We start from the raw sequence: 72089 nt of genomic DNA, 5'->3' as shown, positions 1-72089 counted from the left end.
CAATTTAAAAAGTAAACCATTATAGGTTAAAGTACTGCCATCAACACAGCGCATTGGCTCACATAGAACAACAAGCTATAAAGGGCCCCAAAATTACTAGTGTAAAACCATACTTTGTTTGAACTTTGGTGGATGGTTGTTTCATTCGCAGTCATTCCAAATCTCCTTATTTTTATATGAAATATGAATTTTATGGGCAACCCGTGATTTTTTAATTCGTTTAACTGCATACACTTTATAAAATTATTTACATTCTTTTAATTTCTCTGATATCAGGCGTAATACGCAATACAATTTAATTGAATATAATCAATCCTGGTTTTGATAGACTTTATTTATGAATACTCATAATTTACTTTTAGGAAACGAAATGAAATTCTTGGTTTTAGCAGTTGTATCAGCATTATGCTTAGCAGGTAATATACATTTGGTTGAAACGACTTGACCAAAATAAATTAAATTTGACCACCATCAACATTAGAGTAATATTAATTTTCAAATTGTATCCGTTGAAACCGCCTTTCAACCAGGATGGCTGATACATGTATGACTAAAAATAGAACATAGGGGTAAAATGTAAATTTTGTTTATTATTTTGAAAACCGTACGTTACAAAAAGAAGAAATCTGACTGTGGCATAAATGTTTCAAATGATTAGCTCTGTCACTTGATTATTTTCGTCAAACTGTCAGGCGACTTCTTAAAGGAGTAATTGCCCTTGAATCACAAGATTTACCATTATGTTTTTTTTATTTTTGCCAATTATCTGTAAAACTATGATAGATAGAAAGAAACTTTAAGTTGCACAAATGATCAGCAAGATTTACAATTATTATTATGATCGAAATCGTCAATCGACTCCTTCTTAGATTTATTACTCTTTGGTGACGGTGTTTACGATTTTTTTGTTTACATTTTTGCCTTAGAGCTTTAAATTTCGTATAGATAGATAAAACCTTAAAAAAGTATAAAAGAAAGAAAAATGATTAAGACAAGATCTACAATTACTCTTCACCACAAAATGAAAATGCCGAGGTAAAAATTAAACTGTACATCCTTGTATGATAAGAAATCTGCCTAAAATTTAAAAACTTGAAGTTGTAAGCCATGACGGGTCAAATCTTGTAACAATAATGTTTTTGAATATATCTGGTTTTATCAACTCCTTCATCAGTCATTTATGTAACGTGTTTTTCAAAGAGCAAATCATTGTTGTTGTAATAATCATGATAATAGAAACATTTATATGCGACATTTAACAAAATGAAAGTAACTGTCTGTTTTACAGGTGGGTCAATTAATCTTAAAATTAAATATTTGTAGCATATGCAGAAGATAAAACACACTCATGTTTTCCTCAATTTGAAGTTGACTTCAACTTAGATGGTTGTTACTCTGTCTGTAAATCAAAAGGTTGTATTGCTGGGAATTCCGGATGTGTCAACAACGGCCGATGTTCCTGTGATTGTCCTGAAATCGGAGGATATGGAAAGTAGCTATACAGAGCTGCAGCAGTGACGTCAATTATTAAAGATCTAATAAAACCTTAAAGATTATAATATGTGCTTTGTATTTTGTTATTTCTTATTGCACTATCATCAAGTTTAACTTTATCAGGAAATTTCGGTTTCACGTGTATGTTAAAGATTCCCATTTAACAAAATACAAAAGACATGTGCACACCTACACAGCTACTTTTTCATAGGTACTATTTCTGTACTGAAATAATGTAGTACTGGAAAATTACGTTTTATATTTAGTACTATTTCTTTACAATTATTGTAATATTTAAGTACTTGTATTTTACAGTACTTGATTAGTACTAAATATTTTGGTACAGAGATAACACCAACAGTGATAGGAATATTCCATGAAGATCATACCTTTTAAGATATTTGAATAAGAAAAACCTTCAAAATGCTGTAAATGTAACAGAAGTACCCAAAAATCTGTAGTGCCGAAATTGCAAGTACAAATAAAGTACTGTAACATACTGGTACCTACATATTACAATAATTTTAAAGTAACAAAATAGTACTGTATATTAAATGTAGATTTCCAGTACTACAGATTTTTAGTACAGAAATAGTACCTATTGAAAAGTAACTGTGTAGCTAGAAACAAGAGAAAGCTTTTAGTCGAGAAATAATAATTCACAAACCCAAAGCTTAATTGTTTTCCCCAAGATGCAAATCAAAATTTATAGAACACATTATATAATAAAAAATCAAAGCAAAATATTGAACTTAATATATTCAATTTTTAATATACATCTTCCCCTTAGTATCCCCAAGTCATTTACCAAACAGTACGAAAACTTCATGTTAAAAACTAAAAATTCTCTTCAATCACATATTTATCAATAATTTGAAGAAAAAAAATCATTTTGTGCATACTGATGTAAATATAATGTTACAATTATAATTACACTTATCGAATTTCGTATGTATTTTTCGAATAAAACCAGAATGTATTTGTGGTGTACACTTTGACAGGTACATTAGTATGACAAAGCATAACGTATACACAGAATAAAGTATCACACATATTATATTGTGAAATAAATAAGCTTTAGAAATCTCAATCATAAGGTATAAGTGGGTACATAAAAATGTATTAATGATTTTCATGAAAATTCGTCAAGTTGATCAAACATACAAGATAATTCCGATTCGTTTTTGTAAAAGATCAAATATAACAAACAAGCAAAAAACACGAACAAGATCGCTTGGTCAGTGCGGTTTTTCGATATTAATTATACTGCGTCATCTTTTAATTCCATTCGATAACTATTAAGATGTCTTTTTTTAGGAACATCTTTCATATAAGTATCAATAGTTCATAGCAAATACATTGTTTTCCTTACAGATAAAACAATGTTAATCGCTTGCAATCTTTTTGGAATATTTCAATTATTTCCTTTGATTGGCATCTAAAACTCAGACACAATCATCGTGACATTTTGGAATTTTAATTGATGTACATGTTTGTACATTTTGTTTATACGACCAGGTTCTATGCACAAAGATGGCATGAAATAGTTACAATTACAAGTTATAAACAATGATTAAATACTTCAATGAAATTGAAATGTAAAAACAAACCAATTATGAAATAGTTTTTTTGTATTAAAAAAAATATGCCATTACGGACTCCCTGCAATATAACATATATCAAACATATAAATTCGTTTGTTTCACATTGTTGACAACTTGTGAAAAAGACACATTTGGCAAAACCAAAAAAAAAACAGAAATGTTTATCAGTAATGCGCATATACGAAAGACAGAAATTGTGAAAATTAATTTTTAACATTATTAATTCAGTTGTATATTGATATTCTATTTTTTCTACCGTATTTGAGACAACATATACAATATAGTGATTTAGACATATAAACCACATGTACAATGGTTTTGTTTTGGAAATTTGTTACACTTTATATTTTACTTAATCCATTAAGTGGTTAACTTAACAAAGAGAAATAAAAGGTTTTGAATTATTAACCCAACATTTTATAAAATGGATACTAGTCAGAATTCGTAAATATCATTCGTTAACAAACATGAAAATTGAAACAAAATATGTTGACTTGAAAAAATGGAATTTTAAGAATTGTTTTCCTGCTAATATTTATAAGTAAAGCGGACAAAAGAGTTAATTGATTACATCTACGATCCATAACGACTTATATGGTTTTCTAATTGCATAAGGAAACACTATATACTAGTTAGATAATAAAATCGAGGGTATAATAGCACCAGGGATGGGGCTACCCAATGGCATTGGTACTAAATACAAAAAATGTCTTACAAGCCGTTATTTATATCGAAGGAGTGTACATGCATTACTTCTTTCAGGAGGTTTCGATGATCAGCCTTAGTTTTTCTTTACTTGATAATTATCATTAATAAAATCAACAGTAGTATACCGTTGTTCATATGCAAGGTTTTTTTTTTAAATTATGAACCAAATATGGTCTATAACTACAACGAATGAAGTAAACTTGCTTGTCTGCCTCATATTTCTTTGGTAAATTTATATAGCAGTCAAAACGTTTACTTTCAGTTAAATTTTGTACAGAAAAATAGTAAAAAAACAGAGAGACACTATATTATACCTTCTGCAAAAATTAAATTATTTGTTGAAGCTGAAGACCAGACCTATGTATGCAATTTGAAGACTGCTGCAGACCTAGTAGTGCCTATTGAAAAGTCTTCTCCAGACCAGACCTTTGATACAACCTAACTGTGTTTGAAAAAAGAGATTATTTGGGATATGAACACACATTTTGCCTAGCGACATCCATGGACGGACTGTGCAGAGAGTCGTTTCAAGGATTATCACATCATGCATCGTATGAAACGTCATCATTACCTCGTGAACCAGATACGAATGCGTATTTAAGCATCCCACAATGCCAAACAAAACTCTCTCTTAATAATTTTTTCTACCGGACTACACATGACCAAGTGACCATATTTCTATTCCCCTTAGTAGCGGAACTGTATCTCATATTGTTCTTGTGGTATCTAATTACCAAGTGAGATATAGATTCTATTAGATGACAGTCCACGATTGTAACAGGATGCTATTAAGAAGTCTCTCAAAAGAAGCTTACATATCTCGTCATTCCCAGGGTCACCTGGATTGGTTTAGCAAAGTGATTTGTATTAATGACGAATTGGGACTGAACCTGTATATAATTCATATCTTCGTGAAATGACGAACAGGTATATATATGGTTTAGGGATGGAGATCTTGACCATTTACAAGATATTTGAACAAATTCAAATGACATGGGGTGGGGATGACCCCGCTGTATATTATTTTAAATCATCTTGGTATGACAAGCCAGAATATATATGATTTAGGGGTGGAGAACTCGACCATTTGCAGGACATTAAAAAGGTGGGTGTATCGGAACCTCTTGGGACTGACCCTATATAGTATTCAAATCTTTTGAGATATGACAAACAGAAATATATATGGTTTAGGGGTGGGGATCTCGACCATTAACAAGATATTTGAACATATTCAAATGACAGGGGTTACCATGTATATCATTTAAATTACCTTGGCATGACAAACCAGCATATATATGGTTTAGGGGTTTGGATCTTGACCACTTACAAGTCAATTAATGAAATTGATATGATTGAATTTGTCGGATAAGTAAAATATTGTCTATTAAAACTTCCAAATCCTTTCGCAGCAGGTACTAAAATCTAATTGTAATATTGTATCCATCTGTCATTAGTTGAATAAATTGTATGTTCTATTCGATACAGTAATCCAACTTACTATTTTCTAAATGTGATATACCTATTAGACTTAAACAAGTTTGTACTAGCATGAGCAACACGACGGTGAAATATATGGAGCAGAAGTTGCTTACCCTTCTGGAGCACCTAAAATCATCCCCAGTTTAAAATCTAAAATCGGCGAAGATCAATTTTATAACTGGTGTTCATTTTTATTGATTAATAAATATAATTAATCTTAATTTATTGTCGGTATAATTTTTTTTGGCATTGCCCAAGTCATGTCTTCATTGACTGTCCATGACGTTAAAATATTTAATTTCTGTGATGTGTTAAGTTGATTTTAGTCTTCTATGCATGATTTATTATTATTAATTGTGTTTGACTTTTAACTAGCTGTCAGTAACTGCGAGTACTCTCAAACGTACTTTCATGTTAATTTGACCTGTTGATACTATTTGTAATGCTATTTTGTTATTTAATGTTTACTTATTAAGGGTTTTATTTCGTCTATATACCAGCTTTGATAAGTGATTGGTATTACTATAAATTGTCACGTCTTCGTGCTATGAACATCAAAATTATTTATTTTGTTAAAATATTTCTTTTCTCCATTTAAAATGTATGATATTACTGTAAATTGCGGATTTTTGTTCAATGTTGTTGTTGTTTTTCTGAATTTGTTTAACATTTCACAGCGGTATAATACTGTTACTTTAATTATTCATCTTTTTTTTTATTGATTTTGTATTGACATTGTATCATAGATCAAACTTATTCGTTCAGTGAATGTTCACTTGTGTTAATATGTCTTTTAATTGAATTAAGCCATTTCAATATAAATGCTAATATTAACTAAAAAAGGAGAAAACTGGGAATTAATAATTTTATTTCTTGAACTTCCTGACTTATGTGGCGTAGTTTAAGTCTTTTTGCATACTGAAATTAATCTCATTTTTGTCTTGTTCGTTAACCATCAATTAACGCGATTTAAAGCACATCGACGACTTTCGGTGTAGCTATTAACCAATGAAAAATGAGTGATAGCCATGCAACTTTAAAATTAGATCTTGTGAATTTTTTTAACCGTATTTTAAATAATAAAAGTAAATCAAACAATTATAGAACATTTTTATGATTTTGTTTCTAAAAATACTTTCAACAAACATATGAAACTGACATGCTCGATATTGTATTGTTTTGTAACACTTAGTGATTGTTAAATACGTAGTTAAACTCCAGGTAATTAAAAATTAGCATTATGTAATTCTAATCTTTTGATGTTCATTTGAAGTGAAATCTAGGCGTCACGATTCACTGGCATTTCAGGTGTGAACAACATTTCGTATGAATGGTAAACGGGAGTCAGTCATAGTTTTAGACACAGAAATGTAGAAAAAAGATTCAAAACTAATTAACGGGAATTATAAGGTCGCAAAATAACTGGATAGCTGTTGTATATTTTTATATTTTGCATAAGATCACTTTTAAACATGTTAAATGAATTATGACTTCTGATTACTTTTGTAACGATAAAATACTGAATTATTTTAAATTGATTTAATTTATAAATAAAAATAGCCTTCTAAAGTGTATGAATTACAAATTGTACTATTTTAAATTAGAATCGGCAATCTTAAATATATCAAACAGATCATTAACACTTGCAATTATATAATTCAGTCCATCCAAAGCGATCCTTATTTACCTATTTTAGGAATTAATGTTAACATCAAAATATTTTAAATCTCACAACGCATGTTTTAAAAAATTGACAGGAAATTAAAATGAATTAAAGGATCTTCTTGGAATGGAATCAAAAAATTACGAATAGATATTCTTTTCAAATGTGAAAAACATCAACAAAATGTATACATAATCGGCAATGTCCTTATTAAAAAAGTCTTCATCTTACAACGTATACGTTTTCTTTTGACCGACGATGTTTAAAAAAAAATAGAACGAATTTAATGTCATTTTTCCCTATTTTTGAAAGTAATTATAAGTCTGTTTTAACTGGCAAGAATATCCCTAAAGTGGGCAAGCAGTTTATTCTTTAAATTGCTGTCATTGAATATCAAGAACGAAAATAAAACCTAAATTGATTTGCAACTTTCATACTCTATAGTGTTCCTGGAAAATATTCACATCCCTAGGGGATTATAAGTGTACGTCCAGTTACGTATAACTTACATTCATGTCGGAACAATTGTGATGATAACGAATTTCTTCCCTTATGTATCCCTAATTGATATAAAATCTGTGATTTTACTATGTCCATATCTTCGATGAGACAAAGCAAGTTATATATCCACCTGTATTGAAATCAAATTGACTCTCTTCTTCTTCTTTTTTTGGTATATAATAGTCTATCGACATTCGATGATAACATACTGATGGCATACGTGAACTCTTTTTCTTATGTTCAATGTATACATGTATATATTTTAATTTGCTCTATAGTTTCGTAATTTATTATCCAGCCGTATAAACGAATGGTCGACAAGTGCGTACATTTTTAGAGTCAATATTTCTGGAATATTCAAATCTGTCCTTCGCTATTGACATGATTGACAACCAGTATATATAACATTTTACCAAATTACCCTTGGAAAAATATGTATATATTTTTATATCATCAAATCAGTTTTTTGTTTTTGGTATTATTTACATTTTTATAAATATTATTCTTAACATCAGAAATGTTATTTATAAACAAGCGTATGAGTTTAGTAATGACTAGTCTTATACTTTATTATATCACTTTCTGACACGCCAGACAGAGATGTATATTATACACCTAATAGTTCAAAATGGAAAGTAATAAGTTATCGGCCGTGTACACTGATCAATACCCTCAGAAGTGAATCGATGCATGAACTTGCAAACCCGACAGGAAATCGCTTGAATACCTAAATGTTTCACCTCAAACCCCTCACAATACCTTTGGAAGTAATACATTTAGCCATGCGGGTGATCAGTCGAGAGAACATCCGAATTTATTTGAATAAAATTTATTACATAAAAGAATTGTCAACAAATTAGATTTTCGAAAAAAATTCAAGTTTCACGGAACACTTATTTATGATTTGAACTTTGACTTTTTAACTAATTCCAATTTTAACAGTTTGAAAATAACAGACCATGGTTATTTTAAAAAAAATAAGAAAATTGTCCGTATCAAGTTAGTTAACTAGTCGTATAAAACAACCGTCAGATTGACAAGATATCGACACACAATTACGACTACATCAGGTTACTGTAGTGTTGGTCCTTAGATATATTGTGGTTTCAAATTGGAAAAGATGACAAAATGGCCGAACGCAGAGAATTGATAATCTGAATTTAAAATCGATGGTGATCTCTTTTCTAGCAGAATAAAACTTTAATATCTGTGAATTTGAGCATTTTTATACAGAATGGACATAATTTCATTTTTTTTTATTTTTTGCGAAGTTTCCCTTTAAAACGTTTAAACCCGCTGCAATTGTTTGCATCTGTCCTAAGTAAGGAAGCTGAGGTTCAGTAGTTGTCGTTTGTTGATGTGGTTCATACGTGTTTCTCGTTCTCTTTTCTATATAGATTATACCGTTGGTTTTCCTGTTTGAATGGTTTTACACTGTCTAGTTATATTTCGGGCCCTTTATAACTTCCTGTTCGGTGTGAGCAAAGGTCTGTGTGTAAGACCGTACTATAATGGTTTACTTTTATAAATTGCGACTTGGATGGAGAGTTGTCTCATTGGCACTCATACCACATCTTCTAATAGATATAGGAAAATGTGGTGTAAGTGCCAATGAGACAACTCTCCATCTAGATAACAATTCAAAAAGTAAACCATTAAAGGTCAATGCACGGCCTTCAACACGGAGCCTTTGTTCACAACGAATAGAAAGCTATAAAGGGCCCCAAAAATAACTTCTTATGTCTATTTTCATAATAAGTTCCGTATCACCGATTATACGTAAGTGATTGAAGACCAACTGAAAAACATCCATGTATTAACAGAAGAACTATTATTAAAAGTTAGTTAAGCCACAGGTGATAGTACGTAACACATTGTAAAAGATGGCATGCACAATATATACACGTCGTCAAAAAGACATGAAAGAGTAAACTGTACAATTAACAAAAAGAATGTGTTATGAACAGACTTACTACAAGAAACAGATGTCAACTAGATGTTAATGAAAATAACACTTTATAAATTTCGTGCTTTCGAAGCACTTTTCCTGATTAACCATCATACAGAACAAGCACACCTTAACGTTCCACTTCAAGACAGTAAGTAGTTCACTGACGTGCGCATCTAATAAATCGATTCAGAAGGCAAATAAAGGTAACAAACACAAACTAAGGGAATTACATGAACTTCACAACGAAAAAGGGGTGGGTATACAGGTTTTTTTTAACTAAGAATGCATTTTCCGCCTTGACAGCCCACGCAGAGTAAAATGTCATGAACGGTCAATTACATACGATACGTGAATTCTCGAATGTAAGAATCAAAAACTGCGAAATCATGTGTGTTGAGACACAGACATATGGTATCGGTCAACTTATTCGTGGTTGTATTCTAAAAATCATTTATTGTTGATTAAATTATTAATTCTTCATATCTTTGTCGGAGCTGTGTTTGTGTAAAAGAAAGGCGGGTATTATCAAGGTGACATTAAAAACCAATATGTCAAAGAAAAACTGACAACGCCATAGCCATAAACGAAATACAAAAGAAAAGACAAAAGACGTACAAAATACCAGGTAGAAAACTATAAAAGTATAACAAAAGAACAGAACTCCAAGACAAATGGAAAATAGGGAAAGACCAGAGATAAAATTAAACACTATCAATCAACTTTCGTATTCCTCGATACAGGTATTTTCTGAAGAATATGTTAAACTTGGTATTATTGCTAGCTAAATCTCCTACTAAAGACTGAGAAGCACAAACCCCAAGAACAACATTTGGTTTATTTCAAATGTGCTCCTGAAGGATAAAAAACCTTACTGTTCCACATATAAGGTGCACATCCTGTAAATGAAGTCAATTTGGTTCGAGCACATGCACTACCGGAAACATGTCAAGTGAAAAGCAACGCCATACGAAAGCCAAGGTTGCTAAACTTTTAAGAAAAGTCAAGAGCTATATGACCGAAAGGGAAGCGACAAATTTCCTAAACATCTAACAGTCTAAAATTCTTAGTAATATTGACCAAAATACAAATAGCATTGAATATCCAAATGAAGAATCTACAATACAAAAATAGTAATATAGGAAACAATTTGAAAAGAATGGAGAGATAAAAATATATATAAACGTAACCGACGGTATAAAAATGAATTATATATTCATTCAAAGGGTAAGCGAGTTGATAGTAATAAAATAAAAAAAAACTTAAAAACTCAGTTTGCAAAGACCACTGTGAGTACAAGTGTAGTGAGAGAGAAAAAAAATCTTCAAATTATTATTACAAAAGTGTTTTCTGAATTTTGAATTTCAAAAAATTCAAATGCAAGTTTTCCTATTTTATTTAATGGTCGTTTGATAAATCGGATCATTGAAAATTTATTTGCTGCAACTCATAGAAAGCCCCTTTTCCCTTATGAGAACTGCTAATATGGTAAATATACTTATTGGAGGTGTGATTGTAAATGTGCTCCTCGACAACATGTATGTACGTTTCGGCAATAAAGTTTATCGGTGTAAGGTATTCTTATGCGCATCAATTTTGCCCCTTTAATATCAGACTTGTTTCTGTACTGTAATGAATCACAATGTATGGCCAAACTCAGTAAAATGCCGTCTAGATTCGATTTAATTTATGAATTCATCAACACTTACCGATATCTATATGATATGTTTTCGTACAAAAATCAAGAATTCTCTAAATATATTACCGAAATTTACCTAAAGGAACTTACTTTAAATAGATAAAATATTAACAGCAATAACTGTCCTTTTCCAGATTAAGATATTTTAATTTTACACGAGAAACTTTACACAAAAAATTACGACAATACGGACGAGTTTTCTTTTATTATTGTTAATTTTCCTTTTTTGAACTGTGACATTACTTTGGCACCGTCTTACGTTTTTTTTATATATCACAACTCGTTCGCTATGCACGTGTCTGTAGTGACGTTTTTGATTTCAATGAACGTAATTTATGTATTACTGGTAGATTATTAAGTCAGAATTTCGTTATCACATATTACTAAATTCTTCACAGATACAAACATTTGGTTTGAAATTTTGGCTGTACTGATGGAAAACATGTATACAACGGAAAAGCACATCCAAATTGTTACGGGAATGTTGTAAACGGTTTAAGCGAGAACGAAAATTTAGATACGATCCGGGTAAACTTATCAATCCATTAAATAATCTTATTCGAAAAGGTTACCAATTCAGTACTAATTAGATCTTTGGATATTGTGTTTAAATGTATAAATATTGGTTTTGATATCATTAAATTAAAATTATACTAAATATTATTGTTATACACATATGCACACTCACGGTACTACAATCTGTCGATACCTATATTTTGGCATTTCACAAGGTTATGTTTTTCTCTTAATGTTAATAACGTATTTGCACTAAATTCATTAGGTGTTGGAAATGTACTGATTGATATGTTAGTCTTAGATACATGATTTTTATATTAGTTGTTATTGGCTTTGAACAAGCTTCCAGTAACTGCGAGATCTTTACTTTGTGTCCTTTTTGGATAGATATAGATATGCATCCACGTCCGGTCAGCGTTTTCGTTAGATGTTTTTTGCTTTGTATCTATCGGGTTAACCCCTTTTCAATTTTTTTTTATAGTTTGTAAGTGAGTGATTTGGCACCAGCAATCAAAGTTAAACCCCGCCACATTCCGTAAGTGCCTGTCCCAAGTCAGAAGCATAAAGTTCAATTGTTATCGTTGGTTAAAGTCTGTTATATTTGTTTTTCGAAAATTTGTATGTTATAAATTTTTGAAATCAGACCGTTCGTTTTCTCAATTGAATTGTTTTAATTTTTTCATGTTGGGCCTTTTATAACCGACTATACCATATGGTGTTTTTTTTTCATTGTTAAAGGTCGTACGATTGCTTATAATTGCTTACATCCACTTCCTATGAACTGATCATGAGATGAAAATGAACCATTCGTTGATTATAAACTTTGGTGGATAGTTCTCTTAATGTCTTACCTTCAGGCAGCATAGAATTAAATATTGTTTCCCTCATTAAAGTGGATACATGCTATTTGTTTTGATAAAATTTTGAAGTTACATATAACAAAATGGCGACCAAATAATTTTTAAACGTAGACAATGTTCGACACTTATTTTGCACATGCAGATAATTCAATAAGATTTAACTGTTTGTATTGCAATGACACGTTATTGTAACTCGTATGATAATCAAGGATAAAGCTAGATTGTGGAGATATTAATCAAGTCATCAACGTGATCAAAGAAAATAAACTTGGCAACGTGGCCTAATCACGATGCAGTTTTGACTTAGGGCTTTACGATTGTTTATGAAATTATTTTATTATATTTTGAAATCATTACACGGGTAACCAGTACATTTTACATATTAATCATAATTAACCAGTCACATACAGAGTTATCGAACCTTATTATGACTGGAATAGTTGCAAATGGAAACAGTTCCACAGTGTACGAAAAAATAATAGAAAGTAACTCAGATTGTATATACTTCCTAGCTTGGAGACTAGCAACATGTCATACGTGAGCAAAGTTTATAAAGAAAGAAATTCACAAATATACGGAAGCGTATTAGGGACATAGAAAAAATAAAATTGGTAGTGAACTTTTTTTTCAAAGTCGAAATTTTGACATTTCAAATCTCAAAATTTCGACTTTAACTCGAAATTTTAACTTTTCTTATCTTAAAATTCTAACTTTCTAAAATCTTGAAATTTCAACCCTTTTTAAACTCAAAATTTCAACCCTTTTTAAACTCAAAATTTCAATTTTTTATAAACTCGAAATTTCTACTTCTTCTAAACTCGAAATTTCGACTTTTTCTAAACTCGAAATTTCGACTTTTTCTAAACTCGAAATTTCGACTTCTAATAAACTCAAAATTTCGACTTTTTTAAAACTCGAAATTTCGACTTCTTCTAAACTCGAAATTTCGACTTCTTTTTAACTCAAAATTTCGACTTCTTTTGAACTCAAAATTTCGACTTTTTTAAAACTTAAAATTTCGACTTTTCCTCAGTATTTATACGTTTGCGATTACCACATTCACAGTCATTTATATCAACGAGGCGGAGAGTCATTTACATCATAAACTTCATAATATAAAAAAGAAGATGTGGTATGATTGCCAATAAGACAACTATCCACAAAAGATTAATAAGCATATGTTAATAAACTAAACCATTTAAAGAGGTTATTTTATAGAGAAAATCTTGTTCTTGCCAAAGAATAAATAAAATATGTTTTACGTTCAAATACATATTTCAAGTCTGGACTTCATATATGTGTATCATGTAACCCCGCTATTCCGACACACCTATATTACGACATACTTTTATTCAACAGTCTTATATATAAAGACAAGGGGGAAGGGGGGTGGAGTCTGTCAACATGCAAGTTCTTTAAGAATGGTTTCTTTAATATTTAAAAATGCTAATCCATATCTTAATCTAAGAACAAAACCAGTTTCTGAATATAAATTGCCAAAATAAGTAAATGACGCTTTAATAATTTGCGTCCAATGCATGTCTACTCCTTCTGAAATTGTAATACCTGTTTGAATACTAACATCAAAGTTTTAAAAGTACTTAGAATAAGTAAAAATTTCGAGATCTCAGCAGTCGAAATTTTAAGATCAAAGTCGCTATTTTGAATTAAAAAAAAAGTCGAAATTTTGAGTTAAAAATATGTCGAAATTTCGAGTTTTCAAAAAGTCCAAATTTTGAGTTTAAAATAAGTTGAAATTTCGAGTTTAAAATAAGTCGAAATTTCGAGTTTAAAATAAGTCGAAATTTCGAGTTTTAAATAAGTCGAAATTTCAAGTTTAAAAAATGTCGAAATTTTGAGTTTAAAATAAGTTGAAATTTCGAGTTTTATATAAGTCGAAATTTCGAGTTTCAAAAAAGTCAAAATTTCGACTGTTTGAAAAGTCGAAATTTCAAGATTTTAGAAAGTCAAAATTTCAAATTTTAGTCAAAGTTTCGGGATTTTAAAAGTCAAAATTTCAAGTTAATGTCAAAATTTCGATGTTTGAAAAGTCAAAATTTCGACTTTGAAAAAAAAATGTTCACTGCCAATTTTATTTTTTCCATGTCCCTAATACGCTTCCGTACAAATACAATTGTTTAAACCATATTTTTTTCTCAATGTATTTATGTTTGCTTGGTTTTTTTAAGTTCGTATTTAGTTTGGTATTGGGTGTTGAAATATCTTGGCTTCAAGCATCACTAAAAAAACATTTATTCTTGAAATGCGCAACTGGTGCAGTAAAACAGGTACCGTTTATATCATTAGAACAACACAATGTTGCGTGTATTAAGAGTTCTAGTGTATTATTTTTGTCTATTTTTTTCAAATTTCATGGTTTCTACGTATACAACATAATTTTGTTGTTTTAATTTTTACGAGTAATATTCAATTGTTAAATATACTGACTGTAGTTGATAACTGATTGTTATAATAACACCCATTGTATTTTGTTTGTTGTCAGACAAGGTTGAATGTATATTTTCAAAATGTTCGCATAGGTTGAAGACACCGTTTTAATTTATTGACGCAATCATAACTGACTGCGCATTTGAAATGATTTGTTTCACAGTTTATCCAAAAACATCTGCCTTAACCGTATGTTTTTCGTCAAAATATCCGCACCTTATAATTAAAACAAAGGCCTAAAGGTTAAATCTGACGACTATTGGTTGCGTATTTTTCGGTATAAAAATTATGAAGACATTTTAATCAACCTTATATTACTAGTATTTTGAACTGAGAAGACAAAATAAAAGGAAACTTGAGGTAAGATAACACATTATATATTTTATAATATGCATGTCATGCTACATAGCTTACATGTTATTATGACTTATTTATGTTCAAATGAGAATACCTCGAATTTTTAATAAAATTTTACTTTCAAAATCTCTAGTTGAAGGTTCTCGTATTGACAGTCATACCCTATATTATTATATTTTATATAATTGTGATTATAACTAGAATAAACATATAAATGGTATATTTAACCAAACGCCCTGTCTGTAAGAGTGTTAGTCTTTATTCGAATATCATATCACACAGTTAAGACATATTCATACAATACAGTAATTTACAAATTGTCTGATAAATAAGTCAACAAAGAGCCATTTCCTTGTATGTGTTTTACTCACATTGGTCATGATTCATTGTGATATTGGTCAGTATAATTTAATTTGAAACTGTAGCTAGACAAAGGGACCATTTTAGGACATTATTGAACCTATTCCTTTCCTAGGTTATTTTCAAAAGAGAATAACCGAATTTTTAATCAAATTGTATGTTCAAAATCTCTGGTTGAATTGTCCCTAAGAGACAATCATACCTCATATTTTTCTATTTTCTAAATAAGTATAAATATCACTAGAATAAACTACAAGTACAAGTTATATTGAACCAAACGCACTGTCAATAAGCGAGTAAGTCTCTAATAGAATACCATATCAAGCAATCAAAACCTAAAATTCATATAATACATTATAATTACATGATTTTGCCATGTGATTATGGACTTTCCAAATTGATTTTCCTCTGAGTTCAGTATTTCTGTGATTTTACTTTTTAATTTGCAAATTATCTGAGAAATAAGTCAACAAAGAGGAGAACACTTTTCCTGTATGCGTTTTACTCACATGATCAATATCTAAAAGATGTAAAGTCGTACTGGAAATTGAATATTTCATCAAGGAATTATATTATTAAAGAGTCTATTTCATATTCATAAGAATTATATTTGCCTGAATGTGAATATACGATACAACGTTTGGAAAATAGTTGAAAATGGTGATTTAAACATAAAAAAAATGGATTCTTTTATTTTCACTGCTTGAATGTTTGTAGTCCTTCAAATTTTACTTCGATTTTCCCATATTTTCATTTAATTATTGATTAACCGAAAGGAACACATAATATGCAAAATTAAGAGAACGGTACTCAAAATGATGACGTCTTTATCAGAATGTCACGCGTTTGTTTTACGACATCGAAGGTGCTAATAAAAACTTTGAAATAGTGAAAAAGTGATAATTGGATAAGGCGTTTAAATTTCTAGCTTGCGATTTTTAACTGCCTCGAAAACAGCTTTGTAGCTTTTTGATATATATGTAATGATTTTTTTTTCAGATTAAGATGAAAACAGATTATATTATATTTATAGTAGCAACTTCATGGTGAGTGTTCTTGGTTTTTTTTCTGTCTATTTTTCAGTTTTTAGTTTGCATGTCAGGAAATAGGCCTTTTACCTATAGATGTGTAACATGTACACTGGGTAAGCGTGTCTATTTCTATTTTAGAACGGGTTCGTTACCAGTTTGATACTGGATCCAAAATGTTCAATTTACAAAGTATATATATAACAAATAGTCTGTATCCATAAATTAACGTCAATGAACCAAAATATGAACAACTACTCTTTGCGTTCTCTAATAAACTATCTAAATCTACTTCAAATATATACAACTGGTACAAAGTTGTTGTATTACAAATTTGTTCTGGATCAGGAACAAACATGTCCTTCTGGCACAATCATGTACCCTACACGTTGCTCACACAGACCACCACTTGTCCAATGCGTCACTCGTTCTCTTGGTACAAGTATGCACCTTACAAGTTGGTCACACAGACTCACACTTGTCCTATACATGTTGGTACCATTCAAGCTGCGACTTGTCTTGTACGGTAAACTTCATACTTGACAAACTACAAGTTGTACAAGTCTAAAGAACTTGATTCAACCTTGTCCTTTGTTGCATTACATCATGAGTGCTATTTGATATTAGAGAATACTAACAGGCACAAACCTGTTCTTTATTACTCTTGGTAATACAAACTATATACATGTAAGAGACAACGATCGCAAATATTCTTTCTCTAACTACTAGTATAACATACCGTACGTAGCATGGCCATCATCTTCGTAGCATCAGACGAATGACAAAGAGCTAGAAATAGCTCCTGTTTATTTACCCCAATGGTAGCCGTACCATTCTTGAATGAGGGGTGTTCTACAAAAGTTCCTCATTACTCGTATTACAATTTCCTTTGGATTACCCCTTCACATTTGACCTGACTCAACGTTAACCCGCGAAACATCTTATTTTTTTCTATGTTTATTCAAGTTTTATACAAATGTATAAAATAAGGCTTCTGCCGAACTGTAACTAATGTAATCAATCTAACCAAAGATACAAAATCATCACAGATGGATAAAACAATTTATTAATATAATTTATATGTTTTAAAGTCTCAATATTTCAGTGAAAGTCTCTCATTTTGTCATCTTTGTTCATGTTGTTTATCTCAAGGAATCAAATTTTATGAACTGACAAAGACTTGCCAAATTGGACTTGAGTTTTAATTACTTGTCCTAGTTATATGACAGTCATGTCTTCGTGAAGACTGTTCACTTCTAATCAATGATAAAATAAATTATAATGCATTGCATTGATTTCATGTAAATGCTTCTGCATTTAAGTTTACTTCTTTGAGCTTTACTGCAACATAAACTAAACTTTAAAATATCACGTACAATAGGTTATTATTGCCGAATAGCAGCCTCTCCTTCAAAGTGTCAATGATTCATCTATAATGGACACGTATCGCGAAATTTGTATTACTATAGTTAGTACTGGATAATCGGCATATCAAATTTATAACTTCTATATACTTTTAGTTAGATGATTATAAATACCATCTTACTGATCCAGTTAGGATATTAAAAGGTATCTATAGATGTTGAGGTTTTTTTCTTCTATATGAAGACATGTAAAATATGTTGCCCTCCTACAAACGTATTTTAACTATTTCCTATTAAGACTCACTACATAATGTATAGACTGTCATTTATCACTATCGTTATAATTTTAAATTAAGTTATATAGAATCATATTCAAAACAGTGTGGTCCTGGCCATTGATTGTCGACCTAAATTATCCCATTGACTGGGACAGATTAGGTAAATGTTTGTCTGTAACGACCATTGCTCACTTCTTACTTATTATAGAATTTAAACTGTGGGGTCACCAAAGGTTCTTAACGCCTTTGATAATAAAATAATTCGAAAAATTATTCAGGAATAACCTTTATGTTTTGATTTATATTATTGATATAAATCAACACATCGTATTATTCCGGATTCGTTTTTCGAATTGCTTTATTTAGGTGTTGAGAACCTTTGGTGACCCCACATATTCAGTGTCTTTAACAAGTACATAGTGAGCAGTGATTGTAATCGACAAACGTTCACCTAATCTGTCACAGTCAATGGGATAATTTAGGTCGTCAATCAATGGCCAGGACCACACTGTTTTGGATATGATTCTATATAGATTCTGACATTGGTACCAATGGTTATCGGATTTATCCAATTGAGATATTTAAATTATCGAATTTTTAAAATGGATAATTTTATGTGTCAAGATTGGATAAATCCGATAATCAACAAGTAACTATGTACGAATCTAATTATCTAATGATTATCAAATAATTTATCATTTCAGATAAACGAAAATCCTTTTCGAGTGCCTTCTACATTTCACAAAGTTGACAATTTCTCTAACACCTGTTAGCACATTTCAATTCATCCAGTGAGCTGATAAAGGTCATGAACCTCAAACTCAGCCAATTATCGGCAACCACACGTTGATTAAAGTTTTTTTTTTATTCAATGGGACCAGAAAGGTCAAATTGCCAAAGAATTAGAGAAACAGAAATCTAGAATTTAACGGGATTTTGTTCTACGTTTATGTAAAGACAATTAATACAATGTTCTTACTTATTATTTGTGAAACAAAAGATATGTGCATGGGGAAATCTTTGATGAGACAATAACAAACAAACAACTAAAGTTTCCAAAAATAGACATGTGGGGGTCAAAATGGCATACCATCAAAGGCGTATGATTAGCTATAAATTCCACGTATTTTAGATCACTTAATATCAGGCACCAACACCAAATATAGCATGCTGTTACCACTCACGAGAATTAATTGAAGACAGGCACTATTAAAAATGTTAGTTACTTCAGTACTCAGTCTTGTTCCTTTTATCCTGATCAGTTGTAACATTAGATATACACTATATCTAAACTTCTAAAAAAAATCATGTGTTTCCAATAGTATATGCAACTAAATTGATTTTGCTTATTTGACAGTTTGTGTCTTGCACATGGATGGGTCAAAGATGTTGAAGCGGTCGACGCTGTCAAAAGGTCACCTGACAAAGTGGAGAAATTGACATCACCAATTGATATATACCAACTATTGCTGTGGTCCCTCAACAAATTTCAAAATTACACCGACAACAACAGCGAAGATGAAACAGAAGATGCAAGACAAATCAAACGTACAATGAATAGCAAGTTGTCACGTGATTTCCTCAGAAGGAGACGCATGAGGGGAAATAGTTTCCGAATGTCTAATAGTAATTCGATGGATCCGTTAGCTAGTGGTTTGATTGGTTAGAACGCTGACAAAGCTTCCGATCATGCTTTTATTTCAGTTGATTATTACATCTACTCTATGACATTTCACTAGGAACACTTCATTTCAAATTAAATTAAAATTGGAGTTAAAAGTTTTTCTTGTACATCCTTCTATATTTGTTTTATCAAAAGCATTTCTTTTACTTGAAATAAGAAACTGTTTCATCAATTACTGAATAAATACTTGCAAAATTCTTTTGTCTCATTGCATGTTTTTGTTTGGATGTTTGGATATTTTATCTCTTATTTTCGTTTTAGATTATTTTCTTTTAGTCAACTCGTTGTTGTGGCATTGGGTTATTCACAAGATGACGACATTTTCGCAAATAAAGAAACTTTTAAACAGAGTGTTATGTATATATGGTCGTATGAGTAAGGCTCTTTGTATACGGATGCATATTATTTGTCCTCTGATGATATCTGACTTTTGGGATAAATTTGCTATGCAATGGACGTTTTTGCATGGCAGGCAAGAATATGCCCCCCCCCCCCCCCCCATGTACGTAATATGAATTTTACTGTGCGTATTGCTGTGTAATTCGTTATTCTACATTGTCCAGAGGTAAAGTGGATGGTAGAGATCTCATAAAACGTGTTTCACCACTCCGCATTATTGCGCCTGTCCCAAGTCAGGAGCATCTGGCCTTTGTTAGTCTTTTGTGTTTTTAATTGAAGTTTACAATTAATAGGTTTATCATGACGCATTTTCACTGAACTAGGCGTACACATTTATATGTAGGGGCCAACTGAGGACTACCTCCACGTGCGGGATATTATCGCTGATTTGAAGACCAGTTTTGGCCTTCGGTTGTTATCTGCCCTTTAGTCGGCTTGTTGTCTCTTCAATATATTCCTCGTTACCATTCTCAATTTTAAATTCTGTATCAGGATGAATACGAAGAATAACTGAAATCAACATTGATGTTACCGTTTCAAGCTGTCTTAATTAATTTTTTTTATTTAAACCTGCAGTCATGTCAACAAATGGTTTACATTTTATGTTGGAAAACGGAAGAGATGAATAATATAAATAGATTAAGAAATATATTTTAGTTACTATTTATCTGTATTCTTTGCGCAAATGAAATAATTTGTTTCAGCCCAACTAAAATATAATTAGAGTCGTATATTAAAGAATTTTGTTTGGGGTGGGGTATTATACTCAAATTGGTGCAATTCTAACGCATCAATAAAAATGTACAGGTGGGCTCACTTAATTTTCAGATCTGATTGACATTTGAAGTATTGTTGTACCACGTGAAGTGTCTGTTTGAGTGAAATAAATTCATATTTCATATTTTAATGGTATCATTGCAAATATACTTATAGCCGAAATTCTTGTTGGCACCTAAGAGCAGTATAAACGCTCAACAAAATTAACTTTATTAAAAGTAATTTTATATATGTATTCAAGTATCAGTTTGATATTTGCTATAGATATAAACAATATTAATGAGAACAAATATAGATATATAACATGTATAAAGAACAGAAAAAATGTTGATGGCGGTGCTTTTTAATTGCATATATTGGTATGTACTATTGTACTTTTTGACGCTTAAAGGTGTAATTCAAGGCAGCTGTCATACAAGTGAGAGCTTTCGCTAGCTATAAAACCAGGTTTAATCTACCATTTTCTACATAAAGAAATGCCTGTACCAAGTGAGGAATATGAGAGTTGTTCCCCATTTGTTTGATGTGTTTGAGCTTTGAATTTTGTCATTTCAGGGACTTTCCGATTAAAATTTTTGTAGGCGTTCGGTATTTTTGTTATTTTATTTTTAAGAAGGTTAATCGCTTGTCTTAAACTAAATAAAGTTGGTTTACAATGCCAATATTGTCCAAATGTAGTACAAAATGTATGCTAGAGGTTTGTGTCTGATCTTTTGGTTTGTCAGACTATTCTCTGTATTTCTTTTTATGTATTACACGCTTTCAACCTGAAGTTTTTGAGATCTGGCAATAGCATAGTTGCTATTGTTGCTCTTAGAGACAGAATATGTTAGAATATTGAGTTCAAAATGTATTTCGTTACCCTGGAATAACAACCTTTTAGATTGTTGGTGTTGCTTAGTTCTTCTGTTCTACAGTGGTTCTTAAAATGTAGATGACCTTCTAACCAGTTATTTTGCATTTCTATGAAGTGCATACAAAAATTAATTAAAATTTCACAATTTTGAAAATAAATACTTTATGCATTTATTTATTCTTATCGTGAGCACTGAAACAAACAGGGGTGGTGTTATCGAAAGTATCCTAAGATTCGTCCTAAGACACATCTTAGACCAATTTTAGGATGGACTTATGATCAACTTAGGACACTCTTAAGTTGTGTCTCGAAGCCATCTCAGACGTATCTTATGTTAGGACGTCCTAAACATATCCTAAGTCGAAATTTTAAATCGTAGTAATTTTTTGATAAAACTTTTATTAATGACGATAAATTATTTGATAAAATTGTTTACGAATTTTATAATAACATGTACAGAATTAAATGCATAATTACCAATGTAATTATATAAAAAAGGATTGTTATTTAAACTGGAAAACAATTTGTTTTGAAATGAGAATTAAATTTGTGGTGTAATCGTATCGTGAAACACGAAGTTCAAAGTTTAAAATCATGCACAATTTCTTTATATACGAGTTAATAACCGATGGTGCGTTTCATTTCATGTTCATTTTCACGTAGAATAATGAGCAAAAAGCGAAATCCAAACTTTATTACACTAGGATGAAGATAGGATGCTCTTAAGACACCTTATTGGGTGTCCTAAAGTTAGGATATGAGATATATCATAAGTTAAGAGAGCTTCGAGAACACGACTTAGGACAAAGACTTGTCATAATTAAGATAGACTTAGGACACGTCCTAATCCTAAGATAGCTTCGAGAACACCACCCCAGATTTTTGTAACCCAAAACTTAATATAAACTCCTCCATTAATTAATACATAAATTTCGTGTATTTAATGTCTTCTGATTGGTTAAAAGTATTACTTTTATTTTCAATGTTGTCAATTTTTTTGGATACACGACCACTCTAACGTTTTGTATTCAAAAATTAATTGACATGTATGGTTCAATAAATTCAAAATAAATAATAGCCATACATTAAATAAATATAACTTTTAAATAAAAAATCAACAAGTCGACGTGGAAAGAGGACAATTTGTTTTACTTTTAATTGTATAAGTAATGTACAGAAAAAGAAAATTTTATTTTTAGGTATATTCCAAACTATAAATATATATAATTACACTTTTCAAATTAAAAAGTAATAAATGAAATTATAAATGACCCAGTAAATACTAGAACACATCAATCAATTGGTCAATACAAATCCTCGGTTGAAATAAACAGACATTACAATTGGTTTAATATTAATTTGTAGACAAAGCACATGTAGTCAACATTATTTTACAAAGGAATTATCCTTTGGCATTAAGCATGATACATGTAGATACCTGCTCATCAATCGAATTATGGTAATGACAAATACATTTAAATATAATCGTTTCAATTAGTTAAGGTTGAATACTGGCCTCACGGTCATAAAACTTTCGAGCATGATTTTTGCACTCAGCCTCGAAAATCAACCAATCAAATTGCTGGATTTCATGTTTCGAGCATGATTGTTGTGCTCAGAGCACTGAGCAAAGTGTTATGCCTTCAAGGCTTGGTCTGGCTTCTGTAAAATATTTATTTTCCAAATGACAATGCAAAATTAATGTTGCAATATGGTACGTGGAATGATATAATGATATATTCTATTTTATTTTCTTGTTCAATATTATATACAAAAATCAAATCATTTATAAATAACAACCATACAGGTAAAACAAAACAAGGATCGGAATACCAAATTGTTTGTACAAATGAGAAACAGCGCATATTTTGTGTTCTGTGAGAATTGTCAGTTGTGTGGAGAATATATTTTTTTATAACTAAACACAATCTCTTTGGTAATACGAAAACTCATAAGTGTATAAATCGTAGTGCCAATTTTTGTCTGCATAATCCAATTTAGTATTACCCATTAGAAAACACTTTAGAGTTTTTGAGCCATACGTCAATGAACGGCAAACAGGACTGCTCCTCTGTACGCAATGTTGTTGACATTGTTCAAGGGAAATATTCAAATAATCTGCAGGCTTAGGCGTGTCATTGCTTATGTAATATAAGTAAGTCCGCATAAAGAAGTCCCCATATGTTGTACAGTCTGCGAATAAAAAATGAAAGCGTGGTCAGATATATATAGAGATAACTAAATGACCTAAACAAAAGTAAGAATCACATCGGAAATTATATATGATTTATTAACAGGATCAACATTGTGCTAGCAGACTGTTACCCCGAGAAAACATTGTCAACCTGGTATGAGCCAATAAAAATATGGTATTTTAACGTGAAGAATAATAAAAGCCACTTATTCTAACAACATCGAGGACAATCATAGGCGGATCCAGGTGGGGGGCCTGGGGGCCCGCCCCCCCCTCCCCTTTCGTGGGAAAAATTTGGTTGATTATATAGGGAATCACTGAAGCATGACTGGAGAGCCCCCCCCCCCTTAGGTCAGTCAGCGGGTCCCCCTTAGGAAAAGTTCTGGATCCGCCACTGACAATTAATGGAAACGCTTAAATATCATAAATGCTGACACAAACTAAAACAATATGTTTCGGATCCAGATTACAGGATACAAAGGTTAAGCCACATTAGTTCGTCAATGCGTTTTGCTACTTTGTAATGCTACATGTACTTGTTAATCAATCAGATGGGAACAGTACTACATGTAATCTCTCCAACGAAATACATGTTTTATTTGACATATACGTTTACATGTAATTAGTTAACAAAAATATGCTAGATTTTGAAATAATAAAACTCCAGACGCTTCTGTCAGCATATACGGTTGATAAGTCTTACTCGAAAGCGTTCCTCGTACGTATGACCCAGGTGTATAGAAAAACATGACATTTCATAAATTTCGTGTGTCCATTCATTCATTCATATCTTTATTTCCTCTTTATAGAGATTACATGAATCATAGTATCATGAACAATAAATTAATACATCAATAATAGAAAATAAAATAGTAAAGTTATGAACAATGCGTAATATGTACATATAAATGACAATGTTAATATTTATTGCAGGCTGTAAATGAGTTAATGTTGCGAGCTGTCGATATTACATGTGCTAACACTATACTATATAGTTCAATTGGCGATTGTATTCGGATGCAGATTTTATTACATGGACGTAGCAAAGTCGCTTAAATGAATCCAAGTCGGAGTCACTGAGCGCAGTTGAAGGGTCTTTTCCTAGACAAATTATAAATAGCGATTCATCACTACATTCACTGAGTTCAACATAGAGATCAAGAGAAAAGTTTTCTATTATTACGTCTAGCCAAGTACTGTACATATTAAATGTGCACGTACAGACAAAGCATGCATGTACAAACACGTCAGTGAATAGACGGTCGCATATTTCACAGGATTTGGAATCGTGGTTTGGAGCGGTAGATACAAGTTTTCCGATTAACAGTGCATTGCGCATTTCGAAGCTGTTCGTCGGGAATTTCCATACATGAGCCACAGATATTGATCTGTCCGAATCGCTTTTCTGTTCTTCATCAAGTGCAAAATTATGATCCGTATTGCGTCCCACGGTCTTTTGCATTTGTGCCAATTTGTATTTTATTTGCGCTGATTTTTTCTTTCATTTTCTCCGTTTTTTTCTTTCATCTGCGCCGATTGTGTACAGGTAGATAACAGGTAAATGTTATTACCTATTCATCATTTTATACCTATTCTGTTAGCCAGTTGTAAACATGTTATGAATTATTATATTTTAAGGTGATGCGAATAGAAATTTTATTGTAATGCGGATAAATCGATTCGTGACTGTTATTCGTCCTCTAACAACTCTAGACGGGTGCAGCTGTCCAGATAGTTATCAAAGGTACCAGAATTATAATTTGGTACGCCAGACGCGCTTTTCGTCTACATAAGACTCATCAGTGACGCTCAGATCAAAATAGTTATTAAGCCAAACAAGTACAAAGTTGACGAGCATTGAGGACCCAAATAGATAAACATATATTAGTACTTTTAATACATAGTCTAAGAATGCATAAAATTTTTAGTCAGAAGGAGTCTAAGAATGCATAAAATTTTTAGTCAGAAGGAGCGTCATACATAATGGGTCCGTGTAACACTTATCAATTCAAAGTTTTAAAAAGTTTTGAAATTTTGGATTTTTGGAATTTTGATCAAAGTTTTAAATATCAAAATTTCAAATTGTGTAAAAGTTTTGAAATTTTGAAATTTTAACAAAATTATTAAAATATTAAAATTCTAAATATCGTTTATAAATTTGATAGTTTAGGAATTTGATCAAACTTTTAAAATACTTAACATAACGTGCATTTTTGATTATTTCTCTTTTTGAAAGTTTGATTTTTTAAATTTTGGATTAAAATATCAAAAATAGAAAAGGGGCATAAAGAGGGGTACCTGTAAAAAGCGAAACGAAATAAAAGCGGAACGAAACGAAACAATATGAATTGAAAATATACTGATACTTAAAAGTTAATGTATGAAATAAAACCACAGACAGACAGTTGTAAGCGGTGATGAATTGGATGACAAAATAAATATTTCTCAAAAGAAGAGAATTCATTGCAAAACAAGACGTACGGCTCTGATATTGGCCATTTTACTTGCTGGTTTTTCTAGCACCCATAATTTAGGAGAAATAGGAGTAACAGTAAAAACTTAACAACTCGCAGTAGGTCAAATAGTATGGTTAGGTTGAGCATGTACAAAAATATATATATTTTCTACTGAACTCTACCCAATAAAAAGGCTCAATACACGGTGTATGATCTCTTTTGATTTCAAATTGTTCTGTTTTGCTCTACGACTTCTTACTTTCTGCAATCATGTTGGCTAAAGAATATATCATTGAACGATCATCTTTAACGTTTTAATCTGTTCTTTGTAAGTTGTTGGCCCTAAATATTCAGCTTTGAGCGTTCCCTTTGAAGAAGGTCGATCCAGAAAAACGCTTCGGTCGTAACTTTTAACGTTATTTTTCATTTTTATCGATTGCATGATGAACATAGTTATATTGCCGTGTATCAATGATTTTAGTTAATATATTTTTTTGGTACGGTAGGAATACTGAATGCATGGTGTCCCAATTAAGATTGTGCTAGTCTACAATGTGGGAGGTTTTTGATATATATATATATAGTTTTCAATTTAGACTCGTTTATATATATATATATATATATATATCTTATTTACGCTGAAATTAAGAGTACTAAGATCAAATATTAGTAGATTGGAGCCAAGATACTGTTACAAGGTATCTACATAAACTCATCATAGCAGGATACAAATTTTGTCGGTTTTTGCGCCAGACGCGCGTATCGTCTACAAAAGATTTATCAGTGACGCTCGAATCAAATTAAGTTAAAAAGGCAAATAAAGTCAAATAAAATTAAAAAGGCCAAATAAAGTTAACCTTTATATCCAACTTATAGCTCTGGTTTTGTAAAAGTTGAAACCATTCATATCATATATAAACGTAAACCATAAACATTATTTTCAGCATTCATATTTATGTAATAGTTGCCGTTGTACTACAGTAAGGGCCCATCTATCCATTTGTAGGTGTCGGCATTTTGAAAATTAAAAATTCTTTTCAAAAGTTTATATCCGCGATAAATGGTAATCTTTAGGGGAATCCAATATATAGATAGTCACTTTTTTTTACTTTGATACTTCCAAGAGGGGCTTCGATAATGGTACATTAAAATATTCAATAAAAGATCCCCAATTTGATGAAAAAATAATATTCTGTGCAAGCAGAGGATAAAAGAAAAATTCTGAATCCAAATTTTCTCCATGCCTTATAGTGTTAAATTTTGAACCAGATAAGTTGATTAATAGCGATGAAAAACTTAATAAATTTTTTAGCGCTTCGACAAAACAACCACATCCCACTTTAAAAGTTAAATGGTTGCTCCCTTATAGACAATGTTTGGACTGGTTATCATATACGTAGCTCCATTCAACCACTGTTTTCAAATAGTAAATAAAAGGAAATGGATTTTTTTTTAAATTAAGGGATATTATTGTTCCGTATTTGCATTTTGTTATTTGAGCATTTTTAAGTTATCGTACGGCAATCGACTTTGAGCAAACTAAAAGAACACAGGTACATCCAGTCAGAATGGGGCGTGTAAAGAGAAGCCACACTGTCAGCTGCATGATAGATTTTTCCATTTTTGGCCATACACCAATGTTGCTCTCGAAAAACCAGTACAATGTAAAACGTTGAATTTTAAGTAAAGAATTCACCTACGGAACGCTGAAAACTGAAATTTGAAAGTCAAGAAAAATAAGAACCGAAACAATTGAAGAGGTGTTTGACCAAAGTGAAGTTAAAATCCATCTATAAGGGCTACTTTGTTTGAGGGAGTTGAATCCTAACTTTCTCCGTAATTTGTACGTAAACAACCTGTTTTAAATTATCGATTTTGTGTTGCCAGTGACAAATATTTCATGAATGTTCCGGAACAAATTAGCAATAAACACAACAGGGACAGCGTGTGCATAATGAAGACATAACATTTCAATAAGTTTAATTGAGGTTTGGAGATGGCGTATGACAGTAACTGCTAGCTTTATATATAGTAGTGCTTTGTTAATTTATTATCACTGTCATTTTGATTAGTTTCTTTTGTTTCCTATTCTGACATAGGACTTGTATTTCCTTTTCAAGTGCATTTTTTCTGTTCATATTACTGTGTGTTTTTCATTCTTTATTGGCTAGATGTATAGGGAAGGGTTGCGATCTCACGAAACATGTTAAACCCCGCCGCATTTGTGCGCCTGTCCCAATTCAGGAGCCTCTGTCCTTTTAAGTCTTGTATAATTTCAATTATAGTTCATTGTTATATTTCGGAGTTTAGTATGACGTCTATAATCACTGAACCAGTACACTTTTTTTGTCTAGGGGCCAGCTGAAGCACGCCTAAATATTCCTTTCGTGTCATTTCTTGGAACTGAAATAAATCATAAAATGCAATATATTATCGTCACGCAATCGATAAAAAAAACAAAAAAAAACGTTTAAAGTTGCATGCGACCGAAGCGCTTTTTTCTGGACCTACCTTCACCAGGAACGTCAAAAAGGCGAATAATACTATTTGCTCTACTGGGAGTTGGTCAGTTTTCACTGTTACTTTTAAATGTTGGGCACTGGGAACACCAAATAGCTCTGAATTATTTATCTCAAATGCTAACCTCATATGAGAGATTTTAATCAACTTATTTGATTCCGGTTTAAATAGGTTTAACTATTTTATTTTATAGATGCACAACCTTAAAATTTCAGGATACTGTTATCCCATGTGATGTCTAATATGTTTTATAAAAAAAATGACATCTTCTTTTCATTATTTATTTTGTAATTAAAATGATTTGATATATTTCGTGCTATTTATCTATAACTAAGAATGATTGTTATCAGAGCCGTGTTAACATCAGTGTTTACAGGTACCCCTCTTTTCGCCCCTTTTCTATTTTTGATATTTTAATCAAAAATTTAAAAAAATCAAATTTCAAAAAGAGAAATAATCGAAATTGCACGTTATGTTAAGTATTTTAAAAGTTTGATCAAATTCCTAAACTATCAAATTTATAAACGATATTTAGAATTTTAATATTTTAATAATTAAGTTAAAATTTCAAAATTTCAAAACTTTTACACAATTTGAAATTTTGATATCTTATAACTTTGATCAAAATTCCAAAAATCTAAAATTAAAAAAAATTTTAAAACTTTGAATTCATAAGTGTTACACGGACCATAATGTCATTCAAATGTAAAGTAGTACTCGATTGCATCTGGTGGGAGGAATAGTAGCCCGGAAATTGGAGACGACCATTTATCAGTGTCACTTGATTTGTTTGTATACTCGGTGCTTAGCCCACTAGACTGGATTGTCCTCCAAAAGTTCTGAGTAAGATGAAAACGGCAACAATCTATTGACAGGACACAACAATTATATACATACTAGTAATTATATGTACAACTGGATAACGAAAGAGCTTTATATTAATAACGAAAAATAACATTCCCCTGAAATCAGCGCTAATAAAAGAATCAAATCGGCGCAAATGAAAGATCGAAATGTTTTTTTTTAAATCGGCGCAAATGAAAGATCGACATGTATGTTGTTTTTTTAAATCGGCAAAACGCACACGACCGGGTCCCGCTTCCGATCGTGTTACTAAACAGTTTTACAAAATTAAAGGTGCATGAAATTAGTTTATAAATTAGAAAATTGATGAAATAAAGTGACCAATCTAGTGTCCGTCTTCCTGAAAAGTCGTTATTTTATGTTATTGAAAAATACCACCCACACAATGCACAAAAAAAATGTAGCTCTATTGGGGAAAAGTTGGATGTGGGCTGGCCTTATTTATATCGTCCCGGTTTCATCCCATATCCTCGACTAGTGTCTTGGGCTTATATGGGATTCAGCGTCTCAAGCTCAAGTCGATTGTTAATTGTTAACGACCAGTAGCAAATATTTCATACATGTTCATGATGATAACACATTAAACATCAATGTAAAATGTCGGTCATGTAATAGATTCCGTCCGGGATGACGATCGGTAGGGACAGATATTTAGCCTTACAACGGTCCTCCTAAGGACCTATCAGTTGTAAAGAGGATTCATAACCTGCAAAAAGCATGGAAGTCTATGTACACGAGGCCTCGGATTTAATGGGACCGAACGTTGCTGCGTACTAGAATATCCTGCACAGCCAAAACGGGACTCCCCACTTTGGCAAGGATTTTACTACCGGTTGGAAAAAGAAAAAGTCATAGAATGACTATATTTCTATTCCCTAGTCAATCTTGCGGGAAATGGGAGTCTCGACCAGGTTAATTATTAGATCGATACAGAAAAGTCTACGACTGCTTTAATTATTGTACACTTATAAACTGAACCTTTTGATTGCTGTAGATCATATAAACAAACAAGCTTCACTCTCAGAGATACGATTGTATAGTTAATAATTTATTCAAAAGGCGATGAGAAATATTGCATTTACTGTAACCTTAAACATTTGCTAATACTAATCTAACCCAACCGGAACACCCAAGTTAGCCCTTGGTTATGGTAGGGGTTATGTTGTTCAGTCTTTTTTATGAAGTGTTTTGTGGACTTTCACCCTTTCGTCGGTTTTGTTTTTGTTCCACTGTCATTGCCAGAATATTTTATTTAATTTATGAGTTTCGAATTTTCCCTTGATGTCTACCGCCTCATTCTTATTTTGATATTAATATATAATGAACGTATCAGTATTGATGGCATTATGCCAGTTAGAAGGGTATCGACATTGACATTTATATATTATATATATGCGAGTAAAAACTCAACAAAATATACTCACTTGCCAAACATGTATGTTCCGTTGGTGCAAAACTGTAACCTGACGTACACATACATCGTTTTTCTGAACATTCAAACGTATTAGCACTGGTATTATTTAAACAGTCTGCTCTGCATTCCGAGGAGACAACAGTACAGTCAGCGTCTGTATTACATAAATCACCAATGTAGCCTTCCACTAAAAACAAAAACATATATCAATATTAGTTTAAGAGCTACACATAGCCATCTATTTTCTAGAAAAGGTTTATAATATGAGAATGGTAGTATATATAAAAGATATTTCCATTATAAGTGTCGTAACCATATAAAGAAAGCATTTAGTTTTTGGTGTAAATATAAATGATGAATAAACATTTGTGAAATACAATTTTTTTCTAAAGCAGCAATACACTAAATAAAAATCAAATTAATCATACACAATAATGGAAGATACCATGGTAGTCATTTGGTCTCTGATGGAGAGTTGTCTCATACGCAATCATATCGCATCATCCTATTTTTAAATTCACAACACATGTAGAAATTGAGAGTCAAAATTATAAACGCTAGAGATTAAAAAATTCAGAATTCCTTTAACAGAACAACTAAGCCCAAAAGGTATTTCTGCACGAACGATTTTTAACGATTGAATGAGGACTGTTTAAATATCATTTAGCACATTAAATTATCTAGGTAACATCCGTAATATTTCGTAAAACATTAGATTACAGAAAAGTTAGATTACAATACGTAATAACTGATTTCCGAACTATATGCACACTGCATACAGGAAATTAATACGTCTAAATCAAATCATACCGCTTTAACAATTAGGACAGTACGGTTAAATAAGACATACTTAATTTAACGGAGAATTGGAACCGACTGGTACCGTTTATTGCATAACGATTCATGCTGCGATTTTATGTCTATCATAAGACAAGCCAGGTGAAACAAAGTATGCACAAATACTAGTCTTTTGTGATTCAAGAATAACCACGAAATTACAAGATAATTCAATTTCCAATAAATGATTATATTTTCTCATTCAAACAATAATAAAACTCAATTAAGTAATGCAGTCACAGTTCCATATTTCGTTGGTGCTTCGTCTCACTTCAATCTATGTTAGGTTGATTACATCATTTGTGTGATTATGTTTCTTGATCGAGTAAACTATTTTGATCAAGCCACACGATCTTCGGCAGTGTTATACAACTTGATTTTGTTTTGATACTAATTTCGTATCATTTTTTACATGACGTGTTTTCTTGAAAAGATTGAATTATAAATATCCAGTTTATAAAAACAAAAATTCCTTTTTAGAAATTCGTTTAAAATTATTTTCAGTTATCAAAGGTGTGAACTATTGAAACTAAGAAACTGCTCACAATGTTGTACTAAAAAATTACAAGCCTGGTATCGTTGACGAGTTTATTTTACTTCTAATAGTAAGGAGATGTGGTAAGATTGTCGATGGGACTCTAATCACCAGAGTTCGACATGTAAAAGAGGGACGAAAGATACCAAAGGGACAGTCATTCACTTATTCTTACAACATTTGTATAAACTTCAAGATTATAAAAAAACGTTTTTTTTTCTAAAGTGAACATTGATTGGTTAAATATTTCTCAGTGTGTTTGAATTTGTTTGTTAGCCTTTTGGTCATGAATGTTTGTCTCTAATATTTAATTAACTGTGCATTTGTATTCAGATATCGCAGATCAAATTTATTCGTTCATTGTGTAATCATACGTTTTTTGATTGAGTTAAGTCTGCCAATTGATATTTTATCGTATGTTTTTCTATGTTGTGATGTTATGCTATTGTTTCAGGAAAAAGGGAGAAGGTTTGGGCCCATTAAAACGTTTAATCCCGCTGCAAATGTTTGCACCTGTCCTAAGTCAGGAATCTGATGTACAGTAGTTGTCGTTTGTTTATGTAATATATACGTGTTTCTCGTTTCTCGTTTTTTTTATATAGATTAGACCGTTGGTTTTCCCGTTTGAATGGTTTTACACTAGTAATTTTGGGGCCCTTTATAGCTTGTTGTTCGGTGTGAGCCAAGGCTCCGTGTTGAAGGCCGTACTTTAACCTATAATGGTTTAATTTTTAAATTGTTATTTGGATGGAGAGTTGTCTCATTGGCACTCACACCACATCTTCCTATATCTAGTCAAACTCATAAATCTTAAACAAACTGACAACGACATGGCTAAAAATGAAAAGGACAAACAATAGTACACATGACACAACATAGAAAACTAAAGAATAAACAACACGAACCCTACCAAAAACTAGGGGTGATCTTAGGTGCTCCGGAAGGGTAAGCATATCCTGCTCCACATGTGGCACCTGTCGTGTTGCTTATGTGATAACAAATCCGGTAAATAGTCTAATTCGGTAGGTCACATTCATGAAAGAAAGGGAAGGGGATTGTAGTTACGACGTAAGGAACATATCCGATATCATTTGTGAAACGGTAATTCCATAACGTTCAACCAATTCGTGATATTTGGTCGTAATTTATTAGTTCACTTAAACTTATTAGTCTAGTTTAAACAATATTTTATTCAAATAAATTAAAATGGATTGGGAAACAGGCATAGCCTATGTAAGTCCTCTCCACAAGACAAGGTACAATATATTACATTCAAACAAAGCAACACATACACAAACATAATGACAAAACAGATTTATTTTTTCAAAAATACCTTTTAGCCGACTGGAATGATGTTTCAAATAGTTGACGCAGGTCAAAAATATGACTATTCTAAAAATGCTCAGAAAAATTATGAAAAAATAAATTATGAAAAAAAGTTTAAATATTCTAGGTAATAAACTCCGACATTGATTTAGAGGTCTCACAATAAATTAAATGGTCTCCAGTCACCTATTTAAAATAATAAATTTAATAACTCATTTTTAAAACAACATGTTTGATATCATGTACTTATTTTTACTAAACTTATTAATACTCTAATTTTATCAATGTCTGTTATTTTTCAACTTCGACAGACAATTGTATTATCAGAAGTATATTTTACTTCTTTAACAGTTAAATGACACATGTTACATGATAGGAAATATCAAAAGTTAATTGCAATATGACACTATAGAATTAAATAGGTATTATTATGTTTTGAAAAGAAGACGTTACGTTTTAGTTTCCTTAATACAAGTATTTACAAAATGTATGATAGATTACTCATGAATCAGGATGTATTCTGAGACTTGCAATTATATATGAAAGGATATCAGGACATTCGCACAAAACTTACTCAACGTGCATTGTGACATAATATTTCAAAAATAAAAACAATTACAAATTTAAGAAATGTAATTTAAAGATAAACATTTCTTTTAAATAATAGACAAATGTCTCAGAAAAACAAAAGGTTTAAAAGACTCTTATAGCATGTATAGATTGATAAAATGTAGTAAAAAAAACCGACGGAACATAAAATGTAGTAAAATTAACTAGTCTATGTCCTTATTTTTGAAATAGTATCGATTTAAAAGGAGTAGGTCCGGTAAGGGCCGATTTTGGCCTCAAATTTCAGGTTAATCTAACGAAAGATTCTGGACACTTTTTCAACACTTAAGTGTCTATTTCAATTGATTTGATTAGTTTTTGTGAAAGATTTTAACTGATTTAGTCAATAAAAACCCTCCGAGTCTAACTTAAATATGATAATCTATCAAATATGCAAAAAAAAACGTAACTTTTCAGATGGTTTTTGTCAAAAATGAAAGTAGCCGCATCAGTGTTCATCCTCAACCTTTATATATATTATGTATAATCATCAAATACACTTACGTTTCAATATTATGAATGAACAGGAATGCGGCCACTTTCATTTAAGACGGAAACCGTCTAAAATTTATCTAAAATGCTAAAATTGTGAAGATTTCAGTAATTTAGCATGACTTAATGATGCTAGTATCCGATATATGGACATTGTATTGTCAAAATCAGCCTATATTTATGTAGCAGAAGCATTCTACTTTCCAAGAAATATCTTAAAGATTACAATTTCACAATTTTGTTAAACTGCTATATTTTAGGTCCAAAAAGTGGTCTTACTGAACCTACTCCTTTGGCGGGAAATGATTTTCTCTAGATTTTTCATATATTTAGTACTGACACTTTTTGCTAAAAATAACAAGGACTTTTTAAGATTTTCTTAAATGGCTGTTTAAATTATATGATGTTAAATTATGATGTGAAAAGTTTGGGGTTGCAGAGAAAATGCTATGGCACAAAAATCTGACAAAAAAATAAAAAGCAAGAGTAGCGAACATCCTTAAGTTAAAAAAAACATATAAAATACACACACCAACAAGGTCCAAAGAACCGACAAAACCACTAAACAAATACTGTTATACATAACTTGAGATATTTTTTTTATAGGATTTCCATAACAATTCTAGTTGCATACGCGATGATCTTTGTGCTGCACGTTCTAATCTTCTCGACGAAAGACTTGTCATTTAGATTTAAAATTTTGGACAAAACAAAGACGTGGCATTTGATACTAATTTTGAAAAGTTGAAATCACTGTGCCATCCTTGTAACATAGTAACGCCTATAACAAAACTGTCACATTTTTATTTAAAACTTCATCCAAACCAATAAAGAAATAAGAAGCTGTAGTATGATTGCCAATGAGCCAACTCTACCAGTATCCCAGTCAGACGATATAACTGGTTAAAGTGTAAATTCCTATTACATGATTTTATACAAATAAATTATTCTGCTAAATCGAAAAGACCTTATAACTATCAATATAAAAAAGAAGATGTGGTATGATTGCCAATGAGACAACTATCCACAAAAGACCAAAATGACACAGACATTAACAATTATTGGTCACCGTACGGTCTTCAACAATGAGCAAAGCCCATACTGCATATAGTCAGCTTTTAAAAGGCCCCGATAAGACAATGTAAAACGATTCAGACAAGAAATCTAACGGCCTTATTTATGTAAAAAAATGAACGAAAAACAAATATGTAACAAATAAACAAACGACAACCACTGAATTACAGGCTCCTGACTTGGGACAGGCACATACATAAATAATGTGGCGGGGTTAAACATGTTATCGGGATCCCAACCCTCCCCCTAACCTGTGACAGTGGTATAACAGTACAACATAAGAACGAACTATAAAAATCAGTTGAAAAAGGCTTAACTCATCAGATAGACAAAAAAATACAAAATAAATAAATAAAATAAGTCAGTGTATGCTTAATGTGCTGTGCAAATTACATTTAAAAGAACATATCTTTTTTGCAAATATGATAACGAAATTGGTAGACAGATTTAAAATAAAACTCCTTCCATGGCACACGAGGTGTAAGTTTTCAAGGAATGCATACGAGTAGATACTTCAGAATTGTTTTCATAGTTCTTAAGGTTATTAATTTACAATTAGCCTTCTTAAGATCAATAGTCAGTATCTGTATTACTTTGCTAATTAAATGTTCTTTTGATGTTCATGTCGCAATATATAGCAAGAACTATTTTAAAAATTCCTACATTTCCGGCTGCAGCAGACTTCCGACGAATTCCTTTGAACGTTTATTTAAGTTGTTTCCCCTTTACAGAAACTAATTAGTATGATAGCATTCACAGTAAGTAATTATTTTAACAAATGTTGCCATTATGGTGCAAAATTTCAACATGATAGGAATTCTTTTACGACAATTCTGCATAATTACGTAATATTGTGAAACATGTAATTGCTATTAATTATATTTTTCTACTTGGTTAGTAACTAACAATGTATAATGTTTAAAAGCTGACTTAATTGTCATGGAAGTGAAAAACCTTTATCGTCTTAAGTGTAACAAATTAATTTGAAATTCGACACTATTGGAGATAACAAACTTTAAGCATAATATACAGACTATTTAACCTAGTTCTATGTTTGCGTTTCTGACATATTCTTAGAAAATGAAGAAACTGTCTAGTAGTACATTGGCTGTATATGTTCTGCTGAAATTTATTATTTTGATTTGTATTTATCAAATTCGGTTCATTTTGGGATGTAAAAGTCTGCGACAGCTGTTTGCAGAACGTTCTGTACTATATGTGCATGTTAAAGAACCCAAGCAAACATTCGTCAGAATGCACTTCCAAGAACAAAGACAGAAATGTTTTGTTTCTGTTTTGGTGAGACTTGTAGGTGACAAGTGACAAGAATTAAATTTGATCTATACGCACTTTTAGTTGGTGGCACAAAATAGCAAAAAAAAACAGTTTGTGAGCAAGCAACAGCTTAGCTGTACAATGACAAAGATCTTCTCCACAAAGAACGAATATAATGACAAGGATTCCACCCAATCGCATTCATGTTATGATTCATTCTTTTCAATGCAAACTGTGGTCTTGAATATATAGAGTCGTATTCATTAAAAAAATCTATTGGTAATTTCTCTTATTTGTTATTACTTCGGTTTCAATCCCATTATATAAAATAATTACGCGGGCAATACATTCCAACTGATGCTCGGGTGTCGATAGCTCTCGACCAATATTGAATTAACTGACCCCTTTAGTATCGTATTAGTTTAAATGGAAAACAACTGTCACATTTCTGACTTGTTACAGACATTTGCGAATAGTGGATAACCCAGATTTTATAGCTTGCATATCCTCTCACTTGTATAAAAGTTGCATAGAACTTAATTGAGTTGACAACAATGTGTTAACTTTATAAATTGATAAATATCTGCATTGTATAAGTTTTTTTATTGTGTTTTTTTTTAGCAAATAAAAACGGTTTTCTTATAACGCAGTACAAAAGGTTAAAAACCTAACTAAATAAAGTTTATACTTGTTCATACATTGAATCTGTACTTATAAAAATCTTCCACAGTTTGCCATTCAGAGGCCTGGTTTTCGAAAGTAAACAATTTCAACCCAACTTTGATGTTCAGCATCCTTTTTAATTTTGACTTGTTAAAAGCTAACATTATATCTGTTCCAACACGTTAATGTGGTTTGTATATTGAGGACAAGCACCATTTTTTTCTTGATTGTCCTTTCTATATAAATGAATGTCTATATCTTCTGTTCATGTATTTCATGTATTAAGAGGTACTTGATTGTAAATACTTTAAAACAAATTACGATTCGGTACATCGAGTACCTGCTTAACGAAAAGCCCGTACAAATACGTAAATACAACAAATAGAAGTTTTTAGCAACCTTGACTGGCACGGTCGGTAAAATACGTAAATAAAGAACTATGGAAGAAAACCTTAGTATAGTTATACGAAATTAAAAGTACACAAATGAGTCAAAATTTTACGTCGCAGGAGATTCAGATTTTAATTACAACGTGGAGAAGAATAAATTTATAACATTTAGCCAAATGAGCCACACACCCATTATTTGTTTTGTACTGAACATATGATTATAAATGACAAGTTGTTAAAATTTTAGGTAATACTCATAAGACCATCAAAGGTCATTCGCGAGGTGTCCTAAGTATACTTTGGACATTTTTGAAAACATTTTACGACTATAGCATCTGATAAGATCATCATAACACATGTCTTAGTCAAATGATAATTTCGAAAACCACATATGACTTTTTTGTCAAGAGTTGGTTTTGTTCTATGTACATGATGTATATCAATACATGTACACGTTGAAATATTATGATTTTTTGAAAAATGGAAACATCTAACATTTAAATTACATAAACTTCGTTACACCTTTACGTAAACTACAAAATGTATACATTTGTACAAGAAGTTATGTTTGTGTGTGTGCTTCTTTGTTATATATTTTTTTATAGTGTTTAAGATTATCACACAATGATAACTGCTGTACCTATATTTTTGATATTATGCACCTATTATGTGTGTTGATTTGGTTCACACATCGTTGTCAATATAATGGAATTTGATGCGACTGTCATACAAGTGAGAGGTTTAGTAAGCTATGAAACCAGGTTTAATTTTACTTTTTTGATACGGAACTAAAATAATGAGTTTATTGTCAATCTTTTTTTAACTTTGAATGTTCCTTTGGTATTTTACCTATTTTTTGTAGACACTGTATATCTAATCATATCAGGTTACTGTTATGTATTTAGCTGTTAAGAAGTCATTTCAGATGTGGGGAATATTTGTTTGTTAACCAAAATATAAAAGAAAACATAGTAAAGAAAGTTTATCATAAGATCATATTCGTTACTTTGCGAAATTAGGGAGGATATTAAGTTCATCTTGGCGAATAAGGTGATAAAACATCATTTGAACGAAATAACTTCTTGAATATTATGACTAAGGTCAAATGCGTTGGGATTTTTCAAACGATGTTTTAAATCATTGGCTTTCACCTTTAAAAATACCTTATTCGTATATTTGTTATTCAACTGATCAAAGCAGCGGAGATGTTTCTATTATCGTTAGTTATTATTAAGAGAAGTATATAATTGCATATGAAATAATTTTTGCTGAAATTAACGTCATCCAGAGAAATTATTAACGATAGACATGATAGACATTCCATTCGTCAAATTGAAAGCTCAGTGTGGTGCCATGTCGTTTTCAGAAACAAATCAATTATAAAAGATTATCAACTACAAAAAATAGAAAATTAGAAACTTTAGACCTTTAAATGTATTTGAAATGAAGATTTACACAAATTATTCAAGGGGATTCAAAGCAATGACGTTACACGACGAGACAAATGAATACCAATGTACTCACTACACTGTTCAATAAGTTTTATACGATTTGAAAGATGACATGTAAATGCACCCAAAGATTTATCTCAACGCATTTGATGTAAAGTATATTTTGTTTGTCAACGAACAATTGTGATACATGTCATGAGGAACATATCAATTGTTTTTTCTTAAATAAAAATAATGGCGGACGTCTTTCACATGCAAAAAGTGAAATCACAAAAATACTGAACTCAGAGGAAAATCAATACGCAAAGTCCATAATCACATGGCAAAATCAAATAACAAAACGCATCAAAAACGAGTAGACAAGAACTGTCATATTCCTGACTTGGTACAGGCATTTTCAAATGTAGAAAATGGTTGATTAACCTGGTTCTATAGCGCTAACCCTCTCTCTTTAATAACAGTCTCATCACATTCCGTTATATTAACATGATGCGCTAAATAAACAGTCACAATTAATAAAATAGTCAAAATATGGGTACATCATCGCATAACAATTTTTAAAGGGGACAATTTAACAGAACACAAAAACATCTATCTACGAACACATGGATTGACTTGAGTGTCTGACGTCATAAAATTTGTATAAGTCACATAAATTTGTCGTTCAATGTAGATACAAAACAGTTTTAAATTTTACATAGGCAATGTAAGCATAAAGAGTTAAAAAATCAAAAGTATGTAAGAACAAATTACAGAAATAGACCGAGATTTAAAATAGTCCAAAAGTAATAGGTAGAATTTATGAGAATCCAAAAATAGTTAATTCCACTACGCGATTGAATGATTTTGACGTTTGTGGTTCAACGTATACAGTAATTCATAATAGAAATATATCATAATGACATATAATAGACCAAAATAATACTGACGGGATCTTTTAAAGTACAGAGGCACGTAATAAGAACAAAAGAAATACAAAAAGAGGGACGAAAGATACCAAAGGGACAGTCAAACTCGTAAATCTAAAACAAACTGACAACGCCATGGCTAAAATGAAAAAGACAAACAGAAAAACAGAAAAACAAAGAGTCGCATATACAAAACAAAAGGGTTAGAATTTTAAGTACAAGAGGATTAAAAAGCAAAACGTACAATATTTGATGAGTGCAAGATGTTATATCAACAGATAAAACAAACATCCCTCCTTATGAAGATTAGAACTGCATGTCAGTAGAGTCGACATTTGAACAGTCTGCTAATAGTATCCATAAGATTGAAAGAAAAAAAAATTCTGTTACTTTTATCATGCCAATGGATTCCAGTTTATGTATTTTAATTTGTTTCTCTGTACGTTCAACGCCATGTACTAACGTACTTTAAGCGAAAATGCCATTTAAATAATTTAATGGTAAAAACATAAACATGTAGTCTTTTCTCAACGCCATGTACTAACGTACTTTAAGCGAAAATGCCATTTAAATAATTTAATGGTAAAAACATAAACATGTAGTCTTTTTGCAATTTCAGATCCCCAATGCTCTCCTATTTTGTACGTGTTTGGCTTTAAAACTATTTTAATATGAGCGTCACTGATTAGTCTTATGTAGACGTTACGCCCTTCTGACATACTAAATTATTATCCTGATACTGTTGGTACTATAGTCACTACTTTGTATATAGTTATAGCAAAAATGTATAGTACAAAAAAAAAGAAAAAGAAATCACGTTAAAATTTTATTTTTATGTTTGCATATTATTCACTATAAATAAAAATTAGATTCCATGCACGCGCGGCATAGTAATATCAGTGCCCGTCACGTTCTTATCAGAATGTTGATGTAGTGCTTATTAAAACAGTTGTCACATCATGTCTGATGTTTAAAAATTATAAACAGGGTAATTCAATGAAACAATTATCCGATCATTATTCTAGACAACATAGTTTTACCATGAACACAAATCTTGAAAGTCAAGAGTTTCATAATTTCGATTGTATTTGAGTAAATGATCCCTCTATTCACAAATACATGTATATTGTGGTCAAAAACTCTACATTCCTGTCTAAGTTGAATTGTGAAATGGATATGTACTACGGGGACCTAATTGGCAACTTAGTTTAGCCATTTACTATTCTTCTTTAAATTTTAGCGTTTGTTAAACTTCTATAGCCATCATTGGTTTTCTTCCGACTGACGATAAGACCTCAGTGTTGGTTATCCTTGATGTATAAATACGCATCCAGGTAAGCTCATAATTTACAGTAAATGATAGAAATTCTTTTACGACACTTCTGCATAATTACATAATATATATAATTTCACATCCTAAATTTTATGGTGATATTGTACTTAAAGCGAGGAAATCACTGTTTGATCCGTTTAAACTTATCGAACCTTTAAATTAACTTTTAAGTAAGAGTTATCGTACCAATATTGTAATTAGATATCTGAATATAGTTTACATTGGCACTAATATCGATTTTGTCATTAGCAAATTTAAACATAACTAAATTGTATCTTCTTTTGAGGGATGTAAAGAGACACAGACACGTTAATTTTCTCACTTTCTTACTACCATTTAATTTTGGCATTGCACAAGTCATGTCTTGTCTGACTGTTCATGACGTTAAAATAATAAATCCCTGGGGTGTGTTTTAATCGATCTAGTCTCAGATGCATGTTTTTTTTATTATTAATTGTTTTTGGCTTTTAACTAGTTGTCAGTAAATGCGAGTACTCTCAAATCGTATTTTCTTGTTAGTTCGACCTGTTGATACTGTTTTAATGCTTTTTTGTTATTTTATATTTATATGGAACTTGTCTATATACCAGCTTTGATTTTTAGGAATATCTTTTAATTTTCACTTACTACATTTGTATAAATTTCAAGATTTACCTGTATTATTAAAACCGTTTTTTCTTTTTTTTTTCAAATGTGATAATTTTCGTAGAGTTAAATATTTCGCAGTGGTGTCTTGCCGCGGCGTTGTTTGGACTTTTTTGTTTGCTTTTTGGCCTTGAATGTTTATCCCTAATAATATTGTTAACTGTGCATTTACATTCAGATATCGCAGATCAAATTTATTTGTTCATAGAGTAATAATTTACGTTTTTTGATGGAGTTAAGCCTGTTAATTGATATTTTATTGTATGTTTTTCTTTGTTGTGATTTTATGCTTTTGTTTCAGAAAAGAAGAGGAGGTTTGGTACCATTAAAACGTTAAATCCCGTGGCAAATGTTTGCACCCGTCCTAAGTCTGGAATCTGATGTACAGTAGTTGTCGTTTGTTAATGTAATTTATACGTGTTTCTCGTTTCTCGTTTTTTATATAGATTAGACCATTGGTTTTCCCGTTTGAATGGTTTTACACTAGAAATTTTGGGGCCCTTTATAGCTTTCTAAGGCTTCTTGTTGGAGGCCGTACATTGACCTATATAATGGTTTACATTTTTAAATTGTTATTGGGATGGAAAGTTGTCTCATTAGCACTCACACCACATCTTCCTATATCTATTTATATTTAGTATCAAAATTAAAATCGAATTCAATTCGAATATCAAATTTATTCTCTAGACATTACGCGGTTGTTTTATCCGTAGTATACCATGCTTATTTGTAACAAATAGCTTATTAATGGCCTTATGTTTCCTGTTCATACATGTTTAATTAATTTGAACTGTTTTTTTTATATTTATAAATGAAAAAAGGTGCGGCTAAATACCAATAGCAGAGAAATCAAGAAAGACAAATATAGAACCAACATGGACTCATAGTCTTCTACAAATGAAAAGAATGTTCGCAATGTTTTCAGGTTCTAAATTTGTTCGGGAAACTAGAAGAAAAAGCCTTGTTGGAGACTTTGCAGATCTAAACGTATGGTTCAAATTTCATTCCAAGTATTCACCAATAATTTTTGGTGTTAGAGTGGTAAAAGCAGCACAATTTTCCATTCAATTAACGTTTTCAAAGAACAAAGTTCCTCATAAAAAAATTTAACAGCGAGTATGAAACTCGTCATGGACATTGATGATGTTGACTTCATATAAATGCAAGCCTGAGAGCGCTTACACTAACATTTATTCAATGTAAAATTCCAGCAGTTGAACCACTCAGACGAAACTATGTGCTAACCATACAAATCCAAAAGAGATAAAGATGAGAAACACGTAATCATGATGTAATGGTCGATTGTAAAAAAGTATTTGTTCCTGAAAATAAGGGTTTCGAATGTATTTTAGAATTAAAAAGCTCTCCTTGGTAATACATTAAACGCACTTCATAGATTAAAAATTAATATTTGGAAAGCTAACTGCTATTTTTTTGATTCTATAAAGTTAAACCCATTAAGCCTATCATGCAATATGTACATGTACTATACTGTGTATTTGAAATTAACATTAAAACAAATTTGAAGGCCCCTGCATTAATTTTGTTCTTTTAAATCGCGTACACATTCTCTTTTATGCTGTATCTCCCAAAAATTCTACATTAACTTAACATAACAAAGGTAATTTAAATTTGAATCACAAACATGAAAGTGTTCTGTTACAAATCTGCATATTAATTATAATCAAAGTTCAGTGAACAAGAAAATATATTTGCTTATGATTTTCACAACACAATTTTCCATTCACACATACATTCTAATTGAATCTATAGAATTGAAATAACACACTATAAAAAACGTAGGCAACAGTGATCAAAGGTACCAGGATTATAATTCAATACTCCAGACGCACGTTTCGTCTCTACAAGACTCATCAGTGACGCTCAGATCAAAATAGGTATAAAGTCAAACAAGTACAAAGTTCAACAGCATTGAGGAACAGTTGTGCCACATTCCTTGGAATAAGAAAATACTTAGTTTTTTCGAAAATTTCAAAATTTTGTAGTAAGAAATTTATAAAATGATCATATAATTGATATTCATGTCAACACCGAAGTGCTGATTACTTGGCTGGTGATACCCTCGTTGACGAAACGTCCACCAGCAGATGCATTGACCCAGTGGTGTAAACAGTTTTCTCGAGTTCTTTAATCATTTGAAGCAAACTTGGTTTAACGAACGACATGGAAAAAAACATGTAAAAAAATTATCGTATTCAGCTGAATATTTATTTCTATTTTTTAAGCAAGGCTTGAGGGTGATGATAATTGTAACATGGAAACAAGGCTCTGTTAATTGAGACCAATATTTTCAAATTAAAAATTCCTTGATCTTACACTGACACTCCGCGTCCTTGGGGGATAACTATTACAGATACTTCACGGAAAACTAAAGACTGATAAACACAACTTTTTTTAACCGGAAATAATAGTATGTGCTCCTAATAAACTCATCATTATCATAATGATTATAAACACCAGATTTAAATTGTTTTAAAAGTCAGCAGTTACCTCGGAAAATATTCGTACTTGATTATCATTGTGTGTTGCCTTATATATAATTTAAAAGATATAGGAATCACGATTTACCATCATGTATCGAATTGACAATTTTATTTAACATGTAGATTAGGCATCAAGAGATCACAAGCATACACTTCATTTATTTTTATTTTGAGGCTAATTCAGTCAGATTAATTTTCTGTATAATTAACAATGAATGATGATGAAAATGATAATATGAAATAATAAATAATATGTTTTCCGTCCACGATTGTGATGAATATCACTACTTTTAAATGAATTAAGAAGTAGATTACGATATAAGTTATTTATTTTCCTTAATAACAACAGTAAACATGTCAAGACTAAAGCAGATAGGAACGGTCTCCATACCACATGTTTTTCATTGTTGCATTGACTTATTATAAAGCATAGCATTTTAACTGTTTGATCTTTTCTTAGGTTTCTTCAATATTTATTTTCAATTATAAAGATTAACATGATTAACAAAAGATTTTTTTAAGAAAGGTCAATTTTTGCACTGGAATTTTGCGAAATTTACATTCCGTACAAAAAATAATAAAAACATCTGATGACCAAATATGTTGAAATGAGTGACAAAACAAAACATTGGTCGACAAATTCATGAAATTAGAATACTTCAATGTCATGATGACATCATACTTATATCTTGTAAAGAAAATAATTATTATGACTTTATTTTTTTCTTCATTTTATACGTTTTTTTCTACAAACAACACTGGTAACATACAAGTACCACGGTGACCCTGATTTAATAATACTGTGTATCTGTTCCATATAAATATATATAAGTGTATACGGGCGTTTTTCAATAAAAACGTACTTTCTTGTCCTAGCCACTTTAAAAAAAAACATGTGTTTGATCTTTGCAAGTAATTTTTTGTGCAGTCAGTACATTGGATTTGTTTGAACATTTAAAGCACAGAAACAGTTTATTTTTTAGAGGGATTGATAAGATATTGATTCCTGAAAGGTCCAAAACAACCAAAATGGCATGTCCCTAGACCGCCTGATCAACATTCATACTCAAAAATATCGTAACAAAGTGTAGAAATAAATATTATTTTTACTTAATATAAGTTCTTCAATAATTCAAAAGTATGTTTAGAGCCAACATATTTTAATAAACAGCTTTTAACATGGGATTTTTAATTTCAAAAGGTCTGTCCCTAACCAAATGTCCACTACAAAACGAAGTCATTAAAATTTACTAATAAACAGTTTTATAAAATCAGTGTAATTTTTGTTTGCAAGAGAAATAAACATTAGGGTCTTACAAAAGAAGTGATGCCATTATAACGGCGATTAAATTGTTGGTAAGAAAAATTGAGCATATTAAATGCACTAGAGTGATACCGTATTTTTTGTAAATGTCCACTACGAAACGGGTCAAATCTCCTTCAGTATCTGGTTTTAAAATTATAAAAAAAATATCAGTGTACAGCTTAATACATGTTTTGATGAATACAGTCAATCTTTATACTATTGCAATATAGGGAATGTGGGGAAAAAAAATAAAACATGCGAATACTTCCCCTACGAAACAAGTATGGGAGAAAAACGTTTCGTAGTGGACACTACCACTACCATGCAGTCTTTTTTTAATCTATTTTCAATTATATTCGTGCAAAACAAATAACAAGGGTTAGATTCATGTAATTTTTATTATGTTTTTATTACATAACTATTTATTACCATATAATAGGGTTGATGTCAACTACGAAACTTTTTGTCCACTACGAAACGGCTTTGTCAACTACGAAACGCATCAAATTGTTCACTACGTAACATGAGTTGTACCTTCATATGTAAAGTACTGTCTTATCTTTATCGATAAAAATGGTTTTCCAATTCAGAAAAAAATGAGATTTTTCTATTTTTTAATGTAAACAAACTGGAATGTCTATAGAAAACATTTAAAACTGCAAAAAAAATATGTGTGTTAAGAAGAAGTTTCGTAGGGGACACAAGTCCCCTACGAAACAGTACACAAATTATCAAATTATATCATCTTAAAGAATATTTAAGATTGCAAATTTTGTTTACAAACAGGTCTATAATAGAGGTATTCAAATTAACTCTTGAAATTAAATTTTAGACAAGTTGATTTTCCACTTTTTTTAGGTCTGAAAAGTTACGCTTTCATTGAAAAACGCCCATACATGTAACACTGTCATTTATTATGATCACAGTGTGTGGCTTTTATTTTAGAAGAAAATATACCTTTCAAATGCATTTAAGCAGACATTCTGGAATATATCATGTAAACTATCATACTTCATAAGCTGTAAATGCAGTTAAAATAAACAGCAGACAAACAATAGTCCAATTTATCTTAACATATTCAATATTATAATTATAGGTTTTTGTATATGATATTACAAAGCTCTTTTTTCAACTAAGGCCTTTGTGGACCTACTCATTAACAGGACTATTGAATTAGCTTGACTTTTTTTCTTCTTTTTTCAAATTCATACTTACAATGTATATGTGCAACGTTAAATATTTAAGCTAACTTGACCTACCTCCGCTGAAATAGTACAATACATTTCCAGTTTCTACAGAAGCAGCCGTTGCATTTCCAAACATTATCGAATGGCCAGTACAGGTTTTAGTACTTTTATTGAAGAAGTAAGTGACACATCTCTGATCATTCATACAATAACTTGAACATCTCAATACACTGGAAACATATGTTTTAGTCCATAATTTTCTCTCTGGTTCCGTTTTGTCGTTGTAGGGATTTAGTCTGTGGCTGGTACACTGTCTGAAATCCGAATCGGGTCTATTTAGACATTCATCATCAGTGTATATCAGTGGAATTGAAATGAAAATAATGAAAGTTCTTGGAAAAAAACTCTTACGAAGTTGCATTTTAATAACTGCAGTTAGACACTTTTACGGAATAATAATGGATTAGTTTTGATAAAGTTCATCATTATAACTGTCCACGTTACATCTGAACGGTCCAGTCTAATATCCATTCAAAATTTATCACGTGGGCTATTGAAATGCAGAACAAATCAACCGAATATTGATTAACAGTATATCGGATTAATTTTAAAGCTGCATCTGAACTTAAACAGACTAATTTACCAATTATATATCATTACAGCCAATTACGGATATTTCTCGTCAACGGTTAGAAGATTCTGTTAGTGGGAAAGATCAATGAACCGGAAATAACTTCTGATAAACTTTTTTGGCATTAAATGGCAGCATGGATGACTTCCGTACATAGCGTTTATTCTTTGATTATTTCTAAACGATAATTGGCAAATATAAGAAAGGAACTGATTTATCATCAAAATAATAGAATGTACAAAAAACTTTTCATTGGCGGATTCTAAAGTAATTTGAAATTTAACACGCAAATTCAAAGAACCGAAACGACAGTTTGTCAACAAAAACATAACTTTTAAACGACTTTTAAACTACCTGCAATATAATACTCAATAACGAAACGTTTTCCTTGAAATAGGTATTTCTTTTATGATCAGTAGGTGGTTAATGATATTGCAATATTTGTAGTTTCATTCTTTATCTAAAACTCAATGTTTTAAACGCTTTTGCATTAACTATAAACGTATAATAAAGTATAAGAATATGTCTTTCAAATTGATTACAAATGTAAGACCCGTGTTTACTCGATCTCTACAACACTAGAAAAGACATCTAGCGGGCGATATCATCTCTGCAACAATATAAGTGTCTATACTATATAATTTCAAAGTTACTTCTGTTAACTCATTTAAATTTGTAAATAAATCACCTCACATAAGTTTATGGTTTTGTTGAGTTGTGTATGATAATCAATCACTTTTGAAGTCATCAATATGTTAACGTACAATTCAAATATATAATCTAAAATACGCTTTTCTTGTCAATGATATCTTATCAAAAACGCTTTTTGAATTGTAGTCAGCGTTAACATTGATTAACATTTCTGTCATCAAACCTGCCAAAATGATCCCCATTTGCTTTGAAAGATCTTTGACCCAGATCGAGTTCAATTTCAAAGATTAATCTTATTTGATACATTTTCTAGAAATGATACTCAGTAAATTATTGTGATATTGGTAGGATATATTCAATATTTTAGAGTAGCTAATTATGTAATGCCCAAGTCACACTAGACCAAAATTGTACAACGCTCACCGCGATCTAGAATAATTAGAATAATGAGAGACATGAATATGTAGATGGGTCAGCAATACGTTGTGGTTCAGGTTGGATTGGTTGATCCGACATCTCTATTGTATCAGGATTCGTGTCAGAGGTCTCTTTGAATCTATATCTACCGAAACCACCACGCCAACGAGATCTGGTAGATGTTGATGGCATGCCTATGTTGTTTTCGAAAATACTACGTATTAATGACAATCAGAAGGAATGAAACAGTATTTATATGGAACATGATGTTGACTTTACTGCTGATAGCGAAATTAGATTTCGATATGAATGTGGTAAGATCGTAGAAGTATATTGGTAATAACGTGCTATAACTGCAAAAGAAGCGTGGTGAGATCTTGTTGAAATCGGATAAATCGTGGTATATGGTCGTATGGAGAACGTGATGGTCCTCGAAAGACCATGATAATCGCAGTGAGGTCGCATAATAAGTGTGGTGACAATGTGGTATAATCGTAGCGTAATCGTTGTAAGGGCGTAATATGGACGTAGTAGCATCGTGAAAACAAAGAAAATCTACATTTTCATGCCGCCCAAACAACGACCTCACCACGATCTGAATTTAATTGAAATCGCGGTGAGCGTGGTGCGATTGTGGTCTAAAGTGATTGAGTCATTAACGGCACAATGTCATATAATAAAACATTTGTATATACATTGACTCTCCATCTAGGTCATAATGCGTAATACTAAAGAATTATAGGTCAAAGCACGGCCTTCAACAGAGTTTCTTGACACAAACCGAACAGCAAGCTATAAAGGACAACAAAACCTTGTTCTTAAATATTTGTTTGCTGGCCATTGAGTCGGCATTTGGAATTAATTGTATGTACCCTCCGTTCGAATTTGGAATAATTATCAAAATCATCTAAGCAGGATTTTTTTGTAAATGCTTGAATGGGAATTTCTATTAGATATGTTTAACATTTGAAAATGCAACTATTGCGTTTCTCCTTTTTCTAATTTATTTGTGTTTATCATTTTCTAATATGGTTTCTAAATTTAATCATTAAGTTTTCAATTGTTCATCAATATAGCTTTTTTCATTTCCTGGTGTGATTGAATGTCTTAAAATTTCATCTCTTATCAGCGATAGTGTCAGTACTAAGAAGTTTCTTTCTTTTCAATTGCAATGGTTAGATTGAATAGGTTTGTTATTGTGCATACCTGTGCGTTAAGAGCAGTTAATAACAAATGATTCCGAATTTTTCTTTTAAGTTCAAAGTTTTGAACAATAATAATGACGACAGTGTCACCATAAAATAATAGATTGATTTCAGAACTTATATTCTTCCCCATTTAAACATTTTAAAACAGGTCATGTTTTATTACTTATAGAATCACGCAATGTTTAAGAAATGATCGATTATACTTCTTTCTTTTCAAAATTTTCCGTTGTTTCTAACAATATGCTGACGGAAGCTTTTTCTGGTCATGAAGTGTGCACCTAAGTGAAAAAAAATCATACCACGCGTCTATTCTTAATGTAATGACTTACATCAATCATGCATGAACCCGAAGTATAATCGATCACTTCTTAAAAACTGCGTGATATTATAAGTAATAGAACATGGCCTGTTTTAATGGAGAAGAATGTAAGTTCTGAAAACACGACGGATGCCGTATACGGTTCAGGAAATGTTTTCCCTTCCGGAGCATATGATTTCACTCCCGGTTTTTAGTGGAGTTCGTGTTGGTTCTTGTTTATTATTTAAAACTGTCAATGTAAATGTCTTTTGGTTTTATGTGTCTTTGTTTACTCCTGGTTTTGATTGGTATTGTCTTATTATAAATATATCCTGAAATTTTCGTCTTATTTTTCTGGATACATTTAGTCCGAGCGTCTGAGAGGTTCGATGAAAAACTATCATAGTTCTGCCAGTTTCCCGGAAAAACTAAATGCTACTAGAACGCACCCGCACCATCATATGTCCGTTACTGAATGATCACGAAAATGAAGTAATTGTGCCTCATTTCAAGTCTGGATGTTTAGTATCCATATGCTGATTTAAAGCTTAAGTTGCAGTTTCCTACTCTGTTTTCAAAATCTTTCTTTTAAATGTTTTTTTTTTTTTATTTCTGTTTTTTTATTGGTTTGATGCTCTGTGTTATGACGAAGCTCATGTGCGATTATGACCCTTGCCAAATCACGAATCAACCGTTTGGTGGTGCGCCTGACAGATCTGGAGCATCCAGGAAACATGTAATATATAGTATTTGTATCGGCATAGGATTCGACAGAGATCTTGTTAATTATTGGTAATATTAATTGTGAAAAAAAAAAAAGCGCCTAGAATGGTTTAATCAACACTATTGACCAATATAAGTAAGTTCAGGCACGTAGCCAGGAATTTCCAAAGGGGGGTTCGTTGGGCTCACAAACTGGACTTTAACAGTCACAATTCTAACAGAACATTGACTTTAACAGTGCTTATTTGTTTTCAAGGGAGGGTTCGTCCGAACCCCCCCTGGCTACGGGTATGAAGTTGTAACGTTAATCATGTTAATTATTGGTAATATTAATTGTGTGGGAAATAAAATGACCTGGATGCTGAAACTTTAGATTAAAACCATTGTCTTTTATTTGTTAAATATATAATTGAATTATTTGATCTGTCGTATGTCGTGTGGGGGATTTGCATTATATTAATAGCTTGCACTAAATTTATCGGATTCCCTTTAATTGACATGTTAAACGGAATAAAATACAACTAAAGGGTATCCCTAAAACTTACTCAGAATGGGTATTGTAAGAAATTAAAAGATAAATGGTAACTGGTCCATTCGTCATAACAGAAGTTGTGCGTTTGTTTTATATGAAATCGGAGGTCGTGTAAAATCAGAAATAGTAATACACCATGAAAGTTTGATACCTTTTTTTTCGGAAGACGTTCCAGCTTGGATTCTGCATATCAGGAACCTGTAGACTATTAATGATTTTTTGGGAATGTCCAGTGACCTTGTAATATCAATGGAGAGGCACACTTATTTTATAGATACATGTTTTTTTTACAGTTCATGATGCCCTTTTGTATTTGCAATATGAGTAGTAATTGTAAAATTGAATGTTCGACGAATTTAGACATTCCACACGACATATTAACACATTGCCCACTAGAGAAGGTGACATATTTGTGTACCTTATGTAACTTGAATGCAACTAATTTGGAAGCCCCCTTAATAATCCTTATACCTTTGGACAACACATATCATACGTAAAAAAACTCCTAGTCCAACATGTCTTATAACCATTTGGACATATCAGGTGTTTCATAAAATGTAACTATTACATGGAAAAATAGGAAATGGATGTGACGTTAAAAAAAAGTATCTAAGAACCAAGTATTGTTCCAGTTTTATCAAAAATTAATGAAGATTATTCAGTATATAGTTAGACAGATACAGAATCAATAGCATACCAGACAGACCAAAACGTATGGGGGACTTGTATGCATGAAGATTAAAAGCTAAGGGGGAAAACTAATTAGAAAAAAATATTGTAAAATATATGACATTTTTTTTTATTCTGATTAATTTATTTTTAAAACTCAAAATTTCGACTTATTTTAAACTCGAAATTTCAACTTATTTTAAACTCAAAATTTCGACTTTTTTATACTCAAAATTTCGTCTTTCTTTTAAACTTGTTTTAAGTACTTTTAAAACTTTGATGTTTGTATTCAAACACAGTTATTACAATTTTAGAAGGAGAAGACATGGACGCAAATTATTAAAAGGTCATCCACACATTTTGGTAATTTATATTCAGAAATTGGTTTTGTTCTTAAATTAAGATATTGATCAAGCATTGTTAAAATATTGAAGAGTTTCATTCGGAAAGATATGCATGTTGACAGAAAAAAATGTTTTCCCATATTCCATGTTTTAGTTTCGACGGCACTGTCATAGGATCGTCAGATCTGAGGACATTTAGCAAACACAGTTTCAAAGGCCTCTTTGGTTTCCCAATAGCAAATCACTGACTTTGCCTTGTTTAAACAATGGTAAATCAAGTAGCCAAAAATACCATGCATATTCAGAACGACCCATGAGCTACTCAGTTTTCCAGTTTTGGAATTTTATTAAAATGTTGGGTTTTTTTTCTGCAACATTGCTTAAACTCTACAAGTTGGCATTCTTATTACACACACTGAATTAACCAATGTCTATATATTAGACTGTTGAATAAAAGTATACCGTAATATAGGTGTGTCGCAATAACGGGGTTGTCTTGATACACATATCCGAAGTCAAGACTTGAAATATGTATTTGAACGTGAAACATGTTTTATTTATTCTTCGTCAAAAACAAGATTTTCTTTCTAAAATGGTTTAGGTTATTAAAATATGCTTATCAAGTTTATGATGTATATGGCTCTCCGCTTGCTGTTTTGAATTCTAAAAAAATCAAAATATATAAATTTCAAGATTTTTGAAAGTCAAAATTTCAAGATTAGAAAAATTAAAATTTTGGGTTAAAGTCGAAATTTTAAGTTTGAAATGTCAAAATTTCGACATTGAAAAAAAAAAGTTCACTGTCAATTTTAATTTTTCTATGTCCCTAATACGCTTCCGTATTCGTTGGATACCAAATATCGTGTATTTCGTGGGTACAAGTGAACCAAGAAATGTTCAACTAAAGACAAACTTCATAATTATATGCTTTTATGGAGACTTCGGCAAAACCACGAAATCAAATTTCTACGAACATGTTAGTTTTCATCACGAAAATTGGTACCCACGAAAATAAAAGAATTTACAATAAATTTTCTTTTCAAAAATGAAAAACCTATGTTTGTAATATGTTGATTTTTTAATAACGTGCATAGCGGGAAATGGTACGTGATACGTAGACGCTGTCATCCAATTGAGAAAAACAAAACGGTAAGTTAAGTTAAGATATCCCAGAGCTTGGACATTATACTTTGATCTCCTCACCTTTTGGGAAAATTTTGTTGAATAATGGTTAAAGATAGGCTAGAAGGCTAATATATTTAGTAAGTCATAAATCGATGATGTTCGGAACTTGAAAATAATCGAAATCTAGGTTTTTACATTGAGTTATTTTAGAATTTAAATAAAGTAAACATGTTATTCCTGTTGTATATATGTAGATAATTTTTAATACCGGGTTAGGCTTAATTCACTTGCACATACATGTAGAATTATTGATTTAGTTTGAATTCTGTGAAAAACATCAGAAATTGATTCACTCCCGATGTCCTTTATCGATATGTTTATCCTATTTTGAGTTTGATTGAAGAGTTGATCATACATATTTTGAGAAGGAGATATTTCGAGCGATAATTCTAAAGGTTTCTGTGTATGTGTTGCACTAGGAATGTTGCAATTATCAGGGTGAAAATGCATAAGCAAGTCCCGCTCCAGTCTGCCGCTTCTAAATCAGACCAATGTATTCGTGTCATTCGGTCTCTATTTTTCCATATACATAATGATATTTTCTGTTTGCACTATGTTTGATATTTCTACCAAATCATCACACAGTAGAGGTTAAGAGCAATATTAGTCCAAGTTCTGTGTCAGACGCTACAGGAATTTCCTTTCAAAGTCTACTGTTTGTTCAGAACAAATGGCAAAATCAAAACTTCAAACACATCAAAAGAATGGAAATCAACTGGCTTTTGTCAAATGCTTTTTCAAAATTCATTATTGTGATGTTATTTTGAATGTTTTCATTGATATCATGAGTATCATATATAATTTATAAGAACGGGATGACCGAAAACCGCTTTAGAAGTCACATAGAATTTTACTTTTCTTGGTGTTTTGCAGTTATAATATGTCTGTGCTAGTTTTGAAGTTTGCAGCAGTTGCGTGTTAACAACACGAGGCGATAGTTTATATGATTATGTTTTTGTAGATGTTCAGTGTTTTTGTCCCGTTGTTTTCCTATTATAGTATATGTGTGTTTCCCTCGGGTTTTGTTTGTAACCCGGATTTGTTTTCGTTTATTACATGATAATCGATTTATGAATAATTGAACAACAGTATACTGTTGTTGTCTTTTTGAATATTGGACATACACTTGCATAACGCCAGTTATCTTGGATCTTTCAAAATTTCATTGCGGACACGAGTTATCATTTATATGGTAATACTTATAAATCAACTGTTTAAAACACTTTTGAAATTTTTAACAAAAACTAAGGCTTTTCTACCCGAGGATTAGATTACCTTAACTGTTTTTTGGCAAACATTTTAGGAATTTTTGTCCTCATTGCTCTTCAAATTCGTACTTTGTTTTGCCTTTATAAAATGTTTGGGTTCGAACGTCATCGATGAGTTTTTGTAGGCGAAACATGTGTCTGGCGTAAAAACAAAATGTAATCCTGGTATCTATGATATTGTTTATATGTTCTGTTTTTTATGGTTTAGTATCCCGCTTTTTTATGTATAATGACGCCCTAGTCTGGTATTGGGTCATCTATAGCAGGTGTGAATCATTAAAACAAGATTTTTGATATGTTGATTTTATACGTTCTTGTAAGTTCTCAGAGATACCAGGCTTACAAGTTGATGCGCAAGACGTGCATTTCATCTTTATAGGACTCATCATCGCTCAGATAAACAAAAATTGAATGCCAACAATTTTGTTTATATAGATTAGATTTTTAGACTTTTGTGTTTTATGTTGGTGAACAGTTGATTTGATAAAGTAGTAAGGTTGTCCTAAATCAGTATATCATATAACTTCGATATATTCCACGTATTTTTGTAATTGTTGTTTTTGAAAGTTGGATTTAAATTTTTGAACATAAGAAACATGCAACAGAAAAATGTGAATATTGAAGGTATATACGTCCTTTTAAATCTTTAACATTTCAAACTTCTTTTTGAAGTCACTTATTTAATTTTTGATTTGAAATACAAGTGTTAATGTAAAAAAAGAAATTTAAAAAACACATACACAACTTTTTTTTGTAATTATATCATTTAATATTTTGTAGTAGCTTCTCTGATAAATTATGTTTGCTTAAAAGTGTATTTGCATTTAAGGTTATGGCATTTAGTAATGTGACAATTTTTAATATTATAAAAGTACTAAAACTGAAATTACGCTTTAAATTTAAATTTTGTATAATCAATCAATGATATAATGTGTGCTGTGGAATGTATTAGTTTCCTTTGAATTGTTTTATGCACATAAATGTGAATATTTGCTTAACCATCCATTTTTTGGTAAACACAAATGTTCATTAAATTTTCAAGAATTCGAAATATTAAAAGCTTTGAAACGTTCGTTTTGCATAAAATCGATTCTACAATTGTACATTGGGTTTTAAAGTATTTCAATTGTATTTGATTGTCTCTACAATTGTTTTTGCACATAATGCATGTGCATGCTAAACAAGAATTAAATTTCAAATAGAAAACTCATTTTAAATACATTACATATTCCTCTAACATGTCTAAATTAAAACCTCACTTTTAATCTACATTGTACGTGCATCCAACCACGCTGTGTTTTTCTGATTAAATTTAACAACGAATGCTAAAACAAATAAAACCCTAACCGAGGATAATTATAATCATTCAGTCGCGATATCCCTTTTCTTTATTATAAAAAGTAGAATCACAAAAATACTGAACTTACAGGAAAATCAATTCGGAAAGTCCATAATCACATGGCAAAATTAAAAAAACAAAACGCATCAAGAAGGAATGGGCAAGAAATGTCATATTCCTGACTTGGTAGAGGCATTTTCAAATGTAGAAAATGGTGGCTTAAACCAGGTTTTATAGCGCTAACTCTCTCCCTTTGATGACAGTCTCGTCAGTCTTATCTATTTCGTTTTACCAATCCCCAGAGGCATTGTATTGCCAAGTTTTATAGTTCTACCGTTCAAAACAAAAATTGGTTCCGATTTGCACTCATGAGTAGTGCATTTTAATCCGAGAAACCGTTCTTTCAAATAATAACATTTGTATGTAGTAACATTTTCGTATATTGAAATAACCCGAATGAACCGAAGTTAAATTGGTCAGTTGAACATGTTCACAAATCAAACGATAATACTGTATGATACAATTAAAACTTAAATAGATTCCCAGATTTTCTTATTTATATTTGCAATCATTGTACCAGCTTAATTGATCTTTCTTTTCTAAACGTCTACACACAAGATTGTTTTGTTCTTTTTGTTACCTTCTGTGTTTTGATACATTTTGTATGTGTTTGAACATTCTATTGTTTTCTTTACTACTACTGTTGTGGTCTAATGCAAGAACAACCAAGTTTGACTAGGAAATAGATTTGTTGTCACTCTTTGTATTTTTCCGATCGGCAGTGAAACCCTTGCCAAATAGGGGCGTCAGTTAAGCTGTGCTGGAGTTAAAAACGCAGCCATTTCCGCTTTAAATGTGGACGTTAAATCCGATGCATCATGCAGAGAGAGTACTCTGATCGTTAAGATATACATGATATATTCCAATAAAGGCAACAGACGTATACCACTGTTCAAATAATGGTGGTGACCGATGATGACTTCTTTCCAGGCAACATCTTGTCTTCTATCTATAATTTTCCAATGTCAGTTCAAATTTCCCCACTTTAAAACGTTTCATAGTGACTGCCATAAATACAGGATTTACATTTTGTATTTGTTAATTTTGTAATTTTGTCAATTTCATAAAACATATATGAATTTGCCGATAGACGTTTAGCCACCTACAATAAATCGTATGCAAGAGTTTCTATATGGCATATTCTTTATACCATGTTTTTTTTCCTCCCGAATGAGAATTGGTTTAATCAAAATGAAAATATAAATATTAGTGCATGTAGTGATTATTGGTGGGTTTTTTTTTAATTTTTGTGTTTTCTGTTTAAAAAACAACAACACGAAATTTAATCGTGTATCACTTTAACACACATTAATTGAGTCGGGATTATTGTCCTAGTACTAATGTAGACTTGTCATGTTGTTGTCCGTTTTATTCCTGTTATGGTTTAGTTCCTTCTATGATCAATGATGATATCTTCTCCCCATATTGCACCATTTAAACATTAAAATAGTTAATCATTACTGTTTTGGAATTATTTAAATCGACTTACTCTTAGCTTGGAGAACATAATTCATGTATAAAATGTTATTGTCTTTGAACTTGCCTTTCCTAACTTAGAGGACTCGTCTTTGTATTATTGTGCTATGGTCATTTTGTATTCTTGTTTTTATTTGTGGCTAATGTGCTGTGTCTTTATGCCTTTTTGTGCTTTTTTGCTACTCATTTGTTTGTCACATAGTGATTAAGATTATAACTAGTTATCAACCAGGTTCAATCCACCACTTTCTACATAAAACATTGCATGTACTAAGTCATAAATATGACAGTTGTTATCCATTCATGTGATGTGTTTGAGCTTTGATGTTGAAATGTAATTATGGACTTTTCGTTTTGTATTTTCCTCAGAGTTCAGTAATTTTGTAATGTTACTTTTTATATCGGTGTATAGTGTCTTGTTTTTTACGTTCAATGTTATCTTTTCGTGCGTAGCAATCCAAGTGTACGCATGCGTAGGTGTTCGTATGTCAATAAATTTGGAGCTGCAAAAATAACTGAGACTTTTACTTATTTCCCGTCAGAAAGAAATGATTTCGAACTACTTCAACATTTTGTGATTTTGAACATATCTACAAACATTTATCAACCGTTAGACGTCAAAAATTGAACGTCGAAAATAACCAAGTCGGTTGCTATAGATGCTAAATTCCCCGCTGATATTGACAACTTCGTCATTTACTTCCGATGTGAACATCCGTAAGATAGCTAGCTGTAAAATGAAACAGTAAAATGAGACATATCAGGAACATTATTTGGTATTTTTAGCAAACATAATACACGTAAAAGAACAATCAAATGATGATAATTACCAACCAGTACTCATTTCATAAAAAACACCATATTCATGATATAGATCTGAAATTATACTATGACTTATAATCAAAAGTCGCATTGAAGATGAATTCGGATAAAAGACTTATTACTTTGTATATAGCTATTCTATTGCTAACACAAGGTCACTTCCCTGATCCGAACCCAGGTCCTTGGGCTCCAATAGTTATCAAAGGTACCAGGATTATCAATTAGTACGCCAGACGAGCGATTCGTCTTCATAAGACTCATCAGTGACGCTCAGTTCAAAATAGTTATAAAGCCAAACAAGTACATAGTTGAAGAGCATTGAGGACTCAAAATTCCAAAAAGTTGTGCCAAATACGGCTAAGGTAATCTATTCCTGGGATAAGAAAATCATTAGTTTTTCGAAATATTAATAGTTTTGTCACAGAAATTTTTTAAACAAATGACAATATAATTGATATCAATGTCAACACCTAAGTGCTGACTACTGGACTGGTGATACCCTCGGGAACTAAACGTCCACCAGCAGTGACATCGACCCAATGGTGTAAATTGTTATCAAAGGTACCGGGATTATAATTTAGTACGCCAGACGCGCGTTTCGTCAACATAAGACTCATCTGTGACGCTCAGTTCAAAATAGTTATTAAGCCAAACAAGTACAAAGTTAAAGAGCGTTGCGGACCTAAAATTCAAAAATGTTGTACCAAATACGGCTAAAATACCCATGTTGACTGTAAAAAAAATCAGTCAAAACTATAGACCAAGCTGTCATGTGGGTGAATGTGTCTCATGGTTCAACATCAACTGTGAAAATATAAGGGAAGACATCTATTATCGCTTAATTGGGTAAGATTGCTCCTGGTATTGTACCGATTGTGGACTACCAAGTTTTAAAACTAGCTTATTTGAATCAATGTTAATACCTGAAAGTTTAAATACATATAACTCATTAAATGAAAGTCATGAGTCATTCAACTATAGAAACTAGGTTCGCCTCAAATGACATCTTCACCTAAATCAATCATTACTAAGAAAACAAATAAACACAAAAGAAGACAACTAGCATCAGATACGAAACAAATAGAATTATGATAATTAACTATCGATCACTGAGGAGGAGAAAGGATATCTTTCAGACAGCTTTAGGAAAAATAATCACACATAATAACAGGGACTGAATCATAGAGCCATTTTTCCTGATGAATTCAAAGGGAATGTATACAGAAAGGATAGACAATCCGATAAACACGGCGAAGTGTTTGTAGCCATCAAAAACAACATTCGTGGGTGAAGAAGCAGTAGAGCTTAATAGTATTGCTGAGACAATATGAGCAAAAATGACATTGCCCTCAGGTAATTAACTCTTTGAAGGTTCAATATACCATATACATACAACAGACATAAACTCTATGAATGAAATAAAGAACAAATTAGGGTATTTTATTTACAAATTGCATCCGAAGTTTTCATCCCTTGACAAACATGGCCGCCATGGCTAAAAATAGAACATAAGGGTCAAATGCAGTTTTTGGCTTATATCTCAAAAACTCAAAAAGAGCAAATCTGGCATGGGGTTACCTTGTTCAATAAACCATTGTTGGGTTGCTGCCACCGAATTTGGTAGTTTTAACAAAATTTTGCAGTTTTTTGTTATTATCTTCAATAGTACTATAGATAGATATAAACTGTTAGCAGCGATTAAGTGTTCAGCAAAGTAAGATCTACAAAACAGTGTATAATATTTTGACCAAAACCGTCAACTGACCTCTTAAGGAGTTATCGTCTTTTAAAAAAAAATACACAATTAGTTCATCAAGTTTGCCAACATTTAAAAATCTTCTCCTCTGAAATACAGGTGAGCGAATCATGCCCTTGAGAGCATCTTGTTTATTATGCAAAGCAGAATCAGCATCACTCAAAATTCAAGTAGCAATAACACATTTGATCAGGCTATAACTTAATCGTTTGCCTTGATCGTACAATCGCACAAACGGAAATTCTCTTATAAATGGCACAAATAAAAGCTAAAACACATCAAACGAATAGAAAACAACTGTCATAGATTCAAGTTCAAGTCAGGAACCAAGAATTCGGTTGTAACAGTTGTCGTTCGTTTATGTTTTACATATTTGTTTTTTTTCATTTTTTGTACATTAATTAGGCAGTTAGTTTTCTCGTTTGAATTGTTTTAAATTGACATTTCGGGTGCCTATTGTAGCGGACTCTGCGGTATTGGATTTGTTCATTGTTGAAGGCCTACGATGACCTAGACTTGTTAATTTCTGTGTCATTTGGTCTCATTGCCAATTAACCACATCATTCTTCTTTTTACAGATAATAATTAAAAACAGATTTGACGTATGCAGAATTTAGAAATATTGCATTTGGCTGGGTACAAATTAAAGGTAAACAAATGATTGTGTTTATCAAAATTACAGACAATTGTTGCTATGAGATTTTTACAATTTGACAATATATAGATATAGGAAGATGTGGTGTGAGTGCCAATGAGACAACTCTCCATCCAAATAACAATTTAAAAAGTAAACCATTATAGGTTAAAGTACGGCCTTCAACACGGAGCCTTGGCTCACACCGAACAACAAGCCAGAAAGGGCCCCAAAATTACTAGTGTAAAACCATTCAAACGGCAAAACCAACGGTCTAATCTATTTGTACATGTTGTATTCCAAATTTAAAAAAATTCAGCTTACGGTTTCCGTACAAAGTCTAAACCGGTGCAGAGAAGAAATCTTGAAGAACATTGCTGCATATCTAAAAATGCATAATGGGTTAGTTTCCCCATGCACAGAAAGTTGGACTTCTTCAATACACATGTATTGCATAAACAAATAATCTGCGGATGTCGGAAGACATTTAGCAGTCAACTTGTCCAACCGTCCGTCACAGATCGTATCAACTATTTACCTTCTAACACATGTGAGCTTAGTACAAGAACATGCCTAGATTATTCACCACTACTATAAGAAAATGGTTACCTAAAAAAATTGGGTCAATTTAGCCCGCCTTTCCTGCATATACACTAGACCTTCGTTCATCTAAAAAGTAAAATCACAAAACAAACTCCAATGAAAATTCAAAACAGAGAGTACCTAATCAAATGGCAAAATCATCAGCATCTAACGAATGGATTACAACTGTCATACTCTTGACTAGGTACAGGACTTTTCTTATTATGTAGAAGATGGCGGACTAAACCTGGTTTTATCGCTAGCTAAACCTCATAATTGTATTGTTTTACAGTTCCATCAAATTCCATAATATTGACAACGATACATAAACAAAACAAACAAATATAATAGGTAAAAATGTAAATCATAGGGGTGCAGTAATCAATAAGGTGTTGTAATCTTAACAGCTATCAAAACAAACACATGAATGTACTTAACAAAGAAGCACAAAAAAGCATATAGACAAAACACATTTGCAAAAATGAAAGACAAGTTAGAATATAAAATCTTATAATAGCACAATAACACAAAGGCAGAATGTATAAGTACAGAGCCATATCATATGTATCAAAGAAACACAATAAGGCGTATACACAAAGCACATTAGCAAATATCAAGGCAAGAATACAAAAAGATCACAGAACAATTACACAATGATTCATTGACGATACGCATAACTACAGAGAAACGACATATGTATCAAAGAAACATTAAAAGGAATATAGACAAAGCATATAATATTAGCAAAAATGAAAAAAAAACAAAAAACTTTCATGCATATGGACACAAATAATTTCTGTTTTTTTTTTAACTTCTAATCCTTCATGTCCTTGGAGTGTTGTTACGGCATGATTATTCGTTGATTCTGAAAGGTATGTTATATACAGGGTATACTTACTGAGGGGGGTGACAGGGGTAAAGGAAGACAGGGAGAAAGGGGGTAGGAGAAAGGAGAGGAAGGCTGGGAGAAAGGAGAAAAAGTTGGAGAAAGGAGAAAAAATAAAATATCTCTCCTTTTAAAAAGGATCTAATATTTCAAGAAAAAATATCTCAAAAGGAGATGTTTTATTCTAATGGGAGAAAGGAGAACGGGGTAGGAGAAAGGAGAAGAGGGGTGGGAGAAGGGTACCCCCCTGTTCTCCCCCTCCTTACTAGCAGCTACTGCAGCACTTCCCGGAGCAGGCGAATGTAGTCCTAACCTGACACGTGAATTTGGTTAAGACCAATTAAAAATCTTTGCAAATGGTTATATGCAATGTGGCTGTATCATGGACTCAAATTTAGTCTTTTATGCAGCAATTTCTATTAATTTTTTAGGGACTTTTTTATTATGTTTAAATTATATTTTATTATAAACAAGTGAAAGTTGTGATTCCAGCAATCCAGTTTTATACAAGTATCTTTACTTGCAATACTATCGCGAATTGAAGTAAAAACAAGCAACTGGACGTCAATCTGGTGGTGTGTTCACTTTATAAAAATCGAATTATCTCTCTTCCGACACGTACTGGTAAATCTATTCAACTTAAATGTCTTTACATACGGTGATACCTTACATGTATATACCACCAAATAATTACACAAATTCTATATTATATAGAAAGTGATTGATTGATTGTTTGATTGTTAGTTTCTAAACGGCAGTTTGGAAAGATGGCATGCGTGTTCAAAAAGAGAACAAGTCAACAACAAATACAATAGGTAAAGGATGTAATAAATGCTTTTCAGAACGGAGGTATGGAAAATTAGAGTATGTTGGATAAGGATAGAAATTTTACCTGGTTACAAGATATTCAAATAGTTGTTGAAAGGGTTCTGACTCTCTCTACACGAGGCATCGGATTTAATGTTCCTATTTTGACAAGACGTGGCTGCGTTCGTGTACAATTTAACAACAAATACACAGGTAAATCATATAATAAAGGCCATTTACAATGAAGGTTTGGTAAACTTGACTGCAATTAGAAAATACGAGTATACTTGATAGGGATAGACCAGACGTTGCTGCGTCCTTGTACATTCATGACAGCCGAACGAACGCTTCACTTCGATTTTGAGAATGGTCAAGTTACTACCGGCTTGAAAGACCAAGTGATCATAATTCGATTCCCATGAAACCTTTATGGTTTCAGGAAATAACTTTGAATCTATGGTTGTCTACTGTGAATTATTTCGCTAGCGCTGCTTTCATTTTGCCATTTGATAAAATTCTTTCCGATTTATATTTTCCTTGAAGTTCGGTGCTTTTGTTATTATACAGTTAATAGTTCATAAATTAAATTAATAAATTCCTTCCTTGGTACATTTCCCCCTCAAATAAAAGCTGTCTGTAGATGCTTATCACAAGACAAATTTTAATGTTGAGCCTAGACCAAATGTTATGATTATTTCTTCCCCAATCACTCATATTAATATATTTTCTATAAGTTTACTGTTAGCTAATATCAAACATGCAAAATAATTGCAAGCATTTATCAATCGTTATATATTATTTATTCAAATAGCAATATTCATGTCAAATTGTGTTTATTATAACACTTGCACTTTTGGTGAAGACATGATATTTCAGGACTGAAATTATTTGTGTGGAGGGACGGTGTCCTTTATGGGTTTTGTTTTCTATCTGTCGCTTCATTAACACTGTTTGATTGTATGGGATGTTTAAACATTCACCCACGTTCGGAATTACGAAGCTAATATCATACCCAGAGAAGGATGAGAAGCCTTGAAATATGTCTCTGAAGAGTCAAAACAAGTGACTTTTTTCGGACGAAACTCATTTATTATTCCATTTTTATGGGGTTTGTATTGCCTTCGCTAACCATCAGAGGGGGGGAATAAAAACAAATCCTCCCCGAACAGCATTTGTTGATCACAACGACATAGACACTAGGTACAAATCTGAGAGTACTCACGACTATTAAAAAAAATTTGTAAGGGTTCCACCGAATCCAGTGTCTCGACAACTTTTGCTGTATATCGCAGGCTCAACAAAAAAAAAAGTATACTGGATAGGGAAAGACCAGACGTGGCCGCGTTCTTGTACATCCCGCACGACAGCCGAAAGAACGCCTCACTTCGAATTCGAGAATGGTCAAATTACTGCCGGCTGGAAAGACCAAAGTGGTCATAATTCGATTCCCATTTTTAAAGAAAATAACTGTGAATCTATGGTTTTCTACTGGTAATCAGTTCGCTAGCGCTGCTTTTATTTTGCCTTTTGATAAAATACTGTCCGATTTGAATTTTCCTTGGAGTTCGGTGCGTTTGTTATTTTACGGTTAATAGTTCATAAATTAAATTAATAAATTGCTTTCTTGGTACATTTCCCCCTCAAATAAAAGCTGTTTGCAGATGCTTATCCCAAGACAAATTATAGTGTTGAGCCTAGACCAAATGTTGTGATTATTTCTTCCCCAACCGTTCATATTCATATATTTACTATAAGTTTACTGCTAGCTTATATCATACATTCTAAATGATTGCAAACATTTGTCAATCGTTATATTATTTATTCAAATAGCAGAATTCATGTCAAATTGTGTTTATTATAATACTTGCACTTTTGGTGGAGACATGCTATTTTAGGGACTGGTTTTTTTTGTGTGGAGGGACGGTGTCCTTAGTGGGTTTTTTTTTCTATCTCTCGTTTCTTAAACACTGTTTGGTTGTATGGGATGTATAAACATTCACCCACGTTCGAAATCACGAAGCTAATTTCATACCCAGAGAAGGATGAGAACCCTTGGAATATGTCTCTGAAGAGTCAAAACAAGTGGCTTTTTCGGACGAAACCCATTTATTATTCCATTTGTATGGGGTTTGTTTTGCCCTCGCTAACCATCAGAGGGGGGATAAAAAAAAACAAATCGTCCCCGAACAGCATTTGTTCTGGAATATCTGTTTATATATAATCATTCAACTTATGGCATTTTTATAGGAACTTTTGTTCGGAGAAAATTATAAACACATATACGTTGACCGCAGCACTTACATTCGATTGTACTTAAAACGCGTCCTTATTTTGAAGAAAATGATAGGACGCTAGGCACTTACCGATCAATCCATGCATCAATCAGTCTCTTGAAAATTTTACTATAATCATTATTAACTTATTAACTCTATATCAAATGTAATGACTTATTTTAAAAAAGTATCACAAAACACCAAGCTTCAAGGCCAATGTAAAAAATGGAAGTCGATACAAATTAACAAAAATAGAACGCCAATATTCAACGGAACAGGTGAATACAAAATTAATGCTATATTCTCGACTTAGTAAATGAACAATTTACTGTAATGATTTAGAAATTTTTCTCCAAGCGGCAGTAAAATCAATACTAAAATGGGGATGTATAAATACGGTGACACGTTATCTCGGTTCCAATGCATCCCTCGTGTTTGGAGATTGCCTTGCTCTTTAAAAAAAATAAACCAACTATTTGTCATATTAATGATGGTACTAAATAGTTGTATTAAAATTTAAGGTTGACATTCATCAACTGAAATGCATGAACCTGAATGCGCAATAAAGATAAAAAAAAAAAAAAAAAACATTTTAGTTTCATCAGGGTCTATAACGTGATCGTATCATGACATTATTAGTTAAAACACCAAATGTTTTTTTCAGTTTTGCTAAATGTGCTTTGTCAATATGACTTTATTGTGTTTCTTTTTACGTGGCTCTGTACTTATACATCCCATTATTGTTCTATGATAATATTTGTATTCTTGTCTTTCATTTTTGCTGGACGGCCTAGCCAAGATCAGATGTGCATTTCATAATGGGTCTATGTTATAGGCTTCTATAGACAAGAAGATGTACTTAATCTAAGTATAACATCTTTGAACTGAAGCACAGAATTTAGGGCTTTACAATGAATATCAAATATCATGCATATGTGTGACCGTTTTGAAAATAATTACTCAAATGAAGGCGAAAAATGGGTAATAATTCAAGTTATGTCGTTTCATTTAAAATTACACTGTTTTAAACAATGATAGTTAAAAAGTGAAACTTATTTGAACTTTATTATTGGTTCACTGTTATAGACAATTTATTCATCTTTCTTTTGCAGGTTGTTGCAATGAAATATCTTCAGTGGTTACAAAGTTATGATAAAAAGTGTGATACTATGTGTTTGTTATGCAATTTTGTGTTTTTATTTTTACCTTGTACAGTGTAGTGTTAAAATAAAACAATAAATGATATTTATACTATTATGAGTTTTGTTTTCTCTTTTTGTATATACATTATCAAAAACCACCTCATATATCAATATTGCAGTACCCTAGCTGGAGATATATGCCATCAAAGTTGGGTATACAAATAAAGTGAAAAAATGTCTTATCCGTAGACATGCATTCCTTAGTAAACTGGAAGTGTAATAAGTCCCTTGCCTTTTGTAGATATGAAAACACTATTAACATTTTTTCTACCATCTATTAATAGAGGAAGAATTTGAAAAAAATGTCAGAATGTCTTGTCCGTAGACACATGTCTTGTCCGTAGACATGACTTTATATCAATATTTCTTGGCTTTATGGGTCTAAATTGTTCCTATGTGTTGTTTAAACTAAGAAATATATTATTTGGAATTAATTGGTGGTAGTTTAACTGTTCTTATTTTGTGTAAAATTACCTTACAGGAGTGGATTTTAGAAAAGGGCAAATTGTCAGTCATAAAAAGTATATCTTACTTTGCTTTAATATTCAAATTCCAGTTGCTGCATAACTTAAAAAGTTTACTTAATCAAATGCAGAAAAAGTATGTCTCTTAATTTGACTTTGTGTTTTGCATTTCAGGATAACCAGCTTGTGAGGAAGTGTCTACGGACAAGACACTTGTACATAACAAGTATTAAATTCAATTATTTGTCTATTTTGGGACTTAAAATCTTATTTAAAGGTGATGAAAACTCATGGTACAAATTAAGACTAAGTATTTTCAGCATTAAAATAACACAATAACACAATTATTTCATTTTTATACAGATTTCATTCTATAGTTTTTATTTCAGAATAAACTAACAAAAAATTTACAGTGATGGATTTAAGAGAGAGGAAAGTGTTACCTAAAGAAAAGAAAGAAGTGACACCAAAGACAATAAGACAGAGAAAGTACAGAGATAAACTTAAAACAAACAATGCATCAAAGTATGAGGAAATGAAAAAGAAAGATAGAGAAAGAAAGAAAACAAGCTGAAAGAGTGATAGACAGAGAAAAAAGAATTAATGATAGTAGAAAGCTTTCAAAAGACAGGGAAAAATGGAAAATCCAAAAAAGAGAGTACAGAAAAAAACAAAAAGCTGAAACCTGAAATATTGTACAGGATCCTCCCCTGGATGCAAACAAAAGACGGATAAAAAGTACAAAAGTCACAAAATAAAGTATACTTGAGCATGAGAGAAAAAAAAACAGCAGTGTTAAGAACAAAAAACTGGAGACGGAAAGTTAAACTAACTGGAACAGAGTATAACAATAGCCCAAAAAACAAAAGGACAGCTGATGAAGATGATGATGAAGATACTATTGATATAAGTTCCCCAGGGGGTTCAAGAACATCAGAATGGAGATCTGCAAAACATGCAAAAGCAGCATTGGCCGAAACACCGCGTAAAAGGTCAAAAATATTATCAAAACTTATAAAACCTCCGAGAACAAGAAGAGAACTGGAAAAAAATGATTAGTACAAAGCAGCAATGTGGTGCGACAACTAGAAGTGGGGAAAGCTGTCATGAAGACAATCAGTAAAAACATTAAAGATGTGAAAAAGAGAGGGACAATACAGAAAGAAAAACATTTGGCGAGCAAACACTTGTATAATGCAGTGCTAACACCAGTGGGAAAATACCACAAATTTGGGATTGCAATTTCCGACTTTCTAGGACTTAGACGACTATATCGAAAAGCACCTGTTCAAGAATCGGAATGGTGGAAATCCAAGCCAAGAAAACCAAGAAAAGATAAAGTGAAAGAGGAAGTAAAGGAAAAGATTATTGCTTGCTTCCTATCACCACAGATCAGTAGAGAAGTGCCAAACAAGAAGGATGTGATGAAGACAGATAAAGAAAGAATAAACAGACACCTCATGACAATTACACTCTCAGAAGCGTTTGAAATATTCAAAAAAGACAATCCTGAAATAAAAGTTGGTTTCAGTTCGTTTAAAAAACTGAAGCCAGTGCAAGTTAAATACGTTTCTGAAACATCCCACAAATCATGTCTCTGTCAAATCTGTTGTAATTTGTCTCTGAAGATTGAGGCGGTTCAAAAGTATGCAACTTCTACATCAAAGGAAGAATTGAAACAGAATGTATCAAAGTGGAACAAGACGTTTGTATCAAAGATAACACTGTGTAATTATGAACAAGAAGATTTCCCACACCAGAGATGTTTAGAAAGAAATTGTGAAAACTGCAGCGAAAGTAACCTTTCTGAGTTCATGGAGCAATTTGAAGATACTGTAGATGAAGAAATTGTGTGGTTCAAGTGGGAACTAGTTAGTGTTGATACAGCAGGAGCAAAGAAAAAGGTTACCTCATGTGTATCCCACAAAACCTCATTCTCAGAATTTATTGAGGAGTTTGAAAAGGTTCTAACTAAATATCCCAGTCATATCTTCCGAGCTCAATGGCAACACAAATAAATGCAAACCGCTATTGAGAAATTAGAGAAAGATAAGCTTGTAATGCTGATGGACTATAGTGAGAACTATAGATGTAGGTTTCAAAATGAGTCCCAAAATGCTTATTTCGATCAACAGCAAGTCACTGTCCATCCATTTATGTGCTATTACTTAGAAAACACAGTCAATCAAGAGTCTTTGGAAGAAGAAGAAAAGCTTGTAAAACATCCTATTATTGTCATCAGCAATGATGTACAGCATAATGCATTTGCAGTGAAAGTTTTTGAAGACAAGGCATTCATACTTTTAAGAGACGAAGGCCTAAAAATTAGTCATGTGGACAAGTTCTCAGATGGAGCAGCTGCCCAATACAAGAGAAAGAACACATTTCTACACACGTCATTATCTGATATTAAAACACAGCACCATTACTTTGAAATATCCCATGGCAAATCCCCTTGTGACGGATTAGGGGCAGTGGTAAAAAATGTATGTTGGAATGCAGTTAAAAGTGGCAAAACTGTCATCGCTAATGCTGAAGACTTGTTTAAGTTCTGTAAGGAAAAGTTAGAAAGGGGGACGAAAGATACCAAAGGGACAGTCAAACTTGTAAATCTAAAACAAACTGACAACGCCATGGCTAAAAATGAAAAAGACAAACAGAAAAACAATAGTACACATGACACAACATAGAAAACTAAAGAATAAACAACACGAACCCCACCAAAAACTAGGGGTGATCTCAGGTGCTCACGAAGGGTAAGCAGATCCTGCTCCAGATGCGGCACCCGTCGTGTTGCTTATGTGATTACAAATCCGGTAAATAGTCTAATTCGGTAGGTCAAATTCCTGAAAGGGAAGGGGATTGTAGTTACGACGTAAGGAACATATCCGATATCATTTGTGAAACGGTTATTCCATAACGGTCAATCAACTCGTGATGGCGTCCGTAAAATTTACGAAGGGATGATTTCAACTTCACCATTTGGAACTCTTGGTTTAATAGCTTCCTTGTGAGCAGTAACCCTCTATCAAGAAAATCATGATAGGAAATGCAAGCACGGGAATATCGTATCAATTGGGAGATATATAACCCGTATGCAGGTGCTGCTGGAATGTTGCTACTTAGAAATGGAAAGTTCACAATTGGAAAGCTGAAATCATCTCTTTTGTCGTAAAGTTTTGTCTTCAACCGACCCTCATTGTCAATTTCTAGATGTAAGTCAAGATATGAAGCCGACTTAACTGTATCTGTAGTATCCTTTATCTCCAATTCGATGGGATAGATGCGATCCAAATAGTCACCAAATTTTTAATTGTTTAGTGAAAGAACGTCATCTATATAGCGGAAAGTAGAGTTAAAGGACATTGCTAACTTCTTATCTTTCTTCCTAAGACGTTCCTGCATGAAGTCAGCCTCATAATAATAAAGAAACAAGTCAGCAAGTAGAGGGGCACAGTTTGTTCCCATTGGGATGCCGACAGTCTGTTGAAAAACACGTCCTCCGAACGTAACAAATATGTTGTCAATCAAGAAATCAAGCATCTTGATAATATCGGTTTCAGAGAATTTTTTGTTTGAATCAGAATGATTTTAATTTGTCTTTTAGTTTGGAATGTGGAATACTTGTGTAAAGAGTAGAAAAGTCAAATGTTTTAATACTGTTACAATATGAAAGAGAGTTCGATTGTATGTACTCTAAAAGATCTTTGGAATTTTTAAGTATCCACATCTGATTCACGCCACCTCTAGAATAGGCAGTTTCACAATAACTTTGAAGCCCGTCTTTGATTGCTGATAAAATGGATGTTAATAATTTAGAAAGGGGTTTCGTGGAGCACTTGGAAGACCCAGCAATG

The 72089-nt window shown here is 31.8% G+C and overlaps 1 protein-coding gene and 2 long non-coding RNA genes across 3 annotated transcripts in view; 2 read left to right on the top strand and 1 right to left on the bottom strand.

Moving 5' to 3' along the window:
* Positions 1 to 1565, top strand: part of LOC134723459 (uncharacterized) — a 2687-nt gene extending 1122 nt beyond the window's left edge. Inside the window, exons 2-3 of the long non-coding RNA XR_010108076.1 lie at positions 363 to 416; positions 1324 to 1565. This is a non-coding gene — a long non-coding RNA (uncharacterized LOC134723459). The remainder of the gene's footprint in view (positions 1 to 362; positions 417 to 1323) is intronic.
* A 13570-nt stretch (positions 1566 to 15135) lies between these two features.
* Positions 15136 to 20189, top strand: LOC134723458 (uncharacterized). The gene is made up of 3 exons (XR_010108075.1): positions 15136 to 15280; positions 16637 to 16683; positions 19665 to 20189. It is a non-coding gene; the product is annotated as an uncharacterized LOC134723458 (long non-coding RNA).
* Positions 20190 to 23941: 3752 nt separating this feature from the next.
* On the bottom strand, positions 23942 to 48481 carry LOC134722750 (uncharacterized). The gene is made up of 3 exons (XM_063586375.1): positions 48078 to 48481; positions 31482 to 31658; positions 23942 to 24216 (listed from the first exon to the last, which is right to left on the bottom strand). Exons 1-3 carry the CDS (start codon positions 48424 to 48426, stop codon positions 23942 to 23944), a joined length of 801 nt encoding a protein of 266 aa, XP_063442445.1. The 5' UTR covers positions 48427 to 48481.
* Between the last annotated feature and the right edge of the window lie 23608 nt (positions 48482 to 72089).

This window comes from Mytilus trossulus, chromosome 6 (assembly GCF_036588685.1).
Source record: "Mytilus trossulus isolate FHL-02 chromosome 6, PNRI_Mtr1.1.1.hap1, whole genome shotgun sequence".
NCBI lineage: Eukaryota > Metazoa > Mollusca > Bivalvia > Mytilida > Mytilidae > Mytilus > Mytilus trossulus.
Note: the sequence above shows the minus strand (reverse complement) of the source record. Positions and strands in the feature narration are given on the sequence as shown.

Excerpts from the sequence above, each read along its gene's own strand:
- LOC134722750 (XM_063586375.1), bottom strand. The coding sequence starts at position 48,426 with ATGCAACTTCGTAAGAGTTTTTTTCCAAGAACTTTCATTATTTTCATT. Across the intron at positions 31,659-48,077 it reads ATTGTACTATTTCAGCGGAG|TGGAAGGCTACATTGGTGAT; the intron begins GTAGGTCAAGTT and ends TTTTGTTTTTAG. Across the intron at positions 24,217-31,481 it reads GGAACATACATGTTTGGCAA|ACTGTACAACATATGGGGAC; the intron begins GTGAGTATATTT and ends TTTTATTCGCAG.